This window comes from Pyrus communis, chromosome 10 (assembly GCF_963583255.1).
Source record: "Pyrus communis chromosome 10, drPyrComm1.1, whole genome shotgun sequence".
NCBI lineage: Eukaryota > Viridiplantae > Streptophyta > Magnoliopsida > Rosales > Rosaceae > Pyrus > Pyrus communis.
Genome location: NC_084812.1, coordinates 14,304,718 through 14,376,806, shown reverse-complemented (window position 1 = coordinate 14,376,806; position 72,089 = coordinate 14,304,718). Strand labels below are relative to the sequence as shown.

The following is a 72,089-nucleotide window of genomic DNA, read 5'->3' as shown; positions in this document are numbered from 1 at the left end:
CTAGCAAAAATGAAGTTGTCGTCTACAAGGAGCAAATGATGAATAAAGGGGGCATTATGGCAAATCGTAACACCCTGTAAAGCACTGGGTCTTTCCTCCTTAGCAATCAAAGTCGAGAGCCTCGGCACAAAGAAGAAATAAATAAGGGGAAGTTGGGTCTCCTTGACATAACCCACGGGAAGGAATAATGTAACTCCTAGGGGTACCGTTAACTAAAATGAATATGAAACAGAGATGACACACATCATAGTCAACTTCACCCACCTCGGATTGAACCTCAGTTTAATCATATTGAGCTTTAAAGCGAAGAATCATTTTTCCCCCCTTCGTCTTTTGTACATAAAGTTGGCAACTTCCTAAGCCAAAATTGTGTTATCGGGAATAGAGCGGTCAGGAACAAAAGCACACTAATACAGCAAAATAATCGTAAGTCAATTGGCAAGGACTTTTAAGATGATTTTATAAACGACATTACACAGGCTAATGGAGCGAAGCTGACTCGTATGGTGAGGTTGTTGTTGCCTTGGAATAAAAGCAACGTTGGTGAAGTTAATCCTTTTTAACATCCACTTAGGGGAGAGGATAGAGAGCACTGCACTAGTAATGTCGGGACCCAGAATAAACCAATATTTTTGGAAAAATAAAAGGTACATACCATTCAAACCAGGGGATTTTGAGGGGGTGCATATGGACGAGAGATCTTGACTTTCTCCGGCGTGAACTCACGACAAAGGTTTCCATTCATCTCAGCGGTCAGCTTACATTCCAAAGCTTCAAACACATCATTGTCTAGATTCCGACCACAGTATTGGGTGCGATAAATAGAGTTGAAGTAATCCAAAATATCTCAATGCCCTACACATCTGACTGCTGGGTACCACAATGATCGACAAGGCCCCTAATTTTGTTTTGCTGCCTGAAATTTGCCTTATGATGGAAGAAACGGGAATTCCGATCACCTACCTTCATCCATTGGATCCGATCATCAGATACTATGTTCATGGGCTATAAGGAGAGTCTTCTTTACAACACCTTATCTTTCTTTTTTTTAATACAACTATATATTTATATTAAATAAATAATATTTTGGCCAACCATTATAATTTGGTTACAAACTTGTTGCCCACATGACTCAAACATAAGACATTCTACTTATAAGTGAATATCTAGACCGTAGTGCTAAATAACTTACTTTTTACAGGTTCTCCCTTTTGACAAAAAGAAAAATTACAAGTTTCCTATTTTCCCACAAGAGATAACAAACGAAAAAAACCAAGTTGTTCAAGCTGGCCCAAAGACCTCCCACTTAGATATATTTTTTGCCTACAAGTTATTTCTATTTTCCTAAAAATAAAATAAAAAATAAACTCATCTTGATTCTAAAAGTTGTAGCTCAGCTCTACAAATAATACCCATGAAACACATTGTCCCTTGAATTTGACTAGACACCCAGTACATCAAGTTTCCTATCCTATGTCAAAATTAGTGAATAATACTTGCCCAATGAAAAAAAAAAAAAAAAATTGATTTTGGAATGTCAATCATCCAGTATAACATTTGAATTAGATATTAAAATTCTCCGAGTAAACTACATTTGATTGTATCACATAGTACTACGATTTAGTGATATTTCACTTGTAAGTGAGAGGTTTCAGTTTTAATCTCGTTTTATTTTAAAATATAAGAAAAACTAATGAAATGAGCTTGAAAACTTTAAGTTTTAATGATAAGGACAAAATAAAGGGTAAAGTGAATAGTACCAGGATTGATTTTTTAGTGTAAAAATGTGGTTTTTCGTTAAAGTGAACAGTACCGCGAACTTTTCGTTAAAACTCCCTCAAATATATATATATATATATATATATATATATATATATATATATAATTGTAGTTTAGGTCAATTGCAACCCCATGCTAATTGTACTTATGAAAACATCATTTCATATTTTGGTTAATCACTTTTCTATTTGCTTGTTGGTACAATTATTTCTTTCTCCCTACTCTCAATGTTGGTTGCAAAACTTACATATAGAATCCAAAGGGTAGGTAAGCATATATCTCGTCCAAATATTAAAGATTTTACCTTCATTAGCAAGGAGTTTAGTGAAACTATAATTTTTTTTTTTTAACAAACGATATTATCTACATTAAGGGGATGGATGAGTGGGCTAATCCTCACAATAAGCAAGCCAAACTAATGTGGTTCAAATTAGCCTTTAGCTTGAATCGAACTTAAGACCTCTCACTTACAAGTAAAGAGGAATACCACTAGATCGTAGCACTAAGTGGCAGTGAAACTCTAACCTAAGATTTCATTTTTCCTTTCTTTGTTTTGGTTTGAGAATACATCCCAAAGCTTTGTGCTTTGGATCATGAATTATTTTTCAATGAAACAAAAGCTTATAAGCGTCTTTTGTTTCCCTAAAGAAAAAGCTTATAAAGCAAAGTGATTTCATATCTTCGTTTCCTTGATTAAGAAGGGAGACATTGACCTTAGAGTTTACCCTACCATGATGGTGTGTACTTAAATAATTAAAACTCATCTCCCATTCTACGTAACATCAAAAGCCAATGTCCATTCTCCAACACTAAATTTACCATCAACAATTATAAGAATTAAATATCTGTATTTACTTATTATATTGGCTATGATTTGACGGCTACAAATGCTTTAATGGAGGGGACATTTGCGAGTTGAATGATGATTTGATTGTTTACGTTGAGAAATATATACTTTAATTCATAAAATAGTGAAGCTATTGTTATGTTTTCAAACCATGAAAGCTCATCAGAACAATTAAGCTTGAATTGTAGTTTTTATCATGGTTTATGAATGAAAGTATTATCAGTTTTTTTGGTATCTAGTGGTTTTTCATTCTTAAAAAATTACATTTGATCTGTACATGAAAAAACACTATTTTGAAAACGTTACCAAACATGCCTTGATCTATTCTAATTCAATCCCACCAAAAAGGAATGTTTGGGCACGAGCCTTCCTAGCTGAATCAGGGATGAATCACTGTTAGACAATAGAGATTGGAAATATACTATGAGTATTGCAAAGACGTAAGAGAGATTTGTGAATGACTCATTACAAGTATAGATTTGCAAATCCTTCTCACAAGCATTTAAAATGCTCAAATGATGCATTTCTGTCTAATGTTTTGTAATGTATATTTGAACATAGTCACTTAGTACTAAGGTATAACGATATTCCTCTTTACTTGTAAGTGAGAGGTCTTAAGTTCGAATCTCGTAAATGACATGTTCGTAACTAATTTATTCTCCCACCCCCTTAGTGTAAAATTGTGAATATATAATTGTATAATAGAAAATATTTGAACATAATAAGTTATGATCCATTCCAATCAAACCCTATATATCAAACAATGCCAAACGTAATCATAAATCCATTATCTTACGATTCAATGACACTTTAGCTAAAGCTCAAGAAAAAGCAAAAAATTATAATAGAATATCACGAGATCGAACGACTCTAGCTATATCAGCAAATAAAAGGCGCCGACAAAATGGAAAAGCTCGCTAAAAAAATATTGGACACAATTATATAAGGGTTAATCTTAGTTTACTACCCTGAAGTTTCTTGGTTTTCTACATTTCATACATTAAGTTTTTTGGGGGCGTTTGTTTGCCCTCACTAACTTGGACTGGACTGGACTGGACTAGCTATTAGTCCAATACTGTGTTTGTTCTATGCTGAGACTAACATTAATGAGACTAAAGGGGACTAGCATGGACAAAACCCTTCACTAAGAGGTCTTAGTGAGAGCCCCCAATAACCATGAGACTAGCTAAGACTATCCTCTATTTCTTGTCCTTGTCATGCTCAACGACCACTCCCGACAGACTCCTCGTCATCGCCGGTCACCTAGATCAATCATTAATTTCCCGACTCTCTTTCAGATCCATTTCACAACCAACTTTCATATAAAATATACCAAATTGAAGCTGGGAGTGACAAGATTACGATTTTACTTGAATCGAGGCCAAAATGTGGTCGGAAAATGGCTTGGAAGTCTCGGCCTGTTTGGGCTTCTTCAAATCCATGACAAATTCGAGCATGCAAATCTAAGATCTCGGTCCAAGGATGGTGATGAATTTTTTGGCGTGCTAACTTCATCCAATTTAATGAGGGTTGGCCAAAAAACACATCGGGAAACCTGCAACTCATCGGGAAAATTGGAGCCGTGAGATTCCGTTCGAACAACGCATAGCTAGAGAGGGAGGGAGGACAGAGAAATAGAGACTGGAATCAATAAGGAGTTTGACCAGGAATGAGAAAGAGACATGAATTGAGAGGTCTGAGAAGAAAAGATGGAGAAAAAGATAAGATCATAATAAAATATTAATAATTTATATATTAAATAAAATAATATTAGAATTTGTTATTATCCAGCTTCTTAGTCCAATACTGCACCAAACGCTTCACTAAGTTAGTCCAGTTTAGTCTAGTCTAAGCCAGTCCAGCTTAGTCCTTGAAGCTAATCCAGTCCGAGATAGTCCGGCGCAACAAACGCATTTATGTCCTAGTCTGGTACCTAAAGTTATAATTCTAGAACACTTTCATACATCTGTTAAGCTGTTTGTTAAAACAACTGTTAACTTGTGACTTGGTGCCCACACGGGCAATGACGGGCGCCACGTGTCAATATGGGTCTACATGGATATTAAAATTTTGAAAAATGAATAAATTAGAAAACAAAATTGAAAAATTAAAAAAAAATTAATCAAATTAACAAAATGACCATGAGAAATTTTATTCAGACCCATTTATCCTCTTTTAACACCCAACTTATCATGTTTTCTCTTAAAATTCCAAATATGTCCAACAATTCTCTCTTTAAACCCAAAATAAAAAAGAACAAAAAATAAAATAAAATAAAATTCCAACACTAGAAAACTCCGGTCACCCAATTTCTCCAAATCCTTACCAGCCTCAATTTCTAGCCCTCCCCAACCCCCCACCGCCACCTTCCCTACCACCCACAATAAAAACCCCAAAGATCTCAACCATCATTACCCATTTCCTAATCTTTCATGCAATCCTTCAAACGGTCTGAATTTTTTGAAACAGTTGACTATTCGAATCTAACTCTGACTAGAGGTCAGATTGGAAGTTGAAAACTGTAAGTTCAAAACTTCAAATCATGTCGTAATCTTAAAACAGGTTTACGTTACAACTCATTCACAATAGGGAAAATTATAACCATCATTGAATATGATTTGATAAGAAAAAAGATTAATCAACTAATCCCAATAAAACCCTAAAATAGTTTGCATTAATAGCTGGATTTAGTTTGCATTAGAAAATGGAGTTCAAACACTTGAGGTGGGAGTTTTTCGCTAACGGTTTTGCTTCCAACGATTAAGCATTTGCCCGCAAGATGTTAGGTATCAATACCAATGCAAATAAATGGTCTACGCTGGAGCAATTCTTGTATTCTGCAGGGGAGAACTTAATGAGTTTTGACAATCCAACTCTACACTCTTGTGGACACACTCCCAGTTTCAAGTCCCTCAATGTTCTTCACTTGCGACAAGTTAAGTGAGTGATGGAATTCTTGAGTACCTTTTGTCTAACTATTTAATTCTTGAAAGACAAGTTAGAATGAGTCATGACTGAGATCTTTGGGGTTTTCATTGTGGCTGGTAAGGGAGGTGGCGGTGGGTTTGGGAAGGGTAGAAAATTAGAAATTGGGGGTGGTTGGTGTATGGAGAGATAAGGTGGCCAAAGTTTCCTAGTGTTGGAATTTATTTTTTATTTTTTATTTTGGGTGCAAAAAGAGAATTGTTAGACATATTTGAAATTTCAAGATAAAAAATGATGAATTAAGTGTAGAAATAAGATAAATGGGTCTAGATAAAATTTCCTAATGACCATTGTGATGCGAAAAGGCACCAAACCCTCACCTCCTTCCTCCTCCCTCATTGTCCCTCTCTTCCTTCCTTCTCTCTATTCGCATTGAAACATCACCAAAGGAGACATTAGATTCAAAACATCAAATTTCAATTTGACGACTGACTTAGCAATTTAACATATTATCAATATTTTCCTTCCACTTGATATGTCAAAATTTATTGTTTCATTTATGGTTTTGTTAAACAAAAATAATAAAAGTTGGGTTATTGTTAGTTTAAAAATAATAAAATAATACCTAAATAGCAAAAAACCATATTTTAAGATAGCTGCAAATTTGACATCTCTTTATCCATGTCAGCTTTTGACATCTCGATTTAGTAAATGGTACATCATTTGTTACTGTTATATGTCTGTAGTATTTTTTACGTTTCCCCTAGAGATGGTCTTATATAATAGATAATGTTAGGGTGGATCAAATTTTTTAACCAAAATTATAAATCAAATGATATGTTATCAATAAAAAAACAAACACGTTAATCAAACTTAATCAATAATTCAATTATGTACAATCATATCATTTGATTTTACAAACAAATCTCTTAACATCACCTATTATATAATAATTTTTTCGAACCGATGCAAGTCCAAACAAAAATTTATTATATTGAACTGAATATCGAAAGCTCCCGCAGACGAGCATTGACAAAGGGAGTACTTAATTCCCAAATGTTCCAAAATACCAAAAACACCCATCGATTTCGACGGGTCTTCACCGCAGTTGTTCCCCAGGTGCTCAAGGCCATTTCCGTGATTTAAAATCCCACCATTGTAGCTCCCCCTTCCATGACAAAACGCGATCCAAATCTCAACTCGTCCGCACTTCCTCTCTGAAGCTCTCTATGCCACTGAGTCAACCCGCTCACCGAGTCACGAACCGTCCCCGCCCGGCACCGCAGTCCACCGTCGCAAGACGCTAGCCATTTCTCCAGATCCGGCTCACTGAGTCACACTCGCAGCAAGCTCGGGAATGGCTTCTTCGGAAGCCGATTCCCGTCTGAGGCAGGTGGTGTCCCCAGCCCTCGATAAGATCATCAAGAACGCCTCGTGGCGGAAGCACGCCAAGCTCGCCAGCGAATGCAAAGCCGTGCTCGAGCGGCTCAGCAAGTCTAAACCCGACCCGAATTCCGACTCTGACAACTCCGGCCCGGGACCTCTCCACGACGGAGGCTCCGAAGAGTACTCGCTCGCCGACTCCGAGTCCATTCTCAGCCCCGTAATCAACGCCGCCGGCTCCGGCGTATTGAAGATCGCCGATCCGGCCGTCGATTGCATCCAGAAGCTAATCGCCCATGGATATTTGCGCGGCGAGGCTGACGCATCCGGGGGCGCCGCGGAAGCGAAGTTGCTCACGAAATTGATCGAGTCTGTGTGCAAATGCCACGATTTGGGGGACGATCAGATGGAGCTGCTGGTGTTGAAGACCCTGTTATCAGCAGTGACGTCGATATCGCTGCGAATTCACGGAGATTGCTTGCTGCAGATAGTGAGGACTTGCTATGACATCTATTTGGGGAGTAAGAATGTCGTTAATCAGACGACGGCGAAGGCGTCGCTGATCCAGATGCTGGTGATCGTGTTCAGAAGAATGGAGGCTGACTCGTCGACGGTTCCTATTCACCCGATCGTGGTGGCTGAGCTGATGGATCCGATTGAGAAAGCCGATGCCGACGGCTCATTGACAATGTTCGTTCAGGGGTTTATCACCAAGATTATGTCCGACATTGATGGAGTTTTGAACCCTTCGACACCTACTAAGGTGTCACTGCGAGGGCACGACGGGGCCTTCGAGACCACCACAGTGGAGACCACGAACCCTGCCGATTTGCTGGATTCGACTGATAAGGACATGTTGGATGCCAAGTACTGGGAGATTAGCATGTACAAGACGGCATTGGAGGGCCGAAAAGGCGAATTGGCTGACGGAGAAGTGGAGAGAGATGAGGATTTGGAGGTTCAGATTGGGAATAAGTTGAGAAGAGATGCGTTTTTGGTGTTTAGAGCTCTGTGTAAGCTGTCTATGAAGACTCCGCCCAAAGAGGCATTAGCGGATCCGGAGTTGATGAAGGGAAAAATTGTTGCATTAGAGCTTTTGAAGATTTTGTTAGAGAATGCCGGTGCTGTCTTTAGGACCAGTGAAAGGTACCTCGCTGCCTGCTCTCATGTTAAAAATGTTTATTCTTAGATGTTGCCATTTCGTGTTCAGTGTTATTTGTCTTGATTATGTGTTCGGATTGAGCTGATTAGTCATTGCATTCAGCTTACTTGCTCGAGATTCGGCCTTTAACTTTGTTATGTTTGTCGAGTACGTTGTTTATATCTGTATATTTGAGATTGTGTGGAAAGAGGGTTTATAGATAACAGAGATGGTTCAAAGAGGATTTTGTTTCATTATTTAAATGATGGTTGGCATGATAATACAACACTAGGTGAGGTCTGAGGGGAGTAGGAGAATCACTAATATGTCAATTTGTAGTCGCCTAGCTGGTAAAGGCTGGTGGATAGATACGGTGGCTTCTTAGTTGATACTTCTTAGTTGTGGCCCTTGTGGGACTCTAGTTTTACCTCTTCCATACGATCATGAGCCATGGTACACGTGATGCTGGAAATTCATGCTATTGTGAGTGTCTGGTAGCTCTTGATCAATTAATTGGTTTACATATTTGAGGACTTTGCTGGGATCTGAAACACGATTCAGTTTGGGACAAGCATATCTCCAGGCTTGCAGACTCATAATGCAGATATGTCACTCCCTATTCGGAGAAAAACTAACTGATGTGTCTCTTAAGGTATTAGAGTGGATCCCCAGATTAGAAACATCTGTGCAATATGCTACGGGGTTTATCCCTCGATGTTGCTACTTTTTAGATCTTGGTTTAGTTTTCTGACAATGCAATAACTGTTGTACATGCTGGTCTCTTGTGGAATTTTGGTTTCTGGTGTGCGCACGTCTGTGCATGAGCACAAGACAGCATCTTAATAATATTCACAAAGTCTTCTCTAGTCATTCTTTTATTTTTTGTGTTCATGCACCTCATATCTCTGAATTCAGGGAAAAAAACTTGCGTTCTGTATTATCGTCTTCTAGATATGTTTCAGTTTAGCTAGTTTTTTCTCCTACCTTGAAATCTCTAATGATGAATTTTGTGTGTGATGTGGAACAGGTTTTTAGGTGCGATTAAGCAATATTTATGTCTATCACTGTTAAAGAACAGTGCTTCAACTCTTATGATAGTTTTTCAGCTATCTTGCTCCATCTTCATTAGTCTGGTGTCAAGATTTAGAGCTGGACTGAAAGCAGAGATTGGAGTATTTTTTCCCATGATTGTTCTCAGAGTTTTGGAAAATGTCGCACAACCCAATTTTCAGCAAAAGATGATAGTACTTCGGTTTCTTGAGAAGCTGTGTGTTGATTCCCAGATCTTGGTAGACATATTTATCAATTATGATTGTGATGTCAATTCATCGAACATATTTGAAAGGTATGCTATGTTCTTTCCTGTAGAATTCACTATAAATTCTTCAAATTTCAAAACTATTGAACAATAATATTGATTATAAAATTCATTAGCAGATGTCCTGCATTGTTTCTACACCTGCATAGGATTGTGAGTGATTGGTGTTGCATTAACAATTTTTGTGTCTTCTTTCTCCTTTTTTCCTTTCATGTTGCCAGGATGGTAAATGGCCTACTTAAAACTGCTCAAGGTGTCCCTCCTGGTGTTGCCACCACATTATTACCACCTCAGGAGGCAACTATGAAACTTGAAGCTATGAAGTGCTTAGTTGGTGTTTTGAGGTCAATCGGAGATTGGATGAACAAACAATTGCGCATTCCAGATCCTCATTCTAACAAGAGATTTGAGCCAACTGAGAATAGTCCTGAACCAGGAGGTCTTCCCTTGGCAAATGGGAACAGTGAGGAGCCTGTTGATGGGTCAGACACTCATTCTGAAGCCTCCAGTGAGGCCTCTGATGCTCTGACAATTGAACAACGCCGAGCTTACAAGCTGGAACTTCAGGTAAGGGTCTGGAATTCCATCAGATTCATCTTTAGGCTGTTTCACTTGGAATCTAATGATTGTTTTGTGGCAGGAAGGTATATCTCTTTTTAATCGGAAACCTAAAAAAGGAATTGAGTTTCTTATTAATGCAAACAAGGTGGGTAGTTCACCTGAGGAGATAGCTGCTTTTCTCAAAAATGCATCTGGTTTGAACAAGACTTTGATTGGGGATTACCTTGGAGAAAGAGAAGATTTATCGCTAAAAGTAATGCATGCTTATGTGGATTCCTTTGAATTTCACGGCTTGGAGTTTGATGAGGCCATCAGGGCATTTCTTCAAGGCTTTAGGTTGCCTGGTGAGGCACAGAAGATCGATAGAATAATGGAAAAGTTTGCAGAACGCTATTGCAAGTGTAATTCAAAGGCTTTTACTAGTGCTGACACAGCCTATGTCCTTGCTTATTCCGTGATAATGCTCAACACTGATGCTCATAACCCTATGGTGAAGAACAAGGTGAGTTAACAATTTCACATATACCTTGATTTTATTGGATGACTGAAACAGATAGCTGATTGATGTCCCTCTCTTTCTGGCCATTTAAATTATTCAGATGTCAGCTGATGATTTTATAAGAAACAATCGCGGCATAGATGATGGAAAAGATCTACCTGAGGAGTACTTGAGGTCATTGTTTGAACGAATATCAAGAAATGAGATTAAAATGAAAGAATATGAATTGGCTCCTCAAATACAGTCGGTGAACCCAAACCGGCTTTTGGGCTTGGATAGTATCTTGAATATTGTGATCCGTAAACGGGGGGAAGGAAATCAATTGGAGACCAGTGATGATCTTATCAAGCATATGCAAGAACAATTTAAAGAAAAAGCTCGCAAATCTGAGTAAGGCTAACTGAACTTCTCTGATGTCAAATGTTTGGAATCCTATTTGTCATTCCATTTTTATCACACCACATTTTCTTCAGAGGCCATAAAATATTACTTTCTAGGAGTTCTCTTATTCACTGATGAGGATTGTTATTCCTTGCTCGGCATAGTGGAAGTTTGACTAGACTAAGATATTGTGCATTTATATTTAGGAATTTTGAGAAATTCTTTAATATGTGTGTTATCTTTATATTGATTAGACTCTGTTCTTAATATAAACTTGTACGGACATTTTGTAGGTCAGTTTATTATGCTGCAACAGATGTGATAATTCTTAGATTCATGGTTGAGGTATGCTGGGCCCCTATGCTGGCTGCCTTCAGTGTTCCACTTGATCAAAGTGACGATGAAGTAGTTATTTCACTGTGTCTGGAAGGCTTTCGTCATGCCATTCATGTTACTGCTGTAATGTCCATGAAGACCCATAGAGACGCTTTTGTGACTTCACTAGCAAAGTTTACTTCTCTCCACTCTCCTGCCGATATCAAGCAGAAGAATATTGACGCAATTAAGGTTAGCATATTGTTGTACTCCACCATAGTTTCTGTACAGGATGTGAATAAGCTTAAAGATTGTACTTGTTAGTTGTCCTTAATTTCATGATGCTTTGAAGACTGAAGTAATCTCATAGAGGAAATCATGTTACTTCACTAATCTTATCATAGATTTGAACACTTTGGATGCGAAGTTATTTTACTTTAATTTTTCATGCTTAACCCGTCATCATGGCTGAGATATAATGCAGCAGAATAAGTATAAAGGTTTGCATGAAAATAGTATGTTCACTTGAACAATTACGCAGAAATCTCATCATCTAATTTTGTCCATTTTTATTTTGTATGTCTGCCTTCTTTCCAATAAAATTGATTTCTCAAGTGCAAATGAGATCTTAAGTTGGCAAAAGTATAGACTTGAATTACTGGTCTTAACTAGAATAATAATGTGCTGTCCCAAGAATGAATCAGAAAAAGAAATCGAAGACATTTGTAATTTAGAGCTATAACTGCATAATTGGACACTTTGCATGGATGGCAGAAGAGTGTTTAGGAGAAGAGTCTTGCATGTGCTTGTATGGTTATCGGTGAAATAAATATAAACATGGTGAATAATTGATGTGTGAGTTAAAACATCTTTTTCGACTGTGTGCTACTAGGTGGTGACAGTCCGTCATAATGTTACTTATGTACTGTCATGTGACAGGTCTGTCACAGTAGCATGCTCAAATGCTTGCACTTTGAGATGTATCTAATATTTTGTTTGGTCATTTTTTATAGGCAATAGTGACAATTGCAGATGAAGATGGAAACTACCTACAAGAAGCTTGGGAACATATTTTGACTTGTGTTTCCCGGTTTGAACATCTACATCTCTTGGGAGAGGGTGCTCCTCCAGATGCTACGTTCTTTGCCTTTCCTCAGAGTGAGTCAGAAAAAACAAAACAGACTAAGTCCACTATCCTTCCCGTTTTAAAAAAGAAGGGGCAAGGAAGGATGCAGTATGCAGCTGCTGCTGTGTTGCGAGGTTCATATGATAGTGCTGGTATTGGTGGGAATGCTTCTGGGGCTGTCACATCAGAACAGATGAACAATTTGGTTTCTAATTTAAACATGCTAGAACAAGTTGGTGAAGTGAGCCGCATATTCACACGGAGTCAGAAACTAAACAGTGAGGCGATTGTGGACTTTGTTAAAGCACTTTGCAAGGTCTCTATGGAAGAATTGCGATCGGCATCTGATCCTCGGGTTTTCAGCCTTACAAAGATTGTTGAGATTGCGTATGGATCGCCTTACTTCAATCTTGTTTATGTTTTTCCTTTTAAAAAACTGTAGAGTTTGACCTAAATTGTTTTCTTATAACAGGCATTATAATATGAACCGCATCAGGCTTGTCTGGTCTAGCATCTGGCATGTGCTCTCTAATTTCTTTGTGACAATTGGCTGTTCTGAAAACCTGTCAATCGCCATTTTTGCTATGGATTCTCTACGCCAGTTGTCAATGAAATTCTTGGACCGAGAAGAGTTGGCTAATTATAATTTTCAGAATGAGTTCATGAAACCTTTTGTCATTGTTATGCGTAAAAGCAGTGCAGTTGAAATACGTGAATTAATCATCAGATGTGTCTCACAAATGGTATTATCTCGTGTCAACAATGTCAAATCTGGATGGAAGAGCATGTTCATGGTACTGGAACATTCCCAGTCCTTTTTTCTTTGTGATACGCTTAATTCTACAGCCGATAAAAATTAATTTGATTTCATGAATTATTCTTGTTGCATACTGATAATACTCCATTGTTATGTTCTTCAGGTATTCACTACTGCAGCTTATGACGACCACAAAAACATTGTACTCTTGGCCTTTGAAATAATTGAGAAGATTATTCGAGACTATTTTCCGTACATTACTGAGACTGAAACCACTACCTTTACTGATTGCGTGAATTGCCTAATTGCATTTACGAATAGTAGATTCAACAAGGACATTAGCCTCAATGCTATTGCTTTTCTTCAATTCTGTGCTACAAAACTTGCAGATGGAGGTCTTGGTTCCTCATCAAAAAATAAGGACAAGGAAGCTTCTGGAAAAATCTTGCCATCTTCACCTCAAGCCTGGAAAGATGGAAAACAAGAAAATGGTGAAATGCCAGATAAGGATGACCATATCTATTTCTGGTTCCCTTTATTGGCTGGTAAGAATACTTCATAAATTGGTGCCAATAAACATAATGTTGCAAAGCGTTTGTGTTAAAATTTTGAGCTTTTTTATATATCACACTGGGAAAGAGTTTTATATATTTATCTCCACAATGCAGGTTTATCCGAGCTTAGCTTTGACCCTAGGCCTGAAATCAGGAGGAGTGCCCTACAAGTTCTGTTTGAAACTTTACGTAACCATGGTCACCTTTTCTCACTACCTTTGTGGGAAAGGGTGTTTGAATCAGTGCTATTTCCAATATTTGACTATGTGCGGCATGCTATCGATCCATCTGGGGAAGGTTCACCAGGGCAAGGGACTGATGGTGATGTGGGTGATCTTGATCAAGATGCCTGGCTCTATGAGACATGCACATTGGCACTTCAATTAGTTGTTGATCTCTTTGTCAAATTTTATAACACCGTCAATCCGCTATTGAAGAAAGTTTTGGTGCTTCTAGTCAGTTTTATTCGACGACCACACCAAAGCTTAGCTGGTATTGGTATTGCTGCATTTGTGCGATTGATGAGCAATGCAGGGGATCTCTATTCTCATGAAAAGTGGCTAGAAGTGGTTTCATCATTAAAAGAAGCAGCCAATTCAACGCTTCCTGATTTCTCTTTCCTTAGTGGAGATGGCATCATTAGAAGCCATGAACATGCTTTGAGCGGAGAAGAGAATGGAGAGTCCACCGTGTCTGGCAGGAGTGATGAGGATTCAGAGAGACTGAGGACAAACCACATGTATGCTGGAATATCTGACGTCAAGTGCCGAGCTGCTGTTCAACTTTTATTGATTCAGGTAATTTCTACTCCATTATGGGTGTTAGGTTGGACAAACCATGTTTACGTTGATTATAGGATGCGGCTTGGTATATGTTTGAGTTGGCATGAACTTTAGTCCTTTTCCTAGGGACCCAATTGAGAAACAACCCATTCTACAGGGACCAAATTTGCATGTTCCCAAATTTGAAGTCGTGGAAGTATATTGCAATAACCATTTCTTTTGAAATTTATTGTTTTGCTGTCCAGTTACAGTTTTTGAAAATAGAAAATGCTGGAGCGACAATCAATTTGAAGATAGGGCAAACCTTTGAATGCATGTGTGTGTTGTGCGTGAGTGTGTGATATGTACATGTTATAAATTTCATCATATGATATTTACATGTTATCATGTCAATACGGTTTTGTGAGGTTTGTCTTTCACTATATTTGGCAGGCGGTGATGGAGATTTACACCATGTATCGCTCTCACCTTTCCGCGAGAAACACATTAGTCCTTTTTGATGCTTTGCACGATGTTGCATCTCACGCTCACAAGATTAACACCGATTCCACTTTAAGAGCAAGGTTACAAGAATTTGGTGCCGTGACCCAAATGCAAGACCCTCCACTGTTGCGCATCGAGAATGAATCTTACCAAATATGCCTTACATTCCTACAGAACCTTGTAGAGGATAGCCCAGCAGGTTATGATGAAGCGGAGGTGGAGTCCTGCATCGTGGACCTCTGCAGAGAGGTTTTACAGTTTTATATTGAAGCTGCTAGCTCTGGAAAGGTATCTGAATCATCCAAAGGGCAGCAGCTCCAGTGGCTAATTCCTCTAGGTTCTGGGAGACGAAGAGAATTGGCCCAACGTGCCCCGCTTATGGTGGCAACTCTCCAGACTATCTGTAGTTTGGGAGAGTCCTCGTTTGAAAACAACTTGTCTCAGTTCTTCCCCCTCCTTTCCAGCTTGATAAGTTGTGAACACGGTTCAAATGAGGTCCAGATTGCCCTCGGTGACATGCTCAGCTCATCTGTGGGGCCTGTGTTGCTTCGGTCGTGTTGAGCAGGTGAGATAGGACCGCGCAATTTGAGATGTATGATAATTTTATCCTAAGTCTTCGTAGTCTTCATTTTCGTATTCGTTTTTTATTCGTTATTGGAAATATAGTTTGATAGTGTTATGAAGAGTTAGTAGCAATGCTTTGAATTTGATTGACTAGTGCTTCTAAACCTTCTGTAGTCTCATATGAGATTATAGCTCCATTTAGAATTTATACATCTCTTCCGGAGTTTTGATGTTGTATGCTAGTCAGTAGTCACATATTTTTATCTTCACATGGGGAGATTTGATTCAATCCGCCTTTCGTTGGAAAAACCAACGCAAATCTCATGTCGACTTTCTCTTGCCCAATTTAAAGTTGTCACACAAGGATTTACATGCAATGGGCTTTACTGTCACTGTGGCGTATTATTCTAATAATACAGTGGAGTGCGAACCCATTTTATGTGAGTTCTCGTTGTAATGCATACATTTATGAGCATCTTCTCATTGATTATAACTTATAAAATTCAGCCGTCCCTTTTCCTTGTGTCGTAAAACCCAATAGAAATGCTTGTTCGCACACAAGAAGACAATGGTGACGGGGAAATATTAGATTTATGATGGATGGACTTGGTAATGTATCTCAAAAAATTATCTTGCCGGCAATGGCATAATTTATTATAGATTTTTATGGAGTAGAGGTAAGCAATATCTCAGGTGCGGGGTTAAACACTCTTAACTACTTGATTTACGAGTCTCAGGCTCCGTCTGTCATCTGTGTTGTGGAACTTAGATTTGGGGTCACCTTTTCACTTGAGAAAAATAAGAGACAATTTGCAAGAAAACACCAACAAAAAGTGAATTAGAGACCTCAAATTGCGGAGACCACAAGAGAGCCAAGAGACAGAAAGCGGTGACAGAGAGAGTACGTGATATCATATAAAACTCAGCTGGCATCCACCAAGCAAGTCAATCCCCCCACCCCCGGATTAAAAGACTTGGTCCGACTCCCTAGATCTACAGATATACATACATGCATTCACATGGATGAGGATCCCATGGGCATCTCTCTCATATATGTGTGTGTGTGTGTGTGTGTGTGTGTGTGTGTGTGTGTTTACATACACCTTGGAGAACCCAAGAGCCTAGATATCAGTATTTGTTGGCTTCTAGGGTTTTGTAGTCGTAGAGAAATTGCTAGGCTCACCACTAGTCAAGTTAGTTGATTAGATCATTCTCGACTCGTTGCTAATTAGAACCAAGTGTTTTTTTTTTCCTCTCTTATCATTTAAATTCGAGTCTCTTTTCTGTAATTTAAATAAATTTAGCGTAGAACTCAACACTATTCGTTCCACTCTTTTTCGCAAAAGCCTATATAATTCTCTCTCTTTCTAGCACACAATCTTGTCAGCTCTCTCTTCAATGATGAGTTGTATCAGAATTTTCTTAGCGTCAACCGTCCAGAGGATGACAAGTGGATGCAAGAAAAGAAAGACACCGAAACTTTCTTCCAGGTTTGATGTGCGGCCTGCAGCTGCAACCTCATCTTTTGCAGGCATGGAAGTCTCCAGCCAATTCAGGCAAGTGTTTGAGGTCATGGATGCAAATGGGGACGGGAAAATCTCCCCTCTCGAGCTCAGCGCCGTGCTTTCGTGCCTCGGAAACAAGAAGTCGATCGCCGCAGAGGAAGCTGAAGGGATTGTGAGGGAAATGGATCGTAACGGAGATGGATGCATAGACTTGGATGAATTCATGAACGCAGTGAATGTTGACAGATCAAGAAGTAATGATAGTAATAGTGTTGGGTTTGGAAATGAGGAAGAAGACTGTGAACTCATGGATGCTTTTCGTATTTTCGACACGGATAAGAACGGGAAGATTTCAGCCAAGGAGTTGCAGAGGGTTCTGTTCAGCCTTGGATGCAAAGAATGCAGCCTTAGAGAGTGTAGGCAAATGATTAAAGGGGTCGATAGGAATGGAGATGGAGCTGTGGATTTTGAAGAATTTAGGTTGATGATGACAAGAAACTATGTGTACTGATTGAAGGTGTCTGCTTTAAGTTAGGCTGCAGCTAAATCATGTATAAATTAAATGGAAAGAAGCTTAGTTGGATTAACAAGATTTAAGAATGCATACATTTTGTATAAATTGTTGAGTCTTTTTCCAAACAAAAGGGGTTTTATCACTTGATTTGTGTTAGAGATATGATCTTAGGAGCATAGTGGTGGATTGCTGGTTGGTATATGGTCTTCATTTTTAATCTAAATCTACTACGTTTTTAGACTTAAACTCTTCTTTTTTTTATTTAATTTAATTTAAGTAATTTAACCCATATCCCTTGTAATATAAAATAAATGATTTTTGAGAGGTTATAAGAAGAAAGAATATAATCACTTACTATTACGATCTAGTGATGTTCTTCTTCATTTGTAAATGAGAGGTCTTAAATTCGATTCTCGTCAAAAGCAAACTTGAACCACATTATTAATAACTCATTATGATGTTCAGTTTGGCTTCCTCCCTTCCGTGTAAATACTATCTTTTGTTAAAATAAATAAAAAATGCAGAATATACTCCCGCACCACAACAATGCGGTCTCACTTTCTCACTCTTTGACTGCAGTTCTTGTTTCTTGGTTTCTTCTCTCTGTGGGACACTCTCTCTCTGGTATTTGGAAAGTATTATCCATAATATGGGTCCTCCATCTTTTGTCCAAATATGAGAATTATTCGTTAGTGCTTGTCAATCGGCTCCGGTTGCTTCTTATCTTGTGTGATGCCGATGTGATGTGTCCTGCCAATAAAAAACAAACAAAACAGTGGTAGCTTTCTTCAGTTGATAAGAACTCAACGAATAGGATTTCCTTCCCTTTTGTTTTTTTGTCCTTTGCTTTTTGGTATTTAAACGGCCCCAAACCACGTCATTTTATGTTAATGTTTTTAGAGTAAATTACATAAAATTACTTCAACTGCTGAATCATTAATAGTTTCATATCTCGTCTTTAAAAAGTTTCAATGTCATACTTTATCTTCGAATTTGTTGCAATGTCATACCTTCCGTCAATTGTCTGTTAATTCCTCTGTTAAAATGCTGACATGGTTAGAAACAAAATCCATTTTCTATTAAAAAATTAATTAAATATTAAAAAATTACTTTAAAAAAAAAAACCAAAAATCCCAAACCCAGATCCCCTTCCCCAACACCACCCCCCCCCCCACCCCACAAAAAAAAAAAAAACCTTCCTTCCAAGCCCAAAAACCCTTCCCCACCACCCCCCCCTCCACCCCACTTCTCCCTCTCCTCCACTCTTTTTTCCTTCCCTTTTGTTTTTTTGTCCTTTGCTTTTTGGTATTTAAACGGCCCCAAACCACGTCATTTTATGTTAATTTTTTTAGAGTAAATTACACAAAATTACTTCAACTGCTGAATCATTAATAGTTTCATATCTCGTCTTTAAAAAGTTTCAATGTCATACTTTATCTTCGAATTTGTTGCAATGTCATACCTTCCGTCAATTGTCTGTTAATTCCTCTGTTAAAATGCTGACATGGTTAGAAACAAAATCCATTTTCTATTAAAAATTTAATTAAATATTAAAAAATTACATTAAAAAAAAAAAACCAAAAATCCCAAACCCAGATCCCCTTCCCCAACACCACCCCCCCCCCCCACCCCACAAAAAAAAAAAACCTTCCTTCCAAGCCCAAAAACCCTTCCCCACCACCCCCCCCCTCCACCCCACTTCTCCCTCTCCTCCACTCTTTCACCTCCCCTCCCATTCAAAACTTCAAAAAATAAAAATAATAAAAAAATCAACCAGGTGTGGTGGTTCGACTTCAACGGGAAGGAAGGGTTGGGTGGGGTGCGACGATCTGGACAATGTGGGTTTAGATTTGTATTTTTGTTTTTTTTTTTAATGGGAGGAGAGGTGAAGAGAGTGGAGGAGAGGAGAGGGAGGTGGTTGGGAGGCTTGGGAGGGAGAAGATGGGTGGGGGGGGGGGGGGTGGTGGGGGAGGGATTCTGGGCTTGGAAGGAATGTTTTTGGGGTGGGGGGAACCAACGGGGAAGGGGAAGATGGTTTAGGGGGGAAGAGAATGGGGGTTTCGGGGGGAAGGAGATGGGGGTTTGGGATTTTTGGTTTTATTTTTTTAATATTTAATTAAATTTTTAATAGAAAATGGGTCTCACCTTAAGCCATGTCAGCATTTTAACGGATGAATTAACAGACAACTGACAGAAAGTATGACATTGCAACAAATTCAAAAATAAGGTATGACATTAAAACTTTTTAAAGACGAGGTATGAAACTGTTAATAACCCAGTAGTTAAGGTAGTTCAATGTAATTTACCATTTTTTTTATAAAGAAAGACAAAGCAAAAAGTGTGAGAGAAATGAAAAGTAAATTCTGATTTTGTGATTTTTTTTTTTTTTTTTTTGTATCCTTGGTTTTGTCTATGTTGACCGTTGTAGGACATTTGCCAAACTGACATTACAAAACATACATAAAGGTAAAACAAAAATATAAACTCGGCGAATTATAACAGAACACATGCATTACTAAATTTGACAAACGAGTCATATTTAATGTGGTTGTGCCATTGTCGTGTCAAACTCGTAATTTTAATAGGTCATACCATGATACTTGAATTATTTTAATGAATTTCAGAATTCAAACTTAAACACAACCTATTAAAATCAACAAGTTAGGTGATCCAACGCATTTGAACCCATTAAAAACAATATATACTTTAGTTCATAATCAAGTAAAAGAATTCAAACGAAATCACAAAATATTAGCATGAGTTCGTAAGTTCCTTTTTGTCACCTAAACTTACATGTTGTCGCCTTAGGTTTTGCCCAACAAACCTTTGTCTCACAAAGCTCGTTGCATAAGGTTTTGTCTGACGAAAATTAGAAGGCTTCGGGCAATAGCAATTTGCTCGACAACAATTTCGAGGACAAGACCTTCATAAAAAATCCGCACATGAAAATTTTGGCCAAAACAATGGTGGGAAAGAACTCTTGCTGATGAAAAACATATGATTCATCAGGCAAACCTTTAAAATGGAGGGAAATTTGACTCTTTTGGTAAAAACTTCGGGGAAAGTTTTGGGCTTGCCCGATGAAAAAAGTGATATTACCCAACTGATTGGGGTATCTTTGCCCGACGAAATAGTATGTGAAAAATACATAAGGAACATAGTATGTGACATATATGTGCATGTATGATTCAACAACTTTGCTAAAAAAAAATGCCAAACTTAAAATTTGCCCCCTTTTTTTATTCATACTACTTATTTATAGAACTCTCTCTTTTCAACCAAAATCTTAAAAAAAATACTAGTATACCATTCAAAAAAAAAAAATCATTGGCATTAAGTAATTCTTGCAAAAAAATTTGTTTTTTTACCACCCACATATCATCAAAACATATCTCTAATTATATACTAGCATTTGCCTACACACTTTGTGTGTATGAACACATTTTTTTAGAAAATGAGAAGAAGAGAGGAAGAGAGAGAGAGAGAGAGAGAGAGAGAGAGAGAGAGAGAGAGAGTGTGTAATACCTTGAAAATTTAAATATATGAATTTTATATTCATAATTGTGAATATGTGAAGAAAATCGAAATTAAATCGATGTACGGTCCCAAAGATAGAATTGGGAAAATCGTAAAGTTTTGTTACAGGAATTATTATAATGTACATATTCGTGGTATTGAGAGTTTATATTATTTTTCGGGAATTTATATTAATTTATTTGAGTTCAATTTTAAATTAAACTGCTTACGAGGTTTAAAGTTTGAAAATTAACTATTTTAAATCCGTGGACCTTTTTAGGTCACAATTTATATTTTGAATAGGGCTTGAACTCACGAACGCGTAGGCGCAAATCGTTCGTGAAACGGAGTTATAACGAAAGAGTTATTAACATATAAAATCAGGGCTATTTTGGTAATTTTATTTCCATTTAGAAGGCTCTAGAAATCTGGAGCCATGAATTGTGCCACGTGTGTGGCGGTGATTAAAGAGAGAAAAATAAATGAAGGATGGTTGTGATTAAAAGAAAAGAATAGAAAGGAGGGTGACAAATGGGGAGAGAGAACGGCGAGGAGAAAGGAGAGAAAAAGAAACAGAGGATAGGGACCCGGGTCTTGGTGACCTGACCTGATCGGCGCCGTACATATTTCCGACGGGTTTTCACCATTTTTTCTAGTGAATTACATCAAACAACCACTTGGAAACCCCTCCACGACTTTCCCTCTTCCTATTACATCCCAAAAATATAAGGATTTAGACTTTAAATCGGGAGAAACCGCACGGTGGGGTGCAGCGGGTGTGTGTTCGAATCAACTAAATCTTAAGCAAGATACATCGATCTCCACCACCATTAGACTCCCCTTGAGGTCTGGAACAAATCCCAAACAATGGTAGGGGCGGCGGAGCACCGGAGGTGACATTTTGGGGCCACCCATTTATAAGGTTTCCGCCGGGTTCAAGGCAAATTGGAGCCTTTCCAGGCCAAATTGGACTTGGCTGCATGTATAAAATTTGCTCTATTCTTTGAGATCTTCATTTTTGTAATTTTTGAGAATTTTTAGAAATAGTTGAATTTTGCGACGAGCCGGGGCCGCCGACCGCCACCCGCAACGATGGGTGCGGCCGCGCACGGCTAGGGAGCCGAAATTGTGTTTTTATGTGAATTTTGTTAATTATGCTTTGGGACTTAACTGCTATGATTTGAATATTAATATGATTGTGGTATATGTTGGATTAAATGAATATATTTGAATTTGGTTTGAATTTTTGGAAATGTGAACTACGAATGGTTTGATCCCTATTTAGGGTATGTAGGCAGTCTAACGAGACGTTAGATGCACCCAGACAATAAGTGAGATTAAATAAACGAGACAAAGCTTTGATTGAGAAATTGAACTAAGCAAGGAGTTTGGAATTTTATCATAAAAGGAAATCTTATGTTTTGTATATATAAATTCTAGTTATAAATTGTGTGAACGTTTAATAAATTAAGCAGGAAATTCTGTAATTATGGTAATTGGACAATTGAGATTGATCTTTTGTTGGGAATTAGAGTGAATATGACGGTATTGGTGCTAAAATATAAATATAAATGTATGTTTTGCTAAGTGGGTTTGGTGGATCCTTATGTGAGTAGTTAGGATTTAAAAAAAATAAAATAAAGTGTACTGGTAATAAATCAAATATGAGAATTGAATTGGGCTATTGGAACTATTTGTCACATCCCGGCCCGGGGCGGATCACTTCCCGGGCCCGCTCCACCACCGTAGCACGATATTGTCCGTTTTGGGCTTACTATTCCCTCACGGTTTTGTTTTTGGGAACTCACGAGCAACTTCCCAGTGGGTCACCCATCATGGGATTGCTCTAGCGTGCTACTCGCTTAACTTCGAAGTTCCTACGAAATCCGAAGCCAGTGAGCTCCCAAAAGGCCTCGTGCTAAGTAGAGATGGGAATATACATTTAAGGATCACTCCCATGGGCGATGTGGGATGTTACAATCCACCCCCCTTAGGGGCCCGAAGTCCTCGTCGGCACACACGCGGCCAGGGTTAGGCTCTGATACCAAATTGTCACATCCCGGCCCGGGGCGGATCACTTCCCGGGCTCGCTCCACCACCGTAGCACGATATTGTCCGCTTTGGGCTTACCATTCCCTCACGGTTTTGTTTTTGGGAACTCACGAGCAACTTCCCAGTGGGTCACCCATCATGGGATTGCTCTAGCGCGCTACTCGCTTAACTTCGGAGTTCCTACGGAACCCGAAGCCAGTGAGCTCCCAAAAGGCCTCGTGCTAAGTAGATATGGGAATATACATTTAAGGATCACTCCCCTGGGCGATGTGGGATGTTACACTATTTCCCGAAAATAAATATTTCGGGGTCGGGGCGTTACAGAGAGAAAACATGGAGGTAGTGGGAGGTTTTTGTTTTGGTTTTTATTTTTTATTTTTTATTTTAAATATTAGAGATATTTTAACATCACCTGTATGTGAGTCTTTAATAAAAAACAGTAAAATTTGGACCTCTGAAATTACATTATTGCCCATCATTTTTTTGTGTGATACAAGACAAAATTGTCTTTTCACCGTCCTTTGATTGACAAAGAAGATTTCATTAATTAGTAGAGATAATAATTCAAAATAAAAACCTCCCCACGTTCCCTTTCTCTCTCCGTTTCCAACTCTCTTTCATATATTTTTTTTCTTTTAAAATCTTTTGTATGTACACACATAATATGTGGGCATTCTCTAGTTTAAATTAATTAATTATTTATATATGTTTCTTAAAAAATATTTTAAAAATACGTCTAGAATACGTGAATCCCATGTGTAATATTTAAAAGTTTGTTATTTTTTAACATGAAAAGTACATATATACGTATATTGTACGTTGAATTTTCAAAAAATGTGTAATTTAACGAATCACTAAAACGTAAATGGAAAACAAAGTATTTTTTTAAATACGTAAGTACATATACAATACGTGTATTATACGCGAATTTACTCACTACGTTTATGAGAGAGCCAGGACTTTTAATTTAACAAATTCAAATGGGTTGAAACGGGTCACTCTCATGTAGACTTGAATCAACACATTATTTAACGGGTGCTTATGGGGTTGACCCGTTAACACATCCAATCCGTTAAGTCTTAATCTAAAATCCATTTTTTTCGTATCATTTTGTATTGAGTTACCAGGTCATGCATGAAGTTGTCAGCTCTTATGCACTCTTAAGCGTAATGTTTTTTTATGGGCATTATATTAAGAGATTACTTACCCCGTAAACGAAGTACTTGTTTTTTTGTATGTTAAAATTGAATTAGTATCCACTCAAATTTTGGGCTCTAAAAAAGTGACTATTAAGATATAAATTTGTGGGTTTGATTCTTTTCATGTGCTCTGAAGACTTGCAAGGGTTTCAATAACTTGTAGTCTTTTGATATTGTTGCCCAAGAATAGAGTACTAGGGCATATAAGCCCATATATAATTGGTCATTAGGTCTTGGCCCCATAGTGAAAGGTTGGTTTAGGGTTAAATCTCAAGTAGTCCATATATACCTAGGCCCACTGGTAATCAACTCTTTTTATTTTCCTATTTGCAATTTGAATTGGAAAAGAGTAATAGAGAAACTAACTTTTTGGACCAAATTTTGTAATAATATGATGTTGTTGTTGTAGATTATTCAATTATTAAGTGTTTATTAAAGTACCTATTTCTTATTGGTGACACATCATATAATTTGTAAATTTAGTCTAAAAAGTTGATCTACCTATCATTACTCTTGTGGAAACATTTGTATCACTTCCTAAGGTTCTATTATTTCTTTTTTGGTGGGTATTTTGGTCTTGATATATGGTTTTGATATATTTTTTTTTAATTTTAATATAAGTGATGTTGGAGGAGGGTTAATCAAACCTAGCTAGAATCTCAGATGTAGAAATAAATGACCTCAACCACTTAAGCTATAAGACTCTTACATAATTTTGGTTTTAATAAGCGAGACTAAAACTTGGTTGGCACAGCCAATTTTGCATTCAGAGTTGAAGGCCAGCTGAACTTTGAATAGCTACATTCAGTTTTTTCAGATTATGCCCATTTTGCATTTAGAAGTGGTACATGTTGCAAAAGCTAAGAGCTAGAAAAGCAGTAAACGGGCACAATTTGATGAACAAATAATGCTAGTATATATATTGAGAGTTGTTATTAACATGTTAAAAAGTCATTATGCACTTTTCAAAAACTAAAAGAAGGGAGAAGTGTGTGATGATTTTATATGAAGTGTAATGGTAAAAGTTTTCTATATATATAAGGAACCAAGTTTTGAACATCTTGATCTCCCATTAACCAATCACGAATGAATTGTTCTTGAAAGCCAAGATTGTCTAATTCTTGGTAAAAACTTCCATGACAGTCTCATGAATCTCACTTGTGATCTAAACAAAAACATACAAATACGTACTAAAAAATTGTTTCCATGTAAATTTTTTTCCCAATCTTTACGTACGGAATTTAACCGTATAATGAAATTTTTTCATTTTACATTCCTCTCAAAACCGTTTAGCACTTCTAAGCAGTAAATATAATTAAGCACGAAACCCCAATTGCAGCTTTGGAGATAATAAATACACTAATAAGTTAATTATATGAATCAACTGCATGTTTATTTCAATCTCTGTATATATTATCACGCTTCGATGGCTATTATACTAGCTAGTTACCTTCACAGTTCAGACAGATCCTCACTTTGGGTTCCTTCTTTTTAGAACAGTAGATATGTAACCCACAATCCCAACATAAATACAATATATATTGTTACAGTTACAGTATTTGAGTAAGTTGCTTGTCACACAGTACAAACTACAGTAGATTAAAAATATGTTTGTCATTTGTTAATTAACACAATTTTTTTTCTTGGATACTTTAAGTAGGTCTGACGAACATTGTGTTTATCCAGAACATCGTAAATCTAAGCATAGGTTTTTTATCCCCAACTTGCATTATCCATTTTTCAATAAATTATAATTTGTAAGATAAGCTACACTTAATTTCTAGTAGTGACTAGTGACCATATGTTTATTAATTGTTTTTTCTGCTGTTAAAATACTGGACTTTCTAATTCCAACGTTTATCATGTTGCATGTATATATAGATATGTATACAATTAATCTAATTGATTAGTGTATCGTTTAATTTAGCTGTCTAGTGTCGGGGCAAATTTTTTTTTTTATGTGAGTACGTATTAAACTGAAGAATACAAAGGTTACTTCTCTCCTAGTCTCCCTAATATATTAATCTTACCAAAATCATAAAAATGTTTAGTTGGACTTCCAAATATGTGGGAGACAATACTTTTTAGACATCTCAAATTTAAGATATAAATTAATACTTTGGTTAATAATACAAAAATTCACTTGTTTCATGGGGGATAATGTTCTTAGGTCATCTCCAAGGCAACAAAAAGTTTGTTCCTCAGCAAACTGTCCACTTCTTTTTAGCCGTTCCAATGTCGCATGATCGATGATGGTGGTTCTCATGCTCATAAATGCGTTCCTTTTTTTTACTTTGTATCTGATTAGTTATCCTTGCAAAGACAATATCAAAGAATATATAAGAAATATAATGTAAGAAAATAAATTTTGCACTTAAGATGACCTTAATATTAATCGAAGTTTTGGATCCACTATTGTGAACTTGTATGTTGCCTTGATGCGTGGATGACATTCGCTGTGGATATTACTTATGTGTTAATTAACATGTTTATTTTCTATTAGTGACACATAATTTGGTTTAAAATTTTGATATCCCTAGCATTATCCTAAAACAAATGGACGGTTAATCATAACTATGCTACTTAATTGTTACTGCAATTGCTGATTGGTTTAACAAATGGACGGTTAATCATGACTATGCCACTTAATTGTTGCTACAACTGCCGATTGGTTTAACACATAAGGATGATTAAACGACCTCTCTGAATGACTTTTTGCATATATGATCTTTAGATGATGATAAAGAGAATGAGCGGTTCCGATTATAATATTTGTATGATAAAGATTCGTTAACTGTAAGTGGGGGACAAGTCCTCCAATGGGTTACACACGCATTAACAATCTTCTTCTACTATTGATTCGGTTCTTTTTTGGAGTATGATTTATGTCTTTGGATTTTTTTTCTTTTATGGCTTCACACTTGTGTCAACGAATTTCAGTGACGGAGTCCAAAATTCATGTTAGAAATGGTACACTTAAGACTAAAATGCACATAATATATAGAGAAACAGAGTTTCGTTCTTTTGGTCATCCTAGTGCCCAATGATACATGGTCAACTAAGGTTGGATTTGATGTATAGGGTTAAGAATAAAACATTAAAGGCACTTTCATTTGTTCTTCATTCTTGAAATTAAATTCAAACGTGAGTACTGAGTGACCAATATGCATTCTTTTCTCCTATGACAAAAAAAAAAAAAAATTTGTAAAAACATAGAGCATGAGAGTTTTCTTGGGCTAATTAGGACATAAAAAATATTTTTCTCTTCTTGATTTTCTAGATGCTATAATAAAGGGAAATGAGAAATTAACCAAAATAATATAGAGTTTGCAAGCAAAGGGAAAATATGATCAACCAATATTATTGAAGAACTGTAGTTTCGAATTTTCATTAAAGGCTTTTGTATTTGTTGGTACTTTGACTGACCCAATACAAATTCAAGTTGGTAGTGGTATTATGAATTGATTAATGGTAGTAGAGCTTTATAAGAAAAAAAAAGTTGGTGTTGTTCACAGACCTCTTTTTACCTTTCACACACTCCTCTCAATTTTCGGCCGTCAAATTGAATATGTTAAAGAAGATCAAATGATAGAAATTAACAGAGAAGGTGTAAGAAATAAAAAAGGATATGTGGATAACATCATCTAAATTTTTTTTTGGATAGGCTGCCCAAGCCCACTCTGGCAATAAGACCATTTGCAACGGAGATGTCAAATTAAAATGTTAAATTTTATTTTTATAGTTGATGTGGCAAAATACTATTTTGTAAAATCTCTCATTCCAACCGAGATGTCAAATTAAAATGTTTTTTGGTTATTTGTAAAATCAAGTGAGTCATAATTTAATAATAAAATAATTACTAAATGAAAAAAAATTAAAGAAATATGTGGGCTCGTAATTAAATAAAACAAAAAAAATATGGCATTGCTTTCAAATTTGGCAACAAAGTTGAGAATGTCAAATGTAGGATTTTGGCATCTCTTTTGAAACCAGAAAACCACCTTTTTTTTTTTTTTTTTTTGGTTAAAACATTTCACATAGGATTTTCGACACTTTCTTCGGAGATGCTCGGCTCCGTGACTAACCAATTCCATCTCCTTTTCATAGGGTTTCGATTCTTGTTCTCCTAGTAGTACTTGTTTTTACTTTTTATCAATAAAATGATTTAGAAAGGCAGGCGGCGAGGGGTGGGGTTTCCAGAGTGTGTAGGACTCCTCGCCTTCAGAATTGAAGATAGACTTGTCACGTCTTACTCTAAGGAGCTAATCTAGCTTGACAATGTATTTAATTTATGTAAGAAAAAAACCGTTATATATAGGGACAGAGCCATATATTTATGTTCGGGGGAGTCTTAACATAATGTACAAAGCTTAATAATCTTGTTTACAAGAGTACTTGGTGTAACAGATGAGTGATTATCATTTTCTGTTCAGTAATTTACCACATAATCATGTTGAAAAATATGATTTTACCTCATAGCTGCAGTGAGGGGATAAGCTTAACTAAAGCTGTCTAGCTATTTTCACATTTGTAGTTATACATTATATACGAATTACAAGGGATATAAAGAAGTGGAGGGGGGCCAAGGCTGGCTTGTGGTCTCTGCCTCCGCCACTACTTAAAGACTTTTTGAGCTGTAAATTATTGATAACGAGAAACACCACTATTTAAGACCTAATCGGTTTGAAAGTGATTCTTAAAATATCATATGTCAAAATGGTTCTTTGTTGTTGTTGTTGTTGTTTTTTTTTTTTTTTTTTTTTTTTTTGAAAGGAGAAATTAATTAAAGCAAAGTCTCTAGGGCATTCAGTACAAACAGTATCTAATAGAAGTGCATTCTTAGTACACTCAGGAATTACATTGATCCAAACATGATCAGAAGAGTGAGAATGACCGAAATTAGCAAGAGTATAAGCAACAAAACAGTTCTTAGTTGTTTTCTGTAAAGAAATTAATAATTTCAAAAGGGTTCCAAATTTAGTACCCCACTGGTGTTAATGGTGTAATTAATCATAAAATGAAGGAGCATGGCCAACAAATTATCTAGTGTTTATAGAAGAAACCATATGTGCACCCACGATTTGTCTACCTACCAATTAAGTACCAACCAATATCATCACCCCAAACAAAATGAAGCGTTGACGTTAATACTAAGCCAATTGCAACTAGCATTAATTCATTTCAATGAGACTAAACAAGCAGGTGAAGAGATGACCATAATGATTCCAAATCCATCGCCATCTATCACATGGCAACCTCAGTTTGGTCGGCTGTTTAGTCCCTAAAATATTCCCAATGCTCAATGCAACTTCCATTAATTTAATTAAACCAAAGTCTCAAATGGATTTGGATTGGCTTTCAGTTCCATCGAGGACAAGAAACGGTGCAACAATCTCAAGCCACTTCCGAATGAAAAGCAGCTTGTGGGAGAGTGAGAACATGCAACATTGCGGTAGATTCGAAGTCCCATAGCCATAGGTGCTCTTCACATGGAAGATCGCAAGTGAGAGTAATTTTTAACTAATTATTTCTTAATTAACTAATTTTTCTTTCGCGTGGTCCATATATCTTTATGTATTAATTTTACTCGTATCTCAAACTTTTTTTTTGGGATTAGATAATGGGGGTTCAGTTACTTTAATCAAAAGGGATCGAGTTGATTAAGATAAGGATCACAGTATTATTGCTGCACTGCTCCAAAGCTTAGCTAGGGCTCGGTAACTAGTACAGGTTTCTAAGCTCCCTAATTACATTCATTTCTTCGAAAGATTTTTCAATGTATACATTACATGGGATGATATATCATATATTATTAAATAAATAAAAAAAATGTTTTTTTTAAAATATCCGTCAACTTAAATAATGACGTAAAGCATAGCATCATTTCTTCCATTTCTTCTACTTTACCCTCTTAAAGGGAAGACTATTTCTTTCTTGAAGACTTAAAACTTCATCTCATATGGTCACTAAATTCAACAAAAAAAATCATTTCTTAATTTTGTGATTGAAATTTTGTTTCAATCAACCCCGTGAACGGAACGCTACTTTTGGACTTGGTTGCCCTTCACGTATGAACCCTAGAATCTTGGTCTTGCACCAACTACTCTTGGCTATATTATGACACAATTCCTTAAAAATCATTATACAATAAAACAACAAAATAAGTACTGTTATTAAGGATATATATATACGTGTGTGTGTGTGTGTACCATGCATGGATCAAGAAAAGTTGACAACGAAATACATCTAATGTACGATTGCTATGATTATATACTTTAGTAAACTGTACTTGCAAAACATGATTTGATTCAAATTAGTGCCTCTTTTTGTTCTATAGTTATCTAGTTCTAGGTAAGTTCTCACTGAATAAGTGTACATAGGCGCATATAAAGATTATAAAAAAGAAGCAAAAAAAAACAAATTCCCAGGTTGATCAGAGGGATGTAATACGAATGGGTTCGAGATATAGCCATCTCAGTTGGTTTTGGATTGGCTACTGATTCACTCATGATGATAGTACTGTTTGTTTAAGGTGCGGAAGCTTTGGGTATTCAGAGTCACCAAAAACAGTGCTTTGATACCATGTTAAAAAAATAAAGCTGCTAGGGTTTCGGATCTCTAGGGTTTAGGATAAGCAAGGAAGATAATAATGGTAGTTTTATTTCATTCGAATTCTGCTTTACATGGAGTACAAGATTTATACAATAATACATGAGGCTATTCTAGGAAGTCAACTATAAATATCAATACATGATTTACACGGATCAATTTATTCCTATAACTAAGGAAGACAAGCAATCTTCAATGATACTCCAAGATATTGTCATTCAATATGACCAACATGGATAGAAAATTGGATGAAAATTTTTAAAATTTAACACCGAGAGAAAATTGGCTATTTATAAATTCAAGAGGTAAATTAGCTAAATTAAAATTTAGAGAAAAATTTAGCAGCTCTATACAAATTTGAAAGGCAAATTATCAAATAGGTATTTTCTAATATTAAGGTGGTCCTTTGCTTTCTTCTTAGAGAAAGAGAGAGAGGGCGCTTGGCCAAATTTTTTATTACAGGGGAGACCCATTTAGATTTTCCTTTGGCCAAAGAAACCTTATTTTCTCTGTTTATTTTATGATCTGTCTCTTTCTTTTTCTCTCTGTCAACAAGTAGAACCAGCTTGGGCGTTGATATAATTTATAACTTATAATCTTTTTTTTTTTTTTTTTTTTGAACGCACTTATAATCTTATTTAGTGTTAGAATGACAGCTTGTATCCACACACGTAAAGTATATTTATTTTTGTTTAACAAGTTATGGATTCATGAGTGTCATATGTTTCAACTTTAAGTAATTAGGATTGTGAAAAAATTTAAGGACATGTTTGGTTTTCAACTTGAATTCAATTTAGGGGTTTTTTAATTTTAATCTTTCAAAAAGATTGAAATTTAAAATAAACCTTGTGTTAGATTACATATTAATTATAATCCCTAGATCCGTCCTTAATTCAAAATAATTAATGAGCATTTTATTTGATGTCTCCCATTAAATATTTAAATTTATTAATATATAAATTTAATTTATTTTTTGACCAAAAAAGAGTTTTTTAATTTATTAATTTTATTTAACATTCTTCAAACTTGAAAGACTCAATTAATGTACCTAAATGTGTGTACCGAAATGTATTATATTGAACTAATGTATATAAATGTTAGTACCCGAAATGTATGTATCGAAATATACACACCGAAATGTATTATATTAAATTAATGTACCTAAATGTGTATACCAAAATGTATGCACCGAAATGTATTATATTGAATTAATGTAGCTAAATGTTTGTATTGAAATGTATGTACCGAAATATGTGTACTCAAGTGTATGCACCTAAATCTATTATAATGAATTTAATGTACCTAAATGAAGAAGACAAAGTACATCGAAATATATTGTATAACAAAAATTAGTTTATCTAAATGTTTACACAAAATATATTACGATAAATGAAATGAAAATTATAATAAAATAAAATTAATACATTAAAAATTAAGAAGAAAAAGAGAAATAATTTTTTTTAAAATACAAAATATAATTAATAAATGAGGTTATTAATGTATCAAGGGACTAAAATTAAATTTTTGATCTTACTCATGATTTTAATATCTTTATCAAGGATTGAAATGAAGTTTTCTATGCAATTTATTTGACACAGAAACAATTTTTGAGTTTCAAGCCAAGAATCTTTGTTTAGTAGGACTACTTTTAGAAAAAATCAAAACCAACTCGAAAAAATAGCTTATATATTGGAGTAAATTGTAGCAATGATCCCTTAACTTTAACTCAATTGGAGCAATGGTCCCTTAACTAAAAATTCATTACCATTAGTCTCTCAACTCATCAAAATGTGTAGCTATGGTTCCTCAACTAAAAATTCATTACCATTGGTTCCTCAACTTTAATTCAGTTGGAGCAATGGCCCGTCAATTTTAACCCAATTGTAGCTATGGTTCTTCCAACATAACCCATTTTGACAAAATTTTCTAACGAAGTTGACGAAAAAGACCATAGCTACAAGTTTTGATGAGTTGAGAAACCCCAATTGTATCAATGGTCTTTTCAACATAACCCATTTTGAAAAAAATTTGACGAAGTTGACGAAAATTACCATAGCTACATATTTTGATGAGTTGAGAGACCAATGGTAATAGATTTTTAGTTGAGGGACCATTGTTCCAATTTGATTAAAGTTGAGTGACCATTACTACAATTTACTCTATATTTTGAAACACTAATAGTCAGTATTTAGAGTTTTCAAACTCAACACTCTCCACTCACTCTCTCTCTCTCTCTCTCTCTCTCTCTCTCTCTCTCTCTCTCTCTCTCTCTCTCTCTCTCTCTCTCTCTCTCTCTCTCTCTCTCACTCTCATTTCTCTTGACCCTAATGCCAGATCCTCTCCCTCTCTCCTATCTTTTGATATCTCTCTCCTCTTTTCCTACTCTCATGCTAGATCCTCTCTTACCTCTGTCAGCTCCACCAATAAGTTGATGGTTGCATTTTTTTTCTTTTTTTAATAGTTAATACAAAAACAATTTGAATTTTATACCAAACAAATTTTTGAGTCTTATTAAAAATTGTTCCTAAGAAAATGGTCTTAAGAAATATTTTTAAAAAGGAGAAATTTTTTTTAATAGGATACCAAACGGGCCCTAAAATTTTGACGGCCTTGAGTTGAAGAAATTATAAGAAGGAAATGGTTTGGTAGAGTATAGAGAGAATTATAAGATGAAAGTGCAAATTAACCTCTATACAAAAATCTCATTCATAATAAAATGAAAATGCAAGGGACTTTAAGTTAGATATATTGTTTTTTCTTATTATTTTATATCATGAATAATATTAAAAGGAATTGTCATGCTCCTGCCCCAAATGTAACAATTAATGTCATATCTATTTACAATGCCAAAATCCGAAATCGGAACACTCCGTGTAAGGTCTTGCGAGTTCAAATAATTAAATCGACTATGTTTCGACAAAAAAAAGTCAAAGCACAACTATGGAAGAGTAGTCTCGTGGTAAGTTGAATGAATTTAACTTCTTGTCGATACTCGATATATTACATTAAAAATAGTGGCAAAATATCACTTTTTGGTGTAATACTGATAACATAGTAATGCTTAATATATAAGCTACATTTTTTATTTTTTGTCACTGGGGTTAGTTGCACGTATATTCTTTAAGGCTTTTTATGTTTTCACAAAACCCTCTTAGGTTTGAAAATGACAAATACCCCTTGACGTTTTACAAACCTCCATTTATGACCCAAAAAAAAAACTAACACCCTAACAGTCATGACAAAAGTTGTGAAAATACCAAAAAAAATCCTTGCAGCGTTAAAATAGTATTTATCTAACAATAAACCAGTAGAAAGGAATTGTCTGAGGACATGCACCACACCAAACTTTGTTTCAGTTCATACATTTCCGAGCGCCTTATTTTGCTAATTTTGTTTCAATTTTCTGAGGTAAGTATATGATATATTTCAATCTCAATAGTATATTAACAAACTTTGAATCTCATCATTGCTATATACTTCAATAGTAACTAGTAAGATCCACCATTTACTAGTGATTATTGCTTTGTTATCTCTGTTATTTTGGTAATGCTCTTACAATTTTATGTGTATTTTCCTAAACAATTATGAACCTATTATTCTTTTACACAAAGATATACATTGTAATACCGAATATAAGAAAGATACACTACATTTTGATATCAAAATTGTTTCTTTAAATTGTGTGAATCAATAGGGGATTTTGATTTATGGGAGACAGTGACACCCCATACTTCAGTCTCTGGTGCATGTCTACTTACTCCTCTCTTTTCGTCGATAAAATTTTCATGGCGTGTTTACATATGGGGAAAGGATATGGCGGAATGGGAATCATTCCCCATTCCTGATTATTCCTCCATTTACTAACTTAAGCGGAATGAACAGTTATGCGGGTCCCACGTAAAATCAGGAATTCATCTCCTGATATTGTCGGAATTGGATTACCTAGAAGAAGGTAGTATTTGGATTCCGGGGAGAAGACTCCATCCGGAATCAAATTTTCCTTCCCAAAATGCCCTACACCTTCAGTACTCCTTTCCATCTTCTCGTTGTCCTCCGCCATCCTCTCCAGCAGCTCTTTGCTGCTCCGCCGCCTCCTCTCGCTCCACCACCTCAAAATCCTCCACGTCCTCCTCCATAGGATTCGGCACAGCAAAATCAACCAAAAAATGGCAAGCATACCCAAAGCAAAAATCAAATCTTCAGAAAATCCGAACCCAGTTGCCACCATTGATAATAATAGAAAATTCGGCAACAAAAGGAAACAGAAGTGACGGAGAAGAGAGTGGTACCAGAGAGGCCGAGGGAGAGGAGTGGGTTCAGGTGAGAAAGACCCGAATTGGAGCTCAGGGTTGCGGAGTCCCACACTGAGGCACAGGCTCTGACGCCCACACGTCGTCAAAGAAGAAGTGGTAGGAGGTGATCTCTCCGCCAGGATGAGGCTATGAGCACGAGAATTCCGCGATAGGAGGTGATCTCTCCCAAGAAGAAGCGGTAGGAGGTGAACTCTCGGGGTTGCGGGTTCTAGATAATGCCAATTTGGATGAGGACAATGTGTTCTAGGTTAGTAGATAAGCACGAGAATTCCACTAAAAAATCCAAATAATAAAATAATAAAAGTTTTACTAAAAAAAATAAAAAATAATAATGGTTCTCTCTTCTTAAAAAAAAAAAAAAAAAAAAGAATAAAATATTTACTAAAAATAATTAGTATATAAAATAGATTAATTAAACTAGGGTTATTTTAGTAATCATAATAGTTTTCATTCCGATTCATGTGAATTAGTAAACAGTTATATGCATCAATGTCATTCCTACTCCGATTCCAGACAGTTTTAGTAAACAACTTCAAAAGGAATCTGATTCTGATTCCACCTCATTTCTATTCCTCCTCAATTCAATTCCTCCTCAATTCAATTCCTCTCAATTTGATTACGGATTAGTAAACCCGCCATCAGTGTTTTTGAAACACAAAACAATCAAAACTGTTATTAAATAAGTGAAGAAATATTACCAAATATACTCTAGAATAATACATATCAACATTAACATTTACAAGAACACTTGATATACTATTTTATATTTCGGATAAAAAAAAAAAATTCTTATATCCCTCTCTCAAACCATGCAAGACAAAGAAAACCAATAACCGTATCGTAAAACCCAACAAAACAAAGAGCCTTCTTTCCATTCGACCTCTCAGCACACAGAAAGGCCGCCCTCTTGGTTGCCTCGCTCGGCCATCACTCTGTCACTGTCAGCAGTCACCACCACCCCTCTCTCTCTCTCTCTCTCTCTCTCTCTCTCTCTCTCTCTCTCTCTCTCTCTCTCGTTCACGCCCACACGCAGTGGTTTGCCTTTCAACCTACACCAAGTACCATGGGCAATGAAGTCAAACTGTCTCCATATCATTTATGTTCGAATCTCCCCTTCTTATATTTGGTATACTACTGCAGCCATAACATATATGAGTCATTATTCATTAGTCGAACAGAATTATTTCTCACCAAAAATCAAAACACATACATTTTGTTTTTAAATATTTATATAATAAAACCCCTTATAATCTATATATGGCTTTCCACACTTTTGTGATCATCAACAATGAGCTCAGTCCAAATGACATCGCTTCCATTAAATGCTACTCACTAATCGATTCTAGTTAATTATTGCTAATTTTTTCATCCAAAATATTAGTTGTCAGCGAGTGTTGTATTGCCTTGGTGATTAGGATTTTTCTCTTCTTCTTTTTTGTGTACTTGAATTCACTTTCCCGTTTTTCTTAATGTTACGTTGCTTGCAATAAAAAAAATTATTAATTTTGAAAACTTAATTAAACACAAGAAAAAAAAAACAAAAAAAAGGGAAACTTATTTGCATGAGTTGTACTTTTTGTATAGATGTCGAGAAGCATGAAGCAATGGGACATGACTTTGGTTGGAAGGGTTAATTAGTTCCCTTGTTTTCAGGGAGAGAATTTGAAGTTCAAGCAAGCGAGACTTTGAACATGCACGTGCGCGTGAGTTGGATGCTTACGTAAGTTAGTGAGACCCTCGCAACTTGCCAACATATTCAACGGTTCATTACTAGCCTTTCTTATCCATTTTCTTCATCAACTGTTGGTTGTTTTGTGTTCATCTATCGATTCCACTAATGGCAAATTGATTTGCAAGTCTTAATAAATCATTTAGTTGACAAATGAGGATTTGGACTTTTTACAAAATTACAAATTCAACACATGTAATGTAGTTAACAAACATTTAAGGTTACAGTCCATTGAGATATGCATGAATGCCAAAAAATTGGGTTCAACACGTTTTTCCTATTGTTGGTGTTGATGTCAAAATTCAAACAGAGTTTCGACTGGGTTCAACACCTATTTGTCTCGAGTGTTTTTTTTTTTGTCATGTTACTTCACAAGTAGTCATATGTATTGCACCATCTTGGTTTGGACCGAAGAAGGGAGGTTTAGTTTTTGAACCCGTTGCACCAAGGGGACAGTGGTTCGGTTAAGTTTTTTATGTGCCTTGAGTGGACGATGACTTAAAATCCAATATAAGTTTGTGTGTATTTGCCTAAAAAGTAAATGAAAGAGAACTAAAATGAGAAAAAAATGTTACATTTCATGATGAAGTTGAGATGAAAGACGTTTACAAAAGTAAATCTATTGATGAGTCAAACTACATGACTTAAAATGTAAATAGACTGAAAATGTAAAGAAAGCAAGCAAGGTTCAGGTCATGAAGGGCGAGGAAATGCTAGAAGAGTCCACCAAACCACTGAGTTCGAACTGGACTTAATAGAAAACATGTGCCTCATAGAGGAAATCAAGGTGGCTGAAATTGCACGTCAATAAAATCAAACCATATGGTGGCAGAGTTGTAAAAATCTTAGATCACAAGGATTATAGGCAATGTTTGCTTCGAACGAAGGCTTTGAAATTGTAGCTAAAGAGCTAGAGGTTTTGCTAAAGAGCAATTGGATTTATGCTGAAAAGCAGTTGGGTTGATTCATAGAGATTGAGAACGTCTCCAGATGTTTTTGTCCAGAGCCTCGTGAGCTTTGCAAGTAGAACTTCATGAACTGGTGATCCCGTGTGGCGCAGACCACAATAGGAAAAGAGAACTAACAAAAAAATTGAACTCTTTTAGGCCAAATATTCATTAAAAAAAATAATTTGATTATACAAAAACTAGCTCAAATCTTGTCAATAAAAAAAATAAAGATAAACGAAAGTTAAACAATTTGTAAAGTTGGGGTTTGAGTCTCTGTGCATTGGAGGAAAAAAAATGATTGACTCTATACCTATAAAAGAATAATTCAACATGCAGGTCTAAAGTTTAGATTATTTTTCTCTTGCTTGAAGAATCTTTCAAATATTTTATGGTACAATAATGTTTTCGTTAATTGTGGTGAATGTTATGTATGTATGTGTATATATGTTTATATTTTTTATGAAAAGAAAACATGATTTCTATTCATTTTTAATTTTTTTTACAGGGTAGGGAGTATAATTTATCTTTTAATCTTTTCAATCCCACAAACAATGAGTTTTACTTAAATCTCATTAACATTAGCAGATACAAATCAGAAAGTAAGCGGGAAAGAGCCACGTCACACAAATCAGAAAGTAAATGCAAGAGAAAGCAAGCGAACGGCCGGTGCACCCCCACAAACTTGAAAAGAACGAGAGTAGTCGCCCTCAAGACACGCACTGACTCCACCCCACGGCTGACCCCCAAGTTCCAACTGCCCTCCGTCGGCCCCACTCCAGTTTCCCACGAGACCTCTCTGAAATGACAACTCCACCCCTACTTCTTCCAGTGAAATTACGGGCTCACAGACTCACATGCAGATGCAGTGCTCCCCTAGTTTTCCATATTCTGACTAAAAAATTATGGAACTGCTGCCTGCAGCTGCTAGTGCAAAGGGTTCGTGTAAACTCTTGGGTTTTTGCTGCGTTTTGTTACTTACATATACTCCGGAAAACGAAAGTTTTTTACTTTACGTCTGTCCTGATGGAATAAGAGAGATAAATACAAGAAAATTTGTGTTATGAAGGATGTTTTTAGTTGAGAAAAACTTTTGAAACTTTCATGACTAAGTTAGGTTTAGTTACATCTATTTAGTGAAGAGAAATGAGGTTTTACTATAAAATTAATTAGTAATATGATGGATAGTCAATTTACTTATAAGGACATGTAAAGTCCCTTATTTCTTGGATGTAGGATTCCCTTTCAACACGCTCCCTCATGTGTGACGTAAATGAGGTGACGTGGAGCACATGTGGCTGTTGAGTTTCACATGCAGGACAGCGTGCTCTGATATCATGAAAAAAGTTGAAGTTCTACCATAAAACACTTGGTAATATGAAGAATAACCCAACCTCTTATAAGTCATGCAAGGTTTCTCTTTTAACTGATGTGAGACTCTTTACCTACACATCCTCACACGCCCATTACATGTGACGAATTTTTAAGCCAAATACATAAACAACATAAATTGGATGATGTGAAGCACGTGTGGTTGTTGAACTTCACACATAGGACAGCCCGATCTGATACCATAAAAAAAATTAAGGTTTCACCATAAAATCAATTGGCAATACAGAAAGTATCTAAATTACTTATAAACACATGTAACGTTTTTTTTTTTTTTTTTCTGTATGAGATTGATACTTAGATTCACGGAATAAGATAGATAAGTATAAAAGAATTTATGCCATGAAGTCTTTTCTCAAAGTTTAGCTAGCTAAGCTTCAAAAGCTCAAAATATGTAGAAATTTTGGTTGACGGCTACAAAGGCAAGAACTCATATAAGAAAGCTAGTTAATTTGTATAGTATAGGACATGTGTTTCTGATCCGTATTAATTAATTTCTGCATCGATCAGTGAGGGTGATATATATATATATATATATATATATATATATATATATATATATATATAATAGCGAAGGCATGCAGATTGCAGACTGCACTAAGCAGAAAGATATGTCTGTTATCTTCAGTTTGTAAGACCCAATTATACACGAAAAGCTTATAGCTGTGCAGTAATATGAGTTTAATTCTTCGTATTTGATGAGTCCATATTATACCATATATTTTATCTTATTTTTAGTTATAATTTAGGGAATTTTAACGAAAATCTTATGGTACTGTTCACTTTAACGAAAAACCACATTTTTACACTAAAAGTCAATCATGGTACTATTCACTTTATCCTTTATTTTGGTAGAATTTTGATACTTTGTTATATATTTTCAATGTAGGACATTCGACTTCGTCTGGAGAAAAAAGTGATCAAACGGATGAATTTTGGGGTGATTCTAATTGGAGGATGCTTGTGAGTCTTTCAAGATGATTATGTCAAAGTTTTAGAATTTTCTACCAAGTCGTTTGACCGTGATGATGAAATTAAGGCTCAATGAATAGCTTTCCCAGATTGACGTTTCTGAACGTTTTGGGTATTTTGAAGGTCAAGATGACATATTTTGAGGAAGATTCCTTCTGAGGATTTGTCGACTTCTTCAGCTTTCAAAAGAGACCTTTTGGGACCAAATCGGAATTGAATTGGTCGGTCAAAAGTGTGATTTTCTGAGAAGTCCAAATTTTGGTTTAAATAGGAAACCTTTTATTTCCTGGTTATCTTATTCTATTGTGTTTCCTAATTTTTAGAATACCTTTTCTAGTAAGGATTTTATTTTATAGTAGTATAAATAAAACTTTTTAGCCATTAGGAGCGATGGAGAACGCATCAATTTAGAGAACGCACACACTACTTAGGGAGCTTTGGAAGATTCAAGTTTATTTTTAAGGTGTTTTCTATCCATGTTTTTAATAATATTTTATTTTATGATTGTTAGTAACTAGTTTCGTTTGCTAGGGCGAGGCCACGAGCCTTAGCAAGAATATGTAGTTTCTTTTCAATTTACTTATGATATTATGCATGCAAGTTTTGACTTATTAATCACCGTGTTGAAACTATCTAACTTTATTGATGATTGGCCACCATTAGGATATTTAGAAAAGTAATTTGATGCAATTTTGGGGGAGGGCTATTCCTGAAATTGGCGCTAGCTTCTTGTGGTTAATATGTGTAACTTTTTAAGATGGACGACATGTCTTAAAGGTTATATGATTTTTCAAAATGATTTCAGTATTTAAGCTGAAACTAAGGCATATATATGCACATGATGCACGTTGCATGATGATACCTTAAGTTTTCATAAATTTGTAGTTCTGCAAAAAGCAATGCCTTCTTCTCTAAGTTCTTTATATGATTTGAAGAAAGAACATTAATTAAAGCCACATGAAAATTAAGATACAACAAATTTATGAGGGAAAAAAGGGTTATTGTATTTTCATTTTTAATTACAAGCTTCTTATAATTAAAAATTAATTAATTTTTGAAGAAGAAAATTATATGATATTAGGAAGCAGTAAATCAAGGTTCTATCTTTTTTTTCTTTGAGCAAACAATATAATTATCTACACTAAATTCATTTAAACTCAAAAATAAAAAAGTTAAACTTGAGTACGGAGAAAAGCAAACTTCTCGAGTCAACTTAACTAAACTAACGTCTAAAAAATCTAGGTTTGAATGAACAAAGAAAACAATGCTACAAAATTTCTTGAATTACTAATTACTAATTAAACTGATGTTATAAGTTTACAACTCAGCTGAAGGAGAGATACTCTAATTACGAATTCATCACTTGGTAAACAAATAATAAACGAATGATTTACTTTTTAAATACGTAATAAGTATTTATTGATCAGTTGAGATCACTGGAAGATTAGACTATGGGCTCATAGTTAACTAATTAATTAGTGATAGTCTCATGACTCCCATCTCATTTGTAGCTCAGAAGAAACAAAATAAGAGACATAAAAATGAGGAGCTAAAGGGTGCATGGGGTTCCCCGGCGTTGGGGCCCCCGAGGGAGGGAGAGTACGAGACAAAGGGGAGAGAGAGAGGGTAGAGAATTATTTACCCTTCTATTCTCATCTCCTTTCGGTCCCTCCTCTTACATATTATTTTTTGTCTTATTATCTCTATAAAAAAAATCAATATAAGATAGTAATGTGGCTTAACCGTGACCGTTCAAATAGAAAGACATGAAATGATAGAGAGATTAGAAAGGTAGAGAATGAGAGAGGGGGACGAAGGTAGGACCCACACCCGCCCAGGCGCACGCTGTCTTACCAAAAAACCAAGAGGAGGATCCAAAACCTATCAGAAAATATGAATTCAATCAAAGCCATCCATCAACCGATCATGATAACACATCATCGATCCGGTTCAATTCCTCTGACCTAACCCTAAAACAATTTAAGCCAGCAAGGCAAAGGCACTGCCATCATCAACAAAAACAACATGCCCAAGGCCAAACAACTCAATAATCTCTTTCTCTCTCGCTCTCTCTCTCTCTCTCTAAGGTCTCAAAAGTCTTCTCGATCAAAAGCAAAAGCCCAAATTCCAATCTAAATAGTTCTTCCAACTCTCTCACTTGTTCTCTTTCAATTTCTTTGTTAATTTCTCCCAAACTCTGAATCAAAACCAACTACTTTCAATTGGCTTCACATGATGAGAAGATGAGCTGATGATGCATGAGAAGAACAAGTAACTAGAAGGAAGAAGAAAGGTGGTTTGATGATATTTCTTCAGCTCTTTCAGCTAAGTACTTGGTGGGTAATTATTTGCCCTAAAATTTAGAACCCTTTCCCTTTTTTATTTTCTGGTAACAAAACCCTTTCCCTTTTCATTCTCAAAGAAAAAAGAAACAGATCGAAGAAGAATAAGAAGAAGAAGAAGTCTCTCTCTCTCTCAATTCTCAAATTTGTTAAGAGAGAGAAAGCTTTAGCTGCGTGAGCTAAAATTAATTAGCTAGGTTTGAGAAGGATAGAAGAAGATATGGATCCAGTTGCAGCACATGGTCGTCCAATCCCACCTCCTTTTCTTTCAAGAGATCTTCACTTACATCCTCACCACCAATTCCAACAACACCTCCACCCCCACCACCTCAACCACCAAAATTCCGAGGACGAACAAAACAGCCGAGGAATCAAGCGCGATCGCGGTGGAGGAGACGAGAACTCCGCGGGTGGCACCACCTCTCTGGAGGGAAAAGATCAACTGGGGTCCACCAGTGCCGGAGAGGCCGAGATCACAAGACGGCCGCGCGGCCGTCCCGCCGGCTCCAAGAATAAGGCCAAGCCCCCCATCATCATAACCCGGGACAGCGCCAATGCGCTGCGATCCCACGTTATGGAAGTAGCCAACGGCTGCGACATCATGGAAAGTGTCTCCACTTTCGCAAGGCGTAGACAAAGAGGGGTTTGCATTCTCAGCGGCAGCGGAACCGTCACTAATGTCACTCTAAGGCAGCCGGCCTCTCCGGGAGCCGTGGTCACTCTACACGGCAGGTTTGAAATTCTGTCCCTTTCAGGGTCCTTCTTGCCGCCCCCTGCCCCGCCTGCCGCATCATGCTTGACCATATACCTGGCCGGCGGACAGGGCCAAGTCGTTGGCGGTGGTGTGGTGGGTCCACTCTTGGCCTCGGGGCCGGTTGTTATCATGGCCGCGTCCTTTGGGAATGCGGCTTACGAGAGGCTACCCCTGGAGGAAGAAGAGGAGCCCGCCGTGGCCGGGCAAGTACAAGGAAGCGGAGGGTCCCTTGGTTCCCCAGGGATTGGCGGGCAAGAACATCAGCAGCAGTCACTTCAGCAGCAACAGCAGCAACAACAACAACAGCAACTACTGCAAGATCCTAATGCACCATCGCTTTTTCATGGGATGCCACAAAGTCTGCTAAACCAATTGCCTGCTGATGCATATTGGGGCACGGCACGCCCTCCTTATTGATTGAGTAATCAATAGCAAGAAAAAAAGAAGCTCACTTGTGTTTTAATTTTTGTCAATCTTCAGATGGATGGATCCCTTTTTTTACCTCTTCAAATTAAACAGCTTTTGCTCATTTTTCTTCTTTTATAAAATTTAGGTGGTGTTTAATTAAATAGTTAATCAAAGATGTTGATTAGTTGATCATGGTATTAATTCATCGTCAATAGGTGTTTGGATTGAGAATTGGATGTACAAAAACCATGTATTTTGGTGGGGGTTTGGTTTACTTTTACCAGTGGAATATTAGTTTCTTTCAGTTCACCGCAAGCGATTGTAGCTGTATAGCTTAGAGATGAAGCAGCAGCAAATATGTTATGAAAAAGGTTGGCATTCTAGTTATTTCACCTATGCTTTTTTTCTTTTTTTTTTTTTTTTTTTTTTTTTTTTACAGTTCTTTATTGGATGGTTTTCACAGTTCTCGTATAGTACAATACACAGTTTCCGTTTTTTCACTTTTAACAATCATCATTACACGACCCACCTTCAGATTTTCTTCTTCTTCTTCTTCTTCTTCTTCTCTTCATTGTTATTGTCTGAAGAAGTGACTGATGTTGTTGTGGAAGTTAAAGTGGTTTGTTGTAACAGTAACTTTTAAGTTCGTGACTGTTCAAGGTTAGTGAAAGCGTCCTTTAATTTCCTCAATAGAATGAAGGCCTTAGGGTTTTTGTTTTCTCTCTCAGAATCTCTAACTGAGTTATTTAGCCTAGCAGCAGCTAGGGTTTTGTTATGGAGGTGGTCGATCGAGCAGGACATTGGATACTGGGTCGCTCTGTAAAAGTTCTTTTTCGAGGCAACAACCAGAACAAACTGACCTCAACTCCACCAAGCGTTAAACTCTCGCTCTCTCTCTCTCTCTCTCTCTCTCTCTCTCACATTGGCTCCACAGAAGTACAGTAATGGAGCGAATCAAGCAGCTAAGAGATTAAATTTTAAAATAAAAACTGTAGTTTTCTGCTTGATTTTCTGATCAAATATGGATGCTCCTCGAAACCCTAGCTAGCTCTGTGCTTCTCTATTTGGATTGTAATACGTTTGCCTTGGCCCATTCTGCACTTCATCGATGAGAGATATCAAGTCTCATTTTCTTCGTCGACATTATATATTTACCAGGTAATTACGTCTCCCTTATTTATTTGCTCTATATATATATATATATATATATAATTTTTATTATCACTCCAAAAATCTCATTCTACACTTCAAATTTTCTATATTAGGAAAGAAAAATACATTTGTAAGGAGTTTAGAATGAGATTTTTTGAGTGTCAATAACACTTCCTTATATATATATATACAGCATTCCGTTCACTAATTTTTGTAGAATGAAGATTGTCTCTCCCTTATTAATTCACTTCAACTGCTTATATTTTTCCTCCCCTTATATTGCTTAATTGATTGCCCTTTCTTTTCTCCCTCTTCTTGATGACGATTTTCGGAAGAAACCTGGTTTTGATTTTATGCCCCAAAAGAAACTCTATGAGGAAGGTAACTTCTTCAAGGTGCAACTCATAAATATATGACCTATGACCTATATATATTTATAAACCTTAGATTCTTCGAAAGTGGAATCAGTGTTTACATAATATTCCACACACAACTCATATAGATTGTGCACAATCAGTATTCAAATCTTATATATGCCAAGAAATTGCATATAATATATAATATCAGAAATCCCTTATAAATAGTACACGCAAAAAAAAAATATATATATATATATATATATAGTACGCACAACGAATATTAAAATTGTTATAACTGCATATACCAACACAAAAGCCTAAGCTATAAGTAAATAAATATATATATATATAGCATGTATTTTAATTCGCATTCGTGCGGGAAGTTTATCTATTTATATGAATGATTCTTACCCTAGTACATGTACAATTTGAGGGGTGATTATTAGCTGGACCATGCATGCCTACTACGCTTGGAACAATTCAAATTCATGTGTGTGTGTGTGTGTATGTACATGGGTAGAGCCATCCATCACCTCTTTTTATCCACACACAAACATCTTGCTAATTTTTGTTAGTTAATCTTTTCCAATTCATTCAATCTAACGGCCTAAAATTGAGATGTATGTACGGAAGTAAAGGAGTATGTAGATAGTACCACTCATATACATACATGTGTGTGTGTATATATCCCTTCCACTTCATTATGATGAGCATCACTTGATCATTCTTTGAAATACAATCTGATCATGACTACGTACAAAAATGGCAGGCTTTCACCTTCTTCTCCTCCAACATCAGAAGAGACTCTTTGTATATCATACGTGCATTAGCTTAATCCTGTTTCTATTCCATTCCGTTTGATATAATTTCTGGATCGATCGATCTCCTATAAGCTTTTACCTTTTAGGGTTTCCTAACAAGTATCTGGTTAATTAGGCAACACAGGCATGCCATTTTCTCTTCAACTTAGATCAAGGGCAAGCTAAAGATTTAATATATATGCTATCGTAGGAAACAATTTTTTGATAAAAGACATATTTCATTCAAAGCCAGAAAAAGACTATACTCAGTACAAGAGATGGAGATATCCTCTTTAACAAAATCACAAATCAAAGAGGGAGTTTCATCAACCCAACCAAGTACAATCACCTCCGGAATGGAGGGCAAAACAAGCAAGCCTATGGGCTACTCAATACAAGAGATGGAGATATCCTCTTGTAGGAAACTTAATTTAAAGAGGAAATGGTTGTATGTCTTGGACGTTGTTTGTACGTGGATGAAAAATAACATCTCCTAATTGAACTCAGTGTAATTTTAGGCACTATATCTTTGATTCTGAACTACCAACTGACCATCACCATTGGATTAATGCAAACATAAAAAATTCATGCCCATGCTATTAAAGAATATTGTGCTAGTTTTTGTAATAATATTAATGAGCTTATGATAATCAAGGCTGCTACTGCTAGCTCATTCGGCATATTTCTTTTATGAAAGGGGCAAAAATAAGATTCACAAAAATGAAGAACATATATAACTCAAAGAGGAGAGTACTTGTAAACAAAGATATAAAAATACGAACAATAATCATATGTTTTGCAAGACAGACTAGACAGTGCTAAAAGAGACAGATGATCTATAAAAATTAATGTTTCCAGTGCTGCGTCATCATGTGAGACGTAAAAACTCTTAAAACAAATCGGCAACTTAAGAATTTTAGTAAACCAAGGAAATGATACGGAGAATACACGGAAGATGCACGGAGGATTCTACAAAATGTTGGGCAATGCAAGAATACTTTCGTCCGAAGGGATGCTAATAATTAAGGTGGCTCATCGCCTAGCTAGATTAGGCCTAACTTTAGATCACCCTATTTCTTGGTTTGAGGAGCCTCCTAATGTAATTTTCGATTTTTTATTAGAGGAAATATTAGCCGTTAAGTTTTTTGATGTGGGACACTCTTTTTTCCTTTGACCGGATTGAAGCCCCTGTCAAGGTTTTTATCGAGGCCATTTATGCACCTTATCCTCTATTTGTACCATTGTTCTAAAAATCCCCACCTAGGTGCTACGCGGCTAGCCACTACCCCAATTAATGTCTAGGCGTTTGAAAATTAAGAAATGGTGCCCAGACCGGCTGAGGTGCCCGCCTAGACCGCCTAGGCACCCACCGAGCCTGTCCAGACCCGCCCAGGTCGCAACTCACTTAGACAAAAAATAGATAACTTTTATTTTGCATTTTATTTTTTTCAACAAATTGTTATTTTATTCTAAATAGACACTTCTTGAGGACCAAATGATATTGATACATGCAAGTTCCAATCTGTTACGAGGAGCTACCGATTATTTAATAGTGATGATGATGTTTAAAGTCCTCAACTTTTACCATAAACCATATTTAAACCTAAGTGGTGCTAAAGTCCCCTCATTAATTATAAGTAGTCACTAAACCTTTTTTTTTTTTTTTTAATTTTATAAGTAGTGTTTCCAAGTAATTTTCACATTTTTTTTTTTATCTTCAGACACCATGCTTCACATTTTAATTTAAAAAGATGGATCTTCAAAAAAATTATCGAGATTATTAATATTTTCCCACTAACACAACGTAAGTTATAGGTTCAAGGAATCACAAATCGACACCCTTAGATAAGATTCTAAAACACCACAAGTTTAAGAGCGACTCGATTTTCAATTGTAATGATAATAAAATGATTAAAATACAACCATAATATTTTGTTTAAATTGTCCTAGTAAACTAGTTGCGAAGGAAAATGAAACGGGAAATTACAAAGTTCCAAAAATAACCTCAAAACTTAAAGGTGTTCTTAACCTACTAAACGTTATTAAAATGTCAAAATCCAACTTATATCAACAAAGCTACGAGCTGTACTCGTCTTGCTGTTCTCTTTCCATAAGTTATCCTCGGCAAAAATGGACATAGAAAACGCAAATTCTATTTATGGTAAAATAACTTTTCACATCAGAATTCGCATTTTTAATATGTTCTTCCAATCCTATGTCACCTGTCTCCCACCACCCATTTTTTCATTCGTCCATTTTTTTTATATACTTTTCTCACATCTCAAACGCAAAAAGAGAAAACGAAATCATTCACAAATGGGCCTTCAAGAATTTATTCTTGAGTTTATGTGATAAGCCACAACATCTTTGGCATGTATTGTTTTAACATACCAAAGAGCAATCTACTCCATGTGTCATGCAGAGGCTTGTGTTTGCTTTCTTCACCTCATGAAAAGTAAGCTTATGTCCTTTTTTAAGGTTTGTTCCTCTATCATGAATAGTAACATTAGAGAGAGAGGAAGACAAAGCTATAACTTATACACTAATAGATGATGATCAAGTTTTCAACAAGACTTGAACCACGTAAACAAAGCATCAACTTAGAATCCTTAGGGCCATCTCCAATGGAAAGAGCTACAGGTTCAAAAGCCAAAAATTAGTCTGATTTGTCCAAAAATTCATCTTCAACCGATAGCTGAGCTACAACTTTATGGAGCCCATCATACCATTATTTGGCTAAAGGAGCATCAGGCTGGGTAAATGTAACCCCCTCTTAGCCCTGTTTTTGGACCGAGCTCCTCAATTGCAATAATCGATTCAAATTCAACGGTAAAATTCGAATTCAGTTTTCAACAAGACTTGAACCACATAAACAAAGCATTAACTTAGAATCCTTAGAAACCCTAATTTTGTAGTAGTTAGATATATTCTGCACTATAAGACTAGAGGAAAGGAACCACGTGTTATGAAGCATCCGAAGCGACACATTCTACCTTTGTGCCTTTGTGGTTTCAATGAGAGCATTGAAGAACAAACCTTTACAACTAGAAGCTAATAATCTAAACAAGTTAGCGTTTAACAAACTAAAGAATGAAGATTATCATTGGTTATACGAATAAATCGATACAACATCGAAAGGGCGTGATGCCATTTCGAGCTTATGTACCTTATCCAACCGTACGGGACTCGATTCCCCCTTAAGCCGCAACATATCTCTCCCTTCTTCATTTGTTCATTTTCACCGATTACAAACAGACGCTAAGCTAAAGAGAAGAGCTATAAAACAAGAACGTAAACTGAACCTCACTTACTTTACACAAAAATTGCGAGGAATTCTACCGGTCATGCCCCTTTTTAGCACGTAACAATAGTCGGACTCAATTCTTGACCAAGCTATACAGAAGCATCACGAATTTGTGTGCGCATCTCTCATTGACTGGAGAGACAATATATTCAGAGCAGCCCATCACACTGCTTGCTAATCAGTAGTCTATCCGTAACCGTCGCATTTCAGCACGGAAAGTGGGGCTTGAATTCAAAGTCCGATGAGCAAGACTCCTTATGTCCTCTCGTGAACAGTCTCGGGAAATTCTAACTAGCTCCCAGAGGGCACCTCCACTAATCATGTCCTTCGCATTCACCTCTGTGATTTAAATACCCAATATATATAAGTGGAAAGTCCAAGACATAAAGATGCTATCTAGGATCAAACAAATTCACCTACCATGTTGTGCTAAGTGACAGAGTGCAAGCTCGATGTGGCGCCGGATTGGTGCAGCCTCGTCATTAGCATTTTGTACAATCCATGGAAGTGCACCATCTTCTATCAAGAAAGATCTTCCATTCTTTATCCCTATAGTAGGTTGGCATATTGACATTACACAAAAAACGTAAAAATTTTAAATCGGACATTCCACCATAATACTGAGGGAGCTATTGCCCACTGTTCATGGAATATTTCTGACAGAGGCTCTTACCTTGAGTACACGCTCGTGATTCACATTTTGCAAAGTTAGCAATTCCACGTGCCACTTGGGAAAGAACATCAGGATGCCCGCACCTCACAATTCCTAGCAACGCCTTAATACCACCTTCAGACCTTAGCTTCATTTGTAGCTTATCTGAGGATATTAAATACTCAAATTTAGTAAAAAAAAAATGCAGAGCAAACGAAGACAAATTTAAGAACAAACAACAGAAAATCCTTCCTCTGAAGCATAGAATTGGAAAATGGACATGTTTCCAAGGACTAGTGTAAAAAAGTTTGAATTATATATAATAAACCCGAGAACTAAATAGAAAAGAGGAGTCTTCTTCAAAGATTTTAAAGGGACTTTTATTATGCACTAATAAGTCAATGAAGCCATTTATGCTCGATTACTACCGATAGTTATACACATTTTCTTTTAAGACCATCTGAGAAAAGAAATGAATAACCAAAAGAAAAGGCAAAGGCTCTAATAATAAAACAAGTAAAGAAAAGACAACGCAGTATACCATTGCCGCATAAATTAGCAATAGCTCCAGCAACCATGCGTAGGGTTTGAGCATCATCAGCATCAGCGGCTGTCGTTGCTAACAAACTAATCCCACCTTCCTGCATTATAATTTCTTGATTGGCTTCTGCAATTCCAAAGAGGAAGCAACGTAAAAAAACCAATATTTTGAAAGTCAGACAGATACTTCTCAACCCAAAAGAAATGACATTCAAACTACAGAAAAAGCCCTTGCACTCTAAGAAAGAAGAATAGATCATTGAGCACTCACCATTCATTGCAAGATTCGCAATGGCACCAGCTGCCACTCTTCGAACGGTTTCGTCCTCAAAGCTTCTAAGAAGCATCAGCAAGGAAGTAAGACCACCAGCTTCAACTATCCTTTTCTGATTTGCCTCTGCTTTTCACATACAAGTGCACAACAATTCTCTGAAAGTTAAAACTTCAAAAAACGAAAAAAAAAGTATACACAGTATACAACTGCAACTTCAATTACTTTTATTTAACAATCAAACCAAGGCCCAAAAAGAAAAAGTGGTTTTGGAGAAAGAACATACAGCTTCATAAAAAGAAAAAAAGAATGGTCTCCTAAGAATGCAATTGTGCATTCAGTATTCAGAGACAAAGTGGTTTTGGATAAAGCCAAGGATTAGCAAATAGCAGTAACTCCACATACAGATTACCTATTCTTCAACATAATAGTTATTAAACTTAGTGTATAAGTAATAAAGAATGATAAGGCTATCTTCAAGAATTGTATCAACCATTGCCGTTCCTCCACTAGCAAATGGGAGTACAATTCACATCTCCCGAATCAAGTAAGAATTTACTTTTCTGTATTTGCATTTTACAACTAAAGAACCGAAAACATGAAAGCAACCAACTGGATTGATCGTTCCAATGCACTTATATATTAGAGATAAACAAGATGAAAAAAGGTCACAGGAAAATAAAGGAGAAATGCAATAGAAAAAGATCAAGAACTTGTGTACTGCAATAAATAAAATCTTAAGATTGCTGTAGATAAAACATGAAATTGGAAGACATGGAATAGTTGGCCACAAGAAAAATTGCACCAGATATACATCTACACACCTTCAGCCGCTAAGTTGGCTACCACTTTTACAGCATGAATGCGAACATTAGCATCATCCGACTCAAGTAAGGACAAAATCTTTTGTAATCCAACTGTTGCATTGATTGACAAAAACAACATCAGAGATGCCTATGGATTAAAATGGTTGGAACAAATATTGCCTATGCATTAAAATGCAATATTTATCATTACCTTGTTCAAAGAGTGTGGAAACTGGTGCCTTGTGTCCATTCCCAGTGTCTCTGGGATAGGAATGCCTAACTGAAGGTGCAGAAGAATCTATAGCAGTAAACCCATTTCCAGACCCGCTTCTATCAAGACACCTTCTCATCTATAAATACGAATAAAAGCAAAAATGATTAAATTCCTACGTGTGGGACAAGAATTCTTGAACTTGTTACATTATATGATTCCCAACGCAAACAGTTCATTCATGTTCAGCTGAGGCTTTCTCAAATATAAGCACTCCAAGAAAGCAATTTTATTTTTTATGAACAAAAGATAACTGAATAATCAACTTCTAGGTTTGTGAAAGCAAACGGCTCAGATACTTTCAGCACTGAGTTGAAAGTACATGAAGTAATTATGACATTTATTTACAGTTTCACAAACCAAATATAACTTTAGCATGGAAGAAAAACTTTTATGTTAACTTCTATGAATTACATACCTGCTCAGCTTCAAAATTCGACTGCAACAACTGACTGCGTAAAATTACTATTTCTTCTTCAAGTTTCTTCTTATGTTCAGCTTCCTCCTCCAGAAGTTTATGAACCTTTAAAAATTCCGCATCTCCACCAGCCTAGTACACCAAGAATAATCCCATAATTGATATCAATCCCATGCTTAGGGATTTTGAGGAGCCAAATAATGCTAGCAATACATAATCTACGAAAGAAGTCATACTTGTGATTGTGAATATAGCCCTAGGCTTTTGAGATTTTTCAGCTCCTCCTCAGCCTTCTTTCTGAGGTCAATTTCTTTTTGAAGCAACTCTTGTAACTCAGCCACTTCCTTAGAAGGAAAAAGCCCGGACCCCTAAATAACAGGAAAACAAATCAACTATATTATGTATTTGGTGGTCTAAAAGTAAGGATGCACTTTGTTTGACAAACTTCAAATCTTCATTTTCAGTTCCTCTTTCTTTCTTTTTTCTTTTGTAAATGCCTTTGGTTAGAGAGACTTTTTTAAGAGAACAAAACAGGTGAAAACACGTTTTAATAGAGAATTTTAAAAGATTTAAGTAAATAAATTTGACGAACTTCAAGAAATCCAGAAATTTATAAACATCCTACTGATAAGTTACAAATATTTCGTTGCAAGCATGATATGTATCATGTTATTTACAGATATATGACAAACCAATAGTTCTAACAATTACAGGTGGATGACATGCAAAATCTGGTGAATTGACTTCAACAAAGCATTCATAATATGACTATTTGGGAAGATAATATGACTATTTGGGAATTGTAAAGTCGATACGCAAAAGATACATAAGTTCAAGATGATATTTAAGTCAAATGTGAGCTCTTAGTAAACCAACAATTAACTTGAGAACTTGCTTTCAAGACAACATATTGTAGCACATAACGATTATTCAATGGACTACCTCTCCGTTACATTTAATATCAACCAGGCCCTCATGGTCTGGCTTCTGATTTGACACCAACTTCTCCTCCAGCTCCTTAACTGCTTCCATATAATCCATTTGGCATTTTCGCCTCTCCTTCTGCAGAAAGGATAAAAAAAACACTTAAAATGTAGCACCAATATGATTACTGAATCACCAAATCTCTGTCAGAAGCATGGTAGTATTAAAAAGTAATAAAATAGTAATAAAGAGAATCAATTAAAGAAAAAAAAATGTAGTAAAATAGTTTCAAGTCCATCAAGACCACTTAAAGAATTATAGAGCATAAAAAAAAGTGAAGTTCATTCTGTAACAATAAAATAAAAGCAGACGAACCTCTAATGCATCAGCAAAGTTTCTTTCAACATCAGAGACACGTTTTTGTGCTTCTAGGTTTATTCTTTCAATTTCATCCTCAAAATTTTTATGCTGCCTTTCATTTTCTGCAATAAGCTTGTCCACTTGTACTTCAAGTTTTCTTGACAAACTTTTGTAATCAAACTCTTCCTTAATTTTCAACATATTCTCCACCTTCATAGCCTGCCAATAATAAAATAGCACATCCATTCATATACCAAGTAATCAAGAAACATTAACTGACAAAAAATTTCATTATTGAAGAATAACTGTTACTATCGATAGAATATGAATTAAATGGAATAATGTGGATGTTGACAGATAGTGAGAACAAAGTACATGATTCATGAATAGCGATGTTGCATTTCAAATTTACCCATCTTTTATAGGAGCTTATCCAATTAGTAGAATAACATGAGCTTTGATTTTGGTAAAGTACATATGATATCGACAACAAAACACATAATAGATGCTTCCTAATTCAAATTTTATGACCTCCAACTATAAAAACTGACCCTTTGTCCAAATAGTATGGTACTTGTAGTCTCTCCCCGATGACGTGGAGAAGGTCCAATAGTAACAATTAATGAAGTCCTCGCAGATCCTGCAATTTGAATTAAATGTGAACCCAAAACAAATGGTAAAACCAAAATTCTGTCTAGCAAACATGAAAATAATTCTAAACAAACAAGAAAATGAACCAAGCTACGAATATTATGAGTGTTCACATGTCAATGGCAGTCATGGGCCTCATGGCTAGCATATCAAGTACTCTACTCAGCACAAGTTTGCATTGACATGACAAACAGCCTACCTCCAAACGAATCTTTAAGCAATCTTGTAAGCTTTGAATCGCGAAATGGAACATGAGAACTATTCTCTGCTAGAGAATTAATGCACTTCCCTAGTGCACTAAGCGATAGATTGATACACTTAGCTTCCTCTAACATATGTCCCTCACTTCCTGCCATAAAGGAAAAACAAAAGTTTCACCACATAAGTGGGACTGGCCTCCATATGGATAAGGAAATCACACAATGACTTGTGAGATACACACATACACAAACATGCATGAACATCTGCACAGACATGATGACATATGTATTATAACAGTTACTGAACAGATAAAAGGTCACAAGTTGGGATGTACACCTGATTTTTGTATACGTTCAGAACCTGCCAAATCTACCACCACAAGTTTGCTTTTCCGGACTAGTGGCTTGAAAGGCTTGGTCAAGTGAGTAGGGTCACCATTTTCACTTGCAACATCATCTTCTCTTCCTAAGACAGACCTCTTAACTTGTACCTGCACCAAGGCACTTGTAAACATCAAGATTCCAGTTATGTTATACCAAAACAACCTGATTACCAACAAGAAACTATGACGTGATCATGACTAAAAAAAATTAACTACATGAATGAAAATAAACAGATACTAGACAGTCAACTATTCTACCATCAAAATCGCATGACTACGAGACGATTCAGTGTTCAATTTTGTGTTAGCAGCTATACGGTGAGCTTCCCCACATCTTAACAACTCCAGAAAACTTTGCTGATTTTTTATCTCTACAATAGTGGCCCCAGGTACTGAAACATCTCCAGTTCTTGGATCTTCCACAATGGGAATATTATCATTTGCCGGATCAAGCAGATCCTGTAGGGTCTCCATATAAAGCTATAAAAAAAAATCAGTAGATGGTAAGAATGTCAAACTTCTGAACAATGACGATCAGATATAAACAGAGAGCATTAAGAAGATCAAACCAATAATGGTATAAGGGTAACAACCTGCAGGTACGATACAGAGATAGAATCAGTCTGGGGAGATATATCTGCCAGAATGTCCTCCATTGAACGAACCATGATTCCACGCTCAGATGTATCTTCTTCTCCAAGCTGTCCAAGAGTAAATGTTTTCCCTGTACCTGTCTGACCGTAAGCCATAACCGTGCCATTGTAACCATCTAAAACACTCTACAATGGTAAAAAGACAACTATTCAGTTGTTGTGCAATGTCAATAAAAGATTGTAGGAAAACACGACAAGGACTATAATAGAGAACAAAACCTCCACGACAGGCTTGGCAACAACTTCATAGACACGCTTCTGCGATGCATACTCTGTGAGCACGTCATCAAACTCATATGTATCCAAATCCCAATTGTTCTTTCTAAGTTTCAATCTTTTAAGCTGCAGTTGAAGTAGAACAAATATCAAACACTAATAGGTACCCCACAAACACCAAAAATCCAGAAATAAAACCTTTAAAAGATACAAATCACCGGCATTCCCAAAATTAAACTTCGAAAAACGCAACAAAAACAAATATTAGCAATTACCTCTGGCTGCAACTCCACACAGTCAGCAAAATCGGCATCAGCCATCATCTCCTCCGCATTTCTGGGCCGCAATCTTACAGCTACTCGAACTCTTCCGGGTACTAATCGATTCGAAAACACACAATCAACAGGCATGCAAGCAAAATTTCATCCTCATTTGGATTTGCATTTCTTATTCTATTTATCCATTTTTTCCACTTATAATCCAAATTTCAAACATTTATTTAAATGATTAATTGCATTAATGTTTCCATTTCCCCAAAATTTGAATCCCACTTGGGGAAAACAAAAACTGACCTCCGTCATCCTTTGAAGCTGCGGTGCCAAACAGCGCCGGGCTGCTCCGGCGCACGGCGGATCCGGGAGATTGAGAAGGAGGGAGCCTGGACTTGAACGACGACGTTCTGAAATTGGCCGGGCGATCCAGCTTCACGGCACCCCTCGGCGCGACGCCGTTTCGCGAAGACATCGACTACAGTACTGCAGCGAGATTTCACGGACGCATTCAGTGTGCTGCTCTGCTGCGTGTGTGTCTGGTGTTCCGGGGGTTTGATGATTTCAAAGTGGGGTGTTGGAGGAGACCGAGAGGTAGGGAGAGAGGTGGGCAGTGGGGCCCGGTCGGAGCCAGTGTAAGGAAAAAACATTTATTACCACGGTATTTCACGTGTTTTTATTATGTAAGTATTGAAAAAATTTATTTTTTAATTTATTAACTTTTTAACATATATATTCTATTATTTTCATAATAATCGGTGATCCTTATGTATTGATCACATTGAAAAATCTTCATAGTAAGAAAACAGAGAAGGTTGCAGATTGGTGGGGGTCCCGCTGCTTTTTTTGTTTTTGTTCGAAAAATAAAAAACTTTGTTTTCGGTTTGAAGGGAGGATAAGTGAAATTACGGAAATGTCCGTCTTTGTCATTACTATGACATTGCTAGTTCGGGTGTCTAGATATGTGATTGACCATCTACCCTATAAAGAATCATGCAACTCTCTTTTAGACCTATTTAATGGTGGATTAAAACTTAAAGTTTAGATTTTAAACTCTCCCCAAACTTGCTCCAATATTTGGGCTTAAAATTAGTTTTGGTTAGTTTTGGATTAAAACTGATTTTATGGCAAATTATGGCTAAGATTTAGGTCTGGACTAGTGGGCTGGGCCACAATGAGCGTAAACACGGCTAGCAAAAAAACTAGGGTTATTATATTGCAACGGTTTTAACTAGATAAACTTGATTCACTCACGCTTTGTTTTTCAATCCCTCAGGACATAGTGAGAATAAGGAGAACCCTGGAGGTGAAGAGTGGGCTTGGCAGTGAGGCATCCATCCTTTGGACTTTGGGTGATGATTCCTTTACTGTAGTTTATTCTAGTCTATAATAATTGTATGATCATACTTTCGATTATGCATAGCACTGCACTTTTATGTGTTTACTGTTGTATGAAACTTCTAGCTGCTCTGATATGTGTGATACTGATGAGATCTTATCCATGTACTTGTGTCCCCAAGTGGGGAGGTTGATTAGGAGACTTTGTAGCAGCTTTTATTCTATTAATAATGAACATTTTGGGTCAAATTATTTCACATCATAATTATCTTACTATGACTTCATTATTAAGTTGACTCATGATGTCATCTTTTGATGGGCCATGTGGTCACTTTAGTGACGGCCAACACATCACGGCCTCGTAACTAATGCTATTTGGGGTCAGGGTGTGTCAAGACCTTTACTTGTCACTTGCCACTAGGTTTCGTCTAGTCACAAGGAATTTTTACACACATAATCACTAAGATATGAGAACAAAACAACGATTTTCTTCTATAAATGAGTGTGAAGATTTAAATGGGATATTTTTTTTTCCATATTGAGAAAAAAAATATCATCAGTCAATAGATGGTTGGTTACTGTAAAGTTCACTTAAAAGTGCTTGTTAGAAACAACGATTCACATAATCCTACAATGAATTGTTACAAAGTATAATTGTTGAATAGTATAATGCTAAAGATAAGATAAGAGGAAAGGTATATGTAACTCATTTGCTTAAGAACATTCATCCTTACGCTTCAAGTTCCAAGTTTTATTCTCCTTCACCATATCCTTTCAAGTTTTGGCAAGAAATGATATGTGAAACAGTGAACTTGTGTCGCTTTCCATGCTTATGATGCAGAGTCTGCAAGTAGCCAAGAATGGTTCAAGTTTAAGGAAGTTCAAGATAAATCCAAATACTTGAAAGGCACTAAACACATCTGCCCTTGAAACTAAAAAAATGGGTGAACTTTGGAGAAAGCTCCAGAACAATACAAATAACAATGAGGACCAAAAGCTAAAATAAGAACAAAGTTATTTAAAATTGTGTTAATTTGTTAATCATGAGGACTGATCTGTGGTTTGATTTCTAAATTATATGATTTTTTTAGTACAATGATATATTTTACACTAAAAAAATAGGGAATTTGGCTAAATCACACAAGTAACAACCTAATTTATTATAGAATTTGTCATCTATGAGATCTGAATCAAAGATCTTTCATTTCAAATGAATACCACCAAATCGTAGTACCGAATGACTTCAAATTATATGATTAGAAGCAAGTACAATGTCAAGGTAGAAAAGGAGGGGACCACAAGGTCCAGCAAATCACATGTAATGACTTTACATGATTGTAATTTAGAGATCTCCTTTGACCAGTGATTTCGCCCTTAAAATATTGCTAATAATTTCACTCTTAAATATTGCTAATAATTTCACTCTTAGGAGTCCGGATTCTTGCTGGATTCTCTTTGTGAGGATTTTGGATATCCGTTTATCGTACATTATGCAGTCAGAAATAATTTTAAATATTTCTATTTAAAAATAAAAATAAATAGTACTTTGATAAAAACTAACCGCACGATATGCAATGAACGGACACAATTCATGAATTTCCAGAATCCTCATCAAAAGCATCTGGAGAGGATCCTTACCAAAAGAATCCGGATAAAATTCTCACCAAAAGGATCTAGAGAGGATCTTATTGGCACACTTAAATATTGCTAACACGTATAGGCCAGTTCTAATTTCACCATGCATAAATATGACCAACCAAAAAAGGGAAGAAAATGGAATGATTGGATTGAAAACTGTTTTAACTTTTCTTGGTCTGACTGGTCCATTATACAGTTCAAATTAGGCCTAGTTAAGTTGTGTTGGCGTTAAAACTCGAATAGAGTCCGACTAGGCTCAACACGTGAGCGTTGCTTTCGATCTCGGTGCCACAAAATGGCTCGAGAGAAAGAGAAAATAGGCTTGCCACCATTGGAGGCTGTCAATAGACAATGTGTGTTTAGATTTCTGAAAATATGATTTTAGTCTTTGGAATTCAATTTTCTCTACATAAAATCCGACGTAAATTTTTTGCTTGAATAACTCATGGACTAGATTCTACATAAGCAAATTTATTAATTATATTTGACTTTATCCATTTAAAATTTTTCGGATGCTTAAAACACCCTTATTTAATGTTTAATATATACACAATTAATTCTATGCAAATTGTAAGGGGGAATTAATGATTTTACAAAAATAATATTTTGCATATAAATGTAGGGATTTATTTGTTAGTTTGGCTCTCGAATTCCAATTTACCATTACAACGTGTCCATATTATATATAGGTAAATTATTGTACTTTAAAATATATAAAAAAAAATTGTTGTCAAAGTAAAAATATATAAATTAAAGGAGATAACAATTGCAGGTAAATTAGTTTGACAAAGAAAAAGAAAATAACCAACTATAGGTAAATTATTTACATATACAGTCTAGATATCTGATTCACATAAAAAAATGTAGGTAAATCACGTACATAATTTACCTACTATTCATTGAAATTTACCTACTTGCCAAAAGAAATATGAGAATATTTTATTTATATACTGTAGGTAAATTACAGACAATAGGGCAATATTATTTATATAGGTAAAGTAGGGACGTTTAACTATTATATATAAGGAGAATAATTTACACCGAATAATAATGTAGTCATGATTTAAAGTAATGCACTAGATTGTTGTAGAAATTAAAAATAAATAAATAGAAAAAAACGTCAGGATGATTAATCAGGTTCATGGTATAAAATATCGATGATATCGGAAATATCGGTAGTCCAAAAACATGGAAATTTAGATGGAAATATCGGGATATTATCGATATCAATAAAACTTGAATAAAAACCATGGAAATTGTAAGAAAAACTTGGAATTTTTTATTGAAACTTTGGAGAAGATATTTAGTCAATTATCTATTAGTTTATCAAAAAAAATTACAAGGAAATGCATTACATGACGGATTTAACTGATTTAAGTTGATTATACAGAGAGCTGGCAAATACTGTGAGTGTAGAAAATATGTAGTAATTAATGAAAAAAAGATTAAACACACCATAATCATTTATATATAATGATTTACTACAATATTTTACACTTTATACATTGCATGGTAAGATACATGAGTGATTTAGTACCACATAAAGTTCCTATAAGGTTCAAAATTTTCACTATCTTCATCATCTCTATGTGTAGAGTATTCATCAAATGATAAATCCCCAAAATAGTTTTGCATCTAATTATTAACATGCCACTCATATAAATATAAATATTTTAGCATATTATCACTAAAACATAAGTGATATATTGTGGTTAAGGTGTTGGAGGAGTAAAATGGGAGGGGTTCAAATCCCCTTTGTGTTTTTTTTCCTCCCTTTCTTCCTTTTTTTTCTTCTTTTTTCCTTGTTTTTTTTTCCTTCCTTTACATCGATATTTTCAATATTTTAGTGATATGACACCAATATTTTGACAAAATATTACTGAAGTGTGAGCGAAATTATCGACATCGATATTTTCCAATATTATCATCGATATTGTCGATATTTGTACGATATGTACATGAATATGTTCCGAAATATCAGTGATTCGAAAAAACCGAAACCGAAATATCCTCGATATTTCGTCGATATTATCAATATTTTAGACTATGATCAGGTTTTAAGGCGCGAAATTATCGACATCGATATTTTCCAATATTATCATCGATATTGTCGATATTTGTACGATATGTACATGGATATGTTCCGAAATATCAGTGATTCGAAAAAACCGAAACCGAAATATCCTCGATATTTCGTCGATATTATCAATATTTCAGACTATGATCAGGTTTTAAGGCCTTGATTAAAGCTAATTTTCAAGTGTGGGTTGTGGCAAAAATTGTAAATAATTTGTCTTAGTAGGTTACTTATATTCTTATGTGTTCGTTTATTTGACTATTGGGTTTTTGTTGGATGCTTGTTTAATTATATCTGGGTTTATGTTTAGAAATCATGATTTTTCAGGACCAATATCTAAATGAACCCGTTTAGATTTATGTTAGGTTTGGACGTAGATATGACTTCTTAGCCAAAGTGACTAATGCACTTCGAATGGGATGTTAGTTCAGTTGAGTTTTTTTTCTCATGACTTAAGTAAATGAGGACTTAAATCCAATGCGAAATGAGTGTTTGCCAAGTTGTAAATGAAAATATGATAATAATAACCGCATAAAACTGAATGTAACCATTTCATGATAAAATCGGGATTACAATTGCTTACAAAAGAAATTCGTGGTTGATGAGCCAGTCTACATAACTAAAAAGTAAATAGACTTCGAAATGTTAAAAAAAGAAAGTAAAATCTAACAAGATTCAGGACATAGAATGCAAAATAATGTTAGAGGAGTCTATCAATATCACTGATGTTAGACTAGACTAACGGGAAACATTGCCTCAAGGAGATGGTCTAGGTTGGTTGGAATGTTCATCAACAGAATTATTAGACTAGAGGTGTTTTTCAGAACGATTGGATCGAAAACAACGCTTCCAATATTCGTTATAAAATTTCAAAATTGGATCACAATTTTTTTCTTCTAAACAAACGATATTATCTACACTAAGAGGTAGGAGAGTAGGTTAAGCCTCATAATGGGCTAGCAATAATATGATTCAAAATTCGTCTTTGGCGAGAATTGAATCTAAGACCTCTTACTTACCAGTTAAAAGTGAAGAGAGATATTACTAGACGTAGTACTAAGTGGCAAATCAGATCACAATTTTTAAATTTAAAGTTTTCGACATATTCTTTGAAATTTCGGAACATAATTCAAAAAATCATATATTTATAATCTTTTAATATTCTCTTTCATATATGCAATTTTTTAATATTCTTTAACTTTTTCATATGTGCAATTTATTGTTCTTACTTAGGATAAGTGTTGAACAACAACCGAATAACAGATTAATCATGCTAACTCTAAATACTCCATTAATTTTATTCTCTGCAACAACTAAAACAAATTCCAAGCTACGTTTATTTTCCCAAATGGAGCTGTTGGTGAGGAGTCCTATCAAAACCCAAGTACTCAAACCATCTTTCTCTATATAGTTTCATTTTCTTTGCATTTTCTCACCAACCAAACATCAATGTTTATCTCCAAATTTAAGGGACTCTTGTGTTTAATATAAAAATAATGAACAAAACTATATCCAAAACTAACCTTAAAATACAAAAGTTAATGACAAAATTTATAAGCAATTAACTATAAAAAGTTAAAATATGTTGGAAGTGTTTTATATTGTAATAAGTTAGAAACACTTCGGAAAAATTTAGGTCATAAATTTCGAAATCTCTAAATGCATTCCAATTTTTTTTTAAATATTTGGATTTGAAATAATACAATTTGTGTCACATCCCGCCCCAGGGCCCCACCACATCCTAGACTCGACTCCACCGTAGCACGATATTGTCCGTTTTGGGCCTCGACCACACCCTCACGGTTTTGTTTATGAGAACTCACACGAGAACTTCCCGATGGGTCAGGTGACGAAGCTAGCACAACTCAATTCAGAGTCCAAGTGGACTTTCTAGGTCGGGGTGTGTCAATTTGTGATTCGAAAAGTTTGCTATCGAAATAAGTTTGGAACACTTTGAAAAATTTCGGATAAAAAATTTGAAAAATTTCGGATCAAAAATTTGAACAATTTCGAAATTTCTAAATGCATTCTAATTTTTAGAAAATATTCAAAATTTAAATTTACAGTTTGGAATTTGAAAATTTTAATTTCAAAATCGAAAACACCGTCCCAACCTGCACCATGTCAACCATTGATAGAAGAAAATGTTGATGTGACTCCTCTTGCATTATTAAGATAAAGAAGGAAGAAGAAAAAACCACCAATGATCCAATTGTTGGTACTAATTTTTTATTTAACAAGTCCATGATGCAATGGTTGATAGCATAACAACATTACACTCCTTATCTGTCTGACTCGCACACACTTTTCAACATATAAAATCGACTATAGTATGGAGAGACATCAAAATGGACCAAATTTATTTTTTAATAAACGATATTTTTTATATTAAAGTAGTGAGGGTAAGCCAAGTTTCAAAATATGATTCAAATTCGTTTTTGGCTGGTGAAAATCAAATCTAAAATCTTTCTCTTACAAGTGAAATGAAATACTACAAGACTGTTGTACTGAGCGGCAAAATGTACCAAATTTAGCAACCTAAAATAAATATAATGTATTTTCATAAAGAAAATAAAATTTTGACAAAAAAGAAAAAAGAAAAAAAAGAATATAAAATAAGCAATAAAGAAATAAATGCACGTGTCGGTCTCCCAGTCCACTCACCGCCACCCTACAAAACCCTAATAAACAACCCACACACACAGAGATATACACAGTCGCGCAGCCTCCATTGTCCGCTTATCGACCCGTGCCCGAATACATGCCCCGCCGTTCCAACCTCCGCTCCTCCCTCCCCAAAACTCCTTCCACCTCCACCACCACGACGATTATCACGATTATTTCCATTGCCATTAACGCCACCACCATTCACTGAAATTTCAACTCTGACATTGCGTCCTCTTCTTCGCACAGAACTTCTAGCTTTCGAATTCGAGCTATCTCTCCGTCGGGTCCGTGTTAATGGCTACGTTGAAGAGCTGCAGCGTGTGTTTGCGAGAGTCTGCTCTCCAGCTTCCGCGTCACCATCTTAGCGATAACTACAAGAGGTTTATTTTCTTAATATTTAATTAATTAGTTGTTCAATTTGTTGATTAATTTTTTCAATTTTTTTCTCCATATAGTTTTGTATTCTGCTTTATTAAATTAGATCCGAATCAATTTAATTTGTTGGATGAAGAAAAACAGAGTTTACAAATTGAATGATAATTAATTATTAATTTCTTGTTTTTTATATGTGGGCGATAAATAGGCGGGATACAAAATGGAGGTGTCCACGGGCAGCTGTAATTCCCAATTTTCATCTGCCAATGCGTAGTTTTGAAGTTAAAAACAGGTAATTTTCCATTCATGTTAACCTGGGTTGAAGGATTTGAAATTGGAGATTGGGTTCTAAGAATCTTTGATGGTTCTAAGAATCTGGGTCAATAGAATTAGTCTATTAGATTTGATTAGAAGAACAAAATGCATGAAGAGGTTAATAGATTAGTCTATCAGATTTGTTAGAAGAACAAAATGCATGAAAAGTTCATGAGAATTGATTATTGCTCTTCTTTTCCGGGTTTTCGAGTAACATCGTATGTTATAGTTCTTTCGTAGTGTTGTATGTTTTTAGAGCTCAGAAGGGGTGTTATTTTTAGCACGAACTTGTAACTTTATTCATATTTGTATGCCCCCTGTAAATACATATGATTAAATTGTTCTGGCTTTGAGCAAGTCCTGCTAGCCTGAGTCTCATACTCTATTTACCATACCTATTGAAAAAAGTGATTGGTCCACTGTTTAATTCATGTAGTTATTGTGATTTTCTGTTGTTTCAGTACTGTGGTTGATAAGAAATCGTGTGCTTAGAACAGCTACATTATTTTTCAGGACATCGGTGGATGACATAAAGTCCATTAGGTTGATAACAGCCATCAAAACCCCATATCTACCAGATGGCAGATTTGATCTTGAAGCATACGATGCTTTGGTCAATATGCAGATTGAAAATGGAGCTGAAGGTGTGATTGTTGGTGGCACGACTGGTGAAGGTCAATTGATGAGCTGGGATGAGCACATAATGCTCATTGGCCACACGATCAACTGCTATGGTGGATCGATTAAGGTAATAGGAAACACAGGAAGTAATTCTACTAGAGAAGCAATTCATGCCACCGAACAGGGCTTTGCTGTTGGAATGCATGCTGCCCTTCACATCAATCCTTATTATGGGAAAACCTCCTTGGAGGGATTGGTTGCGCACCTCGATAGTGTTTTATCTATGGGACCCACTATTATTTACAATGTGCCATCACGAACCGGCCAAGATATCCCTGCAAGCGTGGTTCACACGTTGGCACAAAGTCCGAACTTCGCAGGTATCAAGGAGTGTGTTGGAAATGATCGGGTTCAAGAGTACACTGGGAAGAAAATTGTGGTATGGAGTGGGAATGATGATGAGTGCCATGATTCTAGGTGGAGCCATGGAGCTACCGGAGTCATATCTGTTACTAGTAACTTGGTTCCAGGTTTAATGCGTCAGCTCATGTTTGGGGGGAAGAATCCGTCTCTGAATGCAAAAATTATGCCTCTGGTCAAGTGGCTTTTCCAAGAGCCAAATCCCATCGGCTTAAACACAGCACTTGCCCAACTTGGTGTTGTGAGGCCGGTCTTCAGGCTGCCATATGTACCTCTTCCTTTTGCAAAGAGGGTAGAGTTTGTGAACTTGGTTAAGCAAATTGGGCGGGAGAATTTTGTCGGAGAAAAGGATGTCCGGGTTCTTGACGATGATGAGTTCGTCTTAGTCAGTCGATATTGAGGTAGTTTTCTTGTCTAGGACATTTTTTTTTCCTTGGGATGCTGAGTCTTTTTCCTTCAGAGTTTATAAGTGATGTTTTCTTTGGTTTTTGCTTGGCTTTAAATTACAGACACGAATGCTTTTGGGGCTGTTATTATATGAAGTAGTTCTATGTCGCAATAAGAAATGGTTCTTTGTTTATCACATCTACTCTTTTTTTTTTTTCTATAAATTTTTTTGTTACAAGCGATATTTTACAGTAATCTACACTAAGTGAAGAAGGATGATTTGAACCCAAAACGCAGGTGGTTGAGAAGCCCTAACGACAAGGACAATCCGCCGCCTGCATTTCTCACATCTACTTTGGCAGGAGCCTTGTGACTGAAATAATTGTAGCTATTGTTTCCTTGTCATTCACATGCCATTAAACCCTATCCTTGAGCCGTGACATTCACATGATTATTGCTTTAACTTTAGTTGAGATGTAAGTGTGACACTACGTCCTTTTGTACTTGTAGATGCAAATTTGGGCGGAATGATTTCAAATCTAGGGATTCGGTTCAAATTGTTCTTTCGGACCATGTACCGTTCATGTATGCCAAGATTCGAAATAACAAGGAAACGAATGGGTTTCAAATAATTCCTGAAGAGAAACTTGTGTAGGCTGCATGAGTAGGGCAGTTTTTTCACCGGGGGAGACTAGTGTGAGATGAAAAAATATCAAAAGACCATTCATCCTTGGGCTTAGTTGGGGTTCCAATGTCATCAAACACTTAGCCCACCACTCATCATGAGGTGACATAGCAGCCCAGCCCATACGAGTCCAAATGGCGGGAAAGGGAGGCTCAGGCTCAGTTTGTTAACTAATTTAATGATGCTTAATTTTCTTTTAATTTATTAACGTGCAAGCTAATAAGGGATCAGTTAATAAAGCTTTGAGATAACTGAAAGTACTTACACCAACGTTTGGCATAAATAATTAAAATGTAACTATGGCATTCGATTTGCCTTTAGTTTTCCTTCTTTTTGGCTGGCCCTGGAAAAGTCTCATGAGCAAAAGACAATGGTTGGAGGGGAAATTTTTTAGATTCTCCAACAAGCAATTTTGTAAACCATCTTCACTTGCCAACAATGAGAGCATGTCGGGTGAGTACTTGCAAAAGAAGCTCCGACACTTAGCGATTGCAATACAATTTAAAGCGATTGTGTTCCCTTCCCTCCTGTGCTTGCGAGTTATATGGCCTTTGTACAGACATTGAATCTTGGACTCGTAGGCCCATGATCCTTAATTTTCTCCATAATCCATATGTAATTAACTCCATCACGGACATTTGGTAGTGGACGATCAAGCAGGCTTTGCTGTTGTTGAATCCCATATTAGCTAGAGAGAAAGGAGAAAAGCAATTTAAATAGAATTATTTTACTTTAACTAAAATTGAAGTCTTTTATGGTAAAACTCCACACCTGATGGATTGTGTAAGTAGTAACTACTAAATTTGAGATAAAATTGGTGTTGTCGGAAGTGGGCCTTTGGCCCGACTCTGATAATTATTTTTTCAACCCATGTATTTTTTGGTTGCTGATAAATCAAACTCAAGTATCAGAAGATAATAGACACAATTGTATACAACCTTGTAACACTCAAGAATCTTTCGTTTGTTCCGGGCCCCAAGACACATGAAAACAAAACAAACAAAAAGAACAAAAAAAAAAAAAAAACAAAACAAAAAAAATGAGAAGGAAATAAATAAAACATTGCAGTTACACAAGGATACTTGCGAGGATTTGTATATACTACTATTCTTAATTTGGACCTATTTGGAGGCACATAAGTGGTAAATCGTCCATACCATACCATACCATACCATATTTTATTATTTTTGCAACCTAAACCAAAATTAACCCACATATTAAGTGAGGTGGGGGAATTGATCCCTCCACAAGGAGATGAAAGAACAAATTAAGGAGAAAAGAGGCGCCCTATTACTCCATTTCCTTCTTGTTTAAGTTTTCTCATGAAAATTGCGAATTAATTAAGCATTAAATACGTGTTTAGATAATTAGTCTAGTACTGATGATCGTGTCTGAGCTTCATGGGACTCCTAGTGCATCTGCATGCCTATTATACTGCTGCTGTTGTTTTGTTGAGAAAAAGCTGCTTTTGTTGGAGCTGTGAAAACAAGGCTTGGTTTTCTTGGACAAGAAGAAGTGCTTTTCTCCTCAGCTTATTATTCTCTTCTATAATGCTCTGGTTCTCCATATACAGCTTCAAGTTCTTCATTTCCATCTCTACCTTTGCCCCTCCGGTCTCTCCCTCTTTTGCTGTCGGTCCAGCTGCTTTTCTCTTCCAGTTCCTGTGTTAACATAACAAACAAAATTTAAACACCTACTGTTAATCTCTTTGATGATAAGAACAAAGAATAATAGAGAGAGAGAGAGAGAGAGAGAGAGAGAGAGAGAGATGGGTTGTGAAGGAACAAACCTGTTAATTAGGCGGCGAACTCGAAAGCTGTGTTGCTTTGATGGCCTTCGAAGGCGAAAAGAAGAGTATAGAGGACTAGACGGAGACATTTCTGAGTTCAAACACATTGTTTTCTTTACAATTCAGTTGCTGCCTCTGAGAGAGAGAGAGAGAGAGAGAGAGAGAGAGAGTTTAAACTTGGAGAAGAGAAGGCTAATAAAATTGTGGTTTGCGAAAAATAGAGTTCTTGGACTTTAAATAGGAGAGAAGTCTGGGTAGAACCTAGGAGGAAAAGATGAGCCACATAGCTATTTTTATGTATCTGTACTTGAGAGAGAGAGAGAGAGAGAGAGAGAGAGAGAGAAGGCTTTCCATGGCAATGATGGCAAAAGGAGTCATGATTACAAAGGCCAAGTATAGATTGAAATTAAAATGCAGAGGAGAAGATAAGAAAAAGAAATGATGTTAATAAGTGACTCTAGTGTAAAATGGAAGAGTATCGCTGTGGTCAACTGACCTAACTTGTATGTGTGGATAAAGACACAATTCATCCAATATATATTTGTTTCTTTCATCACGTGACGTGTGACATGAAAACTTTACCATATAAAACTTTGATTCTGTCACTGGAATGAGAAATATAATTGTTAAAACCGTTTGCGAGAGAGTATCTCTCCCTCCCAAGGCTGGCTTAGAGTCGAAGACTCTTTCATGGATGGGGATCGATGCTTAAGATTAATTGAGAGGGGTTTGGGTTTTGTTTAGGCACATGGGAAAGTGACTATTACCCCAACTAGGGTTAGCAACTTTGTTGAAATTCAGAAGTTTCCCCCTTCAGTTTCAACTAATACGGTTTTGGTCCCTTTTCACAGAGTCCTGAATGTGGAAGATGACTTGTTATGTCCATAGTCATGTGCTGCAATCAGTAAACGAAATCATTACTGCAGAAATCAAGAGTTTGAATAGTCTTGCTTGGCAGCTTGAATTCACTCCTCTCTTCTTTGTGTACTGAGAAAACAATGGATGAATATTAATCTTAAAACTACAAGAAGGCAATTAATTTGTTTACAATGCTTAATAATTTTATTTTTGAAACTTAAATCAAATCACAAAGAAGATCCTTTGCGGATTATTAAACTATACACATCAAAATCAGTTCTCGGTATAACTTTTCTTGGATAGGAGACCAACTGGTGGTTTCGTCACAATGGTTCATCATTCCTGATGGCTCGGGGGGTAGGGGGTGTAGAAAAGACTCACAAAGGCATTTCAACCTCTCTCTAACCACCATCATACGATTCAAGAACATCAAAAATCAAATATAGGATTTACCGCGTGAAGTACAAGCTTGAAATTCATCATTAACCACTAGATCACCCTACGATTAATGTCATTGATGCTTTAGATAAAGAAGAATGGGAAACCCGAATACATGGACAATTGCTTTAATTAAGTCAATGGTTGAACTGAATGGGTATGTGAGTATTATGTAAATTTCTACGTGAAATTATGACGGATAATTAGCTGGATTTTGCATTTGGTCAAAAAGTTAGTGTTTGTCTTAATTAGTTGTTATCTTAATTAAGGCATTGTATTGAAAGTAAAGGTTGTGTTTGAAAAGTAGACGTCACCTTTAAAATGCTCTTTTGCTTTTACACGAGAACAAAATGTCTGCAATTTGCATGTTGTAGGGTCAAATATTCAAACGTGTAAACTCAAACTTAGGGATAATGTAATCATTTCGTTTCAGTATAATTGGCCCTAACAAGAATATTCTATCCTAATTAAATCCCAAAGTACCAAATATTTTAGGAGCATTTTTCTCACCATCGTAAATTAATATGTGTGCTCATTATACATTTTATCATCTGTCACGTGTCATTTCACTTAAATCTAGCTAACTTTAATATTATATGTCTTTTTTCAATTTTGAAAAATATTGTAAATACGAAAATTCTATGACAAATGAAACAAGAACATGTGTACAAAGAATATTTGTATTAGTGAGTTTACGGTTACAATCTTTTTACAATTTGAATCCTCTGATTCTATCTCCAAACATATAAAGTGTGTAGGTAGGGGTTGTTGATCCAAGGGTTGTGATGACTTGATCTTGGATGAACGATTGCCTCAAGGATTTGCCTTGTGGTGAAGGAAAAACAGGCACGTGTGGTGGTGTTTGATGATTCTTCAAAGGTTTTGGTGAATAAAGTAGAGGGCTTTTTGAAATTTTCTGAGTATTTGGGAATTTGGATGCTTGAGAGATTTAGAGTTTCAAAGATTCAGCATCTGGGGGTGAAATGATTTCTGGACCCCTTTCTTTATTTTGGAGCCTCCTATTTATACTCTCCAAGCTTTACCTGTCAAAGAACCAAGACTTGATTTGTGTCTTGGTTCGTAATTTGTGAGTTTACTCCTTTAATTAATATTTGATTTAATCAAATAAAAATTAAATAAAATTAAACAAATCAATCTTTCCAATTTGACATTTTCACCAAGTGTTGACATGTGTCATTGCATGCCACGTAAGCCCTCGCATGCCGAAATTTAATATTTTGGTGAACATTTATTTTCACCGAAATTTGCATGTCTACAATATTAACTAGTGTTATGTGAAAGGACACGTGATAGGTGATAAGGTTGGTGAGCATACACCATAGTTATATTGAGCATATATTATAGTTATGGTGGTGAGCAAAAATGCTCCAATATTTTTAACTAGATGTGCGGTTTTGTCTCTGAATATTGGTTTTTGATTGCTTAACCTTTTATTTATAGGAAGGAGCGAAAAAAAGCTGGACTCCAATTTGTGTTTGGTAACCCAAGCAAACCCAAGTTTTTTTCAAAATCACGGTCATTCAAAGTAGAAAATGGACATCTCCCTCATCTACATTCAAAAACCAGCAATTTTTTTATTTATTTTTTTTATTTTTTATCAAAACACGGGTGAACAATAATCACCAATGAATTTTCAATATGTCAATAGTACCATCTCTCTCCATCGCACTTTCTGCGCATCAAACATATTTCTTCGTGTCCCAGGATCCCAACTCGATCTCTTCCTCCCTCGTCTCCCACTCGAGAAATCAATGGACACCAAATTCAATCAACAATTGAGAGAGGCACAAATTCAATCAAAATTGAAAGAGGCATAAATTCAATCAAAATTTGGGGATTTGAGAGAGGCATAAATTAAACCAATTGAGAAGAATATGAACCGAGAATTTTATCGACCTTGAACTCGTCGCTGGCTCTTGCTTCCTTCGGTGCGGATATTTACCGAACCGGACATGCTCTCCAACACTCACGCTGTTCCAACACTCATGTTGTCCCACCACTCACAATGTCTTTGGCTTCAAACTCGACACCGTCCCAACACTCACGTCGTCCCTAGCTTTCTTTTCTTCTTTTTAGATCTTTTATTTTTTGAAAGTGACACAGTAACATGATGTTTTAGAATTCTTACAACCTATCCCATTTAGTGGGAAAATGCTTTGTTGTTGTTGTTGATGAAGATGAAGCGATGGATTGTTGGGAGAGAAGCAGGAGGAAGCAACAGGATTATGAAAAAAAAATAAAGGAAAATTAATGAAAAGGGTTTGAAAACTTTGAGTTTTAACGATAAAGACAAAATAAAGGGTAAAGTAAATAGTACCAGATTTGACTTTTTAGTGTAAAAATATGGTTTTTCATTAAAGTAAACAATACCGTTGACTTTTCGTTAAAACTTCTATTTGAAATAAAGGATAAACATGATAATATCACATAATCACCATATTTATTTTGGTTATTTTATATTGTTACAACAATTTTACATAAAAGTTTATCAAACACTCACACACTGATTTTTTTTTGTTAATTATCAAGCACTTTACTACTTCATTTTATAGTTGTTTATTCTCATA

At 35.9% G+C, this 72,089-nt stretch overlaps 5 protein-coding genes across 5 annotated transcripts; 4 read left to right on the top strand and 1 right to left on the bottom strand.

Moving 5' to 3' along the window:
- The first annotated feature begins 6,635 nt into the window (after positions 1-6,635).
- LOC137748663 (brefeldin A-inhibited guanine nucleotide-exchange protein 2-like) lies at positions 6,636-15,652 on the top strand. Its single transcript, XM_068488831.1, has 11 exons — positions 6,636-8,080; positions 9,103-9,420; positions 9,615-9,960; positions 10,034-10,456; positions 10,554-10,843; positions 11,128-11,401; positions 12,163-12,662; positions 12,748-13,069; positions 13,196-13,577; positions 13,701-14,383; positions 14,801-15,652. Exons 1-11 carry the CDS (start codon positions 6,909-6,911, stop codon positions 15,410-15,412), a joined length of 5,322 nt encoding a protein of 1,773 aa, XP_068344932.1. The 5' UTR covers positions 6,636-6,908; the 3' UTR covers positions 15,413-15,652.
- Positions 15,653-15,954: 302 nt separating this feature from the next.
- On the top strand, positions 15,955-17,674 carry LOC137748662 (probable calcium-binding protein CML18). The gene has a single exon (XM_068488830.1). The coding sequence runs from the start codon at positions 16,814-16,816 to the stop codon at positions 17,429-17,431; it is 618 nt and encodes a 205-aa protein (XP_068344931.1). The 5' UTR covers positions 15,955-16,813; the 3' UTR covers positions 17,432-17,674.
- Positions 17,675-42,722: 25,048 nt separating this feature from the next.
- On the top strand, positions 42,723-43,673 carry LOC137746474 (AT-hook motif nuclear-localized protein 22). The gene has a single exon (XM_068486492.1). It carries the CDS (start codon positions 42,723-42,725, stop codon positions 43,671-43,673), a length of 951 nt encoding a protein of 316 aa, XP_068342593.1.
- A 5,386-nt stretch (positions 43,674-49,059) lies between these two features.
- LOC137748788 (kinesin-like protein KIN-UB) lies at positions 49,060-56,490 on the bottom strand. Its single transcript, XM_068488974.1, has 19 exons — positions 56,197-56,490; positions 55,900-56,000; positions 55,628-55,750; positions 55,349-55,534; positions 55,014-55,235; positions 54,710-54,863; positions 54,372-54,521; positions 54,073-54,161; positions 53,537-53,740; positions 53,180-53,299; positions 52,474-52,605; positions 52,238-52,369; positions 51,760-51,898; positions 51,567-51,659; positions 50,743-50,868; positions 50,473-50,598; positions 49,953-50,096; positions 49,700-49,828; positions 49,060-49,618 (listed from the first exon to the last, which is right to left on the bottom strand). Exons 1-19 carry the CDS (start codon positions 56,366-56,368, stop codon positions 49,458-49,460), a joined length of 2,703 nt encoding a protein of 900 aa, XP_068345075.1. The 5' UTR covers positions 56,369-56,490; the 3' UTR covers positions 49,060-49,457.
- Positions 56,491-63,647: 7,157 nt separating this feature from the next.
- On the top strand, positions 63,648-65,933 carry LOC137748789 (4-hydroxy-tetrahydrodipicolinate synthase, chloroplastic). Its single transcript, XM_068488975.1, has 3 exons — positions 63,648-63,993; positions 64,197-64,280; positions 64,817-65,933. Exons 1-3 carry the CDS (start codon positions 63,908-63,910, stop codon positions 65,742-65,744), a joined length of 1,098 nt encoding a protein of 365 aa, XP_068345076.1. The 5' UTR covers positions 63,648-63,907; the 3' UTR covers positions 65,745-65,933.
- The last annotated feature ends 6,156 nt before the right edge of the window (positions 65,934-72,089 follow it).

What these genes read in the sequence shown, in the direction of transcription:
- LOC137748663 (XM_068488831.1), top strand. Translation starts at nt 6,909, where the DNA reads ATGGCTTCTTCGGAAGCCGATTCCCGTCTGAGGCAGGTGGTGTCCCCA. An exon ending in TCATCGAACATATTTGAAAG is followed by an intron (nt 9,421 to 9,614) that starts GTATGCTATGTT and finishes TCATGTTGCCAG; the next exon opens with GATGGTAAATGGCCTACTTA. An exon ending in TTCAACTTTTATTGATTCAG is followed by an intron (nt 14,384 to 14,800) that starts GTAATTTCTACT and finishes TATATTTGGCAG; the next exon opens with GCGGTGATGGAGATTTACAC.
- LOC137748662 (XM_068488830.1), top strand. Translation starts at nt 16,814, where the DNA reads ATGATGAGTTGTATCAGAATTTTCTTAGCGTCAACCGTCCAGAGGATG.
- LOC137746474 (XM_068486492.1), top strand. Translation starts at nt 42,723, where the DNA reads ATGGATCCAGTTGCAGCACATGGTCGTCCAATCCCACCTCCTTTTCTT.
- LOC137748788 (XM_068488974.1), bottom strand. Translation starts at nt 56,368, where the DNA reads ATGTCTTCGCGAAACGGCGTCGCGCCGAGGGGTGCCGTGAAGCTGGAT. An exon ending in TGAACGTATACAAAAATCAG is followed by an intron (nt 54,522 to 54,709) that starts GTGTACATCCCA and finishes CCTTTATGGCAG; the next exon opens with GAAGTGAGGGACATATGTTA. An exon ending in AGCCAACTTAGCGGCTGAAG is followed by an intron (nt 50,869 to 51,566) that starts GTGTGTAGATGT and finishes TGTGAAAAGCAG; the next exon opens with AGGCAAATCAGAAAAGGATA.
- LOC137748789 (XM_068488975.1), top strand. Translation starts at nt 63,908, where the DNA reads ATGGCTACGTTGAAGAGCTGCAGCGTGTGTTTGCGAGAGTCTGCTCTC. An exon ending in CTTAGCGATAACTACAAGAG is followed by an intron (nt 63,994 to 64,196) that starts GTTTATTTTCTT and finishes GGCGATAAATAG; the next exon opens with GCGGGATACAAAATGGAGGT. An exon ending in AGTTTTGAAGTTAAAAACAG is followed by an intron (nt 64,281 to 64,816) that starts GTAATTTTCCAT and finishes ATTATTTTTCAG; the next exon opens with GACATCGGTGGATGACATAA.